The sequence below is a fragment of the Quercus lobata genome, chromosome 8, assembly GCF_001633185.2.
Source record: "Quercus lobata isolate SW786 chromosome 8, ValleyOak3.0 Primary Assembly, whole genome shotgun sequence".
Classification (NCBI taxonomy): Eukaryota; Viridiplantae; Streptophyta; class Magnoliopsida; order Fagales; family Fagaceae; genus Quercus; species Quercus lobata.
This window is the reverse complement of record NC_044911.1, coordinates 55,486,736-55,558,824: the sequence shown is the minus strand read 5'-3', so window position 1 is coordinate 55,558,824 and position 72,089 is coordinate 55,486,736. Positions and strand designations below refer to the sequence as shown.

Here is a 72,089-nt window from a genome sequence, read left to right as displayed (position 1 = left end):
GCATAAATTTACACAGCTTGACAGTTGCTACAATTCATCACACGTCAAGTAATGAGTAGTAGAAGTAATGTGAAGCCACGTATGCTCATTAGTCATCACTTTTTTCACTATTATTCGTAACTTGTAACAGTGGTGAACAACACTTCACAGCCTGGCTACTTATCCGAATTAGCGCGTCGACTTATCACTATCAGCGCGTCTACTTATCACACTCCCAGTTCTTTCCTTAGCGTTGTGGGTAAGTCCCAACGTCTATACTATATATATGTCCAACTCTCCTCTTTTTTGTTCTCACTCCCTTCAACAAAAACAAACACAAACACAAGCACAAACAAAACCCGTTGCTTACTTATATCTACTGCTACTACTTCAATATACAAGCTAATTACACTCAAAGTACTGAGAAACAAAGAGTTTTAAGACATATATGGGCGATGCTTGCATGGTGAACTTGTCATATGAGGAGGTGATGTTGGCTTCGAAGAATCCTAAGAAACGAGATGGGAGAAAGAAGTTCAAGGAAACAAGACACCCAGTATACCGTGGAGTGAGGAGGAAGAACTCAAGAAAATGGGTATGTGAAGTGCGCGAACCAAATAAGAAGTCGAGGATTTGGCTTGGGACTTTTCCCACCGTAGAAATGGCAGCGCGTGCACATGATGTGGCGGCAATTGCGCTCTGCGGCCGTAACGCGTGTCTCAATTTTGCTGACTCGGTATGGAGGCTTCCGGTTCCGGCGTCGGCAGCAGCAAAGGATATTCAGCGTGCAGCATTGGAGGCGGCTGAGGCGTTTCGGCCAGCAGAGTTGGACGATGTTTCTGAGGATGACTTGACGCAGAGGCTAGAAAATGCAGCTGCAGCAGTGACAGTGGCTGCGGGGGCAGAGATAGAGCCGGAAAGTGTGTTTTTTATGGATGAGGAGGCGGTTTTCGACATTCCTGAGTTGTTGAGAAATATGGCAGAGGGGATGTTGTTGCCTCCACCACCTCATTGGTATGGTGGAGGTAACATGGAAACTGACAGTGAGGTTTCATTGTGGAGTTATTCAATTTGATGTAATTAGTAATATTATAGCTTAATGCTGCAGTGTGATGTGAGGGAAAGTTGGAGATGGCGATGTCATACAGTACAAAAGAATTTTTTGTAGCATTTGTTTACACCAACAGAAATAATAATCCGTTTTGGGTTTTAGCTATATCAAACTTTAGTAGAACTGGGTGACTAGTCCATTGCTAATACTCTAATAAAGTAATTGGATTTTGTGTTTGATGAGTGAAAATAAGGAGGTGATTATAAAATAAAATTAAAGGACAACTCCTATTTGAGATAAAGTGTGAACACATTACCATAAAATAAAATGTTCTGAAGAAGAAGAAGAAGAAGTGGGGAGGTAGTGGACGAAGCTCAAGTGCTGCCATCTGAAACTCTCATCTTGGTTATTCAAATCAAGCGTCTCTGCTCTGGAACTTTCAAACAGCTAAAGTTTGATGACTGGAGTGCTCTGGAAATAAAAAAGCATTGGATTAGAATGTGATAGTAGAAAAAGCAATGTCAGCATGTGGAGAAGTGGTGGGACTTGGGAATGGAGCTTCTTGGAGGCTTCCTTATAAAGAGCCAACATATTTCCTAATTTATAATAAAATCCTCAAATTGGAATTTTCTTTTTTCCTAAGTAACTGATATAATCATCACTTTATTATGATTTTATTTTGTAAAACACTATTAAATTCAACAATTTATAGTATCTAAAATAATCAACAATTTATATCATTTGGCTTAATATATAGCCATCTTTTTTTTTTTTTTTTTTGGTCAAGAATCCCACATGTAATCTATATATATATATATATATATATATATTGGATGATGCACAAAATCGTCAATGAGTTGATTGTCCACACGTGCACCAATTAGGGTACCTGAAGAAAAATAGAACAGAGAACCTACAGAGAGCACTTGTGGGGTGCCGGCCAAAAACCCTCCAAAGGTTAAGTCAGTAATAGAAAAATTTCCAAAAACTCAAAAGTGTGAGAGTTAGGAAACTTTACGTACCTTGAAGAGATGGATGCTTGGTGATTAAATAGTAGTGTAGGGCTAACCAAGATCCCTTGAATGCAAGCTCTTTCCTTGTAGAGAAGATATGGAGTTAAGGCCCCAAGATTTTTGGGTTTTTACTTCCCATACTGGAAAGATGTGAATGTTTAGTAGGGTTTTTGGACGTGGTGTGCAAGTTTTTTCCATATAGGGATGCATGAGTGGGGAACTTGCTAATAGCATGGGGGGCAAGTATTCTTACCCATCAATATGCTTGTCATCCAGTCGGTGTCCTTGCCAATCTGTCAGTATGTTCATCATCTTTCCAATTTAATTTTAGGCCCGACAAGTTATAGGAGTGATGGTATGGAAGGTGTCCTTGTGGTCCTTAGGTCAAAATGGGCTTTAGGCCTGACAGACGTCTCTACATCGATGGAGGGCTAATGCCCAACGGATCTTATTGGGCCTGACGGTTAAAAGAGTTAAAAAAAATTCTATGGTCAAAATATCCCTTATTATTATTATTATTATTATTATGAGAGAGAGAGAGAGAGAGAGAGAGTCCGAATTTGGTAAGGATTGGGTGTAAAACCCATATTGTACAATATCCAATAAGTGATTGCCACATCAACATTTTATTTAAAATTCAATATATCCTACCACACCTAATGACATCTCAATAAACTCCCAATTTGGTTGGATTTATATATGGATATTAGAATTGATTGGATGTGATTTTGCTTATTCTTAAATATGTGATAAAATGATGTGGCATGTTGGGACTTAAGGGGTAAAACATGAGTTTTACATTACATCCTTATGGAATTTAATCTCATATATATTGTACGGCACCGAGACCTTAGGCCCATACAGACCCCGGGCCCTGCCCCAATTGTACAGTGCGGTGATCCCAGGCCCATACAGGCCCTGGGCCTTGTCCCGTAATGGCTTTGGCCACAGGCCCAGCCGAAAGGTCCAGTCGTCCTACGCCATTCCCGGGGATTCATAAATAACAAACAAGTGTAGGGTATTAAGTTCCAAGGTGGGCTCGGTCAAACGTTCCCAGTCATGTACATGAGTCATTCCCAGGAAAATGTGGTATGCACGGGAGACGGAGCTGCCGAGCATTATCGGTCCAGATGGAATCAAGTTCCAAGATCATAAATGCAGCACCGCCCTCTCACCTAAACGTCCACTTAAATCAAATGATATTGGACCTTCAATAGCACAAACGGTGGCTGTAATCATGATCTTCCCACTAACCTTGGCTATAAATAGAAGAAAGATGGGAGAAGAAGGGGTTCAGAAACTTGGAGAGAAAAGAGTGAAAGAGTGAACATCAAACTGGGCGTTGCTTTGAGTCTCTGCCGAGAACGACCCATAGTAGGAAATCTTCAAGCCCACTACAAATAGATTGTGAGCCCATAGTAATCCAAGGCCCATAGGCCTCGTACTTGGTTCTTACATATATATAAAAGGGTAAATCACAAATCTATATAACAAAATAAGCCAATACCAAAATATTTTATTTTAATAGAATAACTTAAACGAACACCAAACCAGTGTTCATAACATCAACTAAACATACGCGGATTTCTTTATTCAGTGAGGGGGGCAAAACCACATAATGCCATTATTAGTCACCTTCATCTCAAACTTTTAATTTCATTAATATTAATTCCATTAAACAATCATAACTAGCTGTTTGATTCAACATCATCCTTTCTAACTAATAATAAATTCTAAAGAATCTTTAGAGTAAAAACAAGCTTAGTAGTATTGATTTTAATTTAGCAACTTCTCCCAAAAAAAAAAAAAAGCAGCTTAATTTAGCATATAGAATAGTTGCTTATTAGGAAATTAACGAGTTTTTATTTTCCATGCTTATTGTTTTTGATTAAGTGTGGTGTTTGTTGAAACTAAAAAAAAAAAAAAAAATGTGTGCCATAAAAAGTGTTATAGGTACATACACCTTCATAATGTGGACTAAATAATATGATGAGACCAAAAAGTATTTAATATATATATATATATAGTATATATATATATATAAAATAAAATAAAAATAAAATAAAAAAAAGGGAGTCCACGTGAGGCTAAAAAGCCACCTAACCTGCCATTACCTATAAGAAAGGATTGAAAAGAGAAAAATAAGGAGTCAAAGGAAAGCTAGTCTGCCATTATTCAAAAAAAAAAAAAAAAAAGGGATAAGGGCTGAAAAGGAGGCCACGGCAGGAACAAAAATTGAATTAAAAAAAAAAAGAGATCACGTGAACTGCCTAGTACCTATGAAAAGAAAATTCTAGAAACAAAACAAACCAAAAGGCTGAAAAGTAAGTGATGGCATGAGCACGTAAAAAAGATAATGGTCCATGAAATTGCCCATTAACCGGTCAGTTGAGGAACAAAAAAGGAGGGAACAGTTTCTCAAATTTCTCTATAAATAAAGAGCCTTCAGCAGGCAAAAAAAAAAAAAAGAGGAGAAAAAAAAGAAAAAAGCAAAAAGAGAGCAAGTGCACACACACACGGAAAAAACATAGGGAGAAGACAAAAAAGAGAGGCACAGACAGAGAGAGCAACATCCAGCAGAGGAGAAATACGCAGCATAGGTCTGTATGTGGGATTTTACATCAGTCCCTTTCTTCTCTAAATCTCTCTCTCTCCCTCATTTTCAAACTTGAATTTTTGCTTGGTAATGCAAACAGGATTGGGTTTAATGGGGAGTTTCTAACTCTATACATGAAGCTTTAAATATGAGTCATTGACTCATAACTCCTATTTGTACATTACCAAATAAAAATTCTCTCACTATCAAAATCTTTCTCTCAACCTTCTTCAAATAATTTTTGTTTGGGAAAACAAATAGGGTTGGGTTTCATGAGGAGTTCCTAACTCCATATATGAAGTTTTACACAAGAGTTCCTTACTTTTAAATCCTATTTGAAAATTACCAAATAAAATTTCTCTCAATTTGTGTTGTAATGTCTTTTCTCTTAAAATTGAAGTCCTTGACTCTACCCCATTATTGGAGTCCTTAACTCTACCCCGAAATTGGAGTCCTTGACTCTACCTCTTATTTGGAGTCCTTGACTCTACCCTTAAAATTGGAATTCTTGACTTTATCCCATTATTGGAGTCCTTGACTCTACCATTTTAATGAAGTTCTTGACTCCATCATCAAAGAGGCATTAACTCTACCAAATTAATTGTGACTAATTCTTTAGGATTATTAATTCTTTAAACAAGATCAAAGTTAGTAATTCTTAAAGGAAATTTTCTAATTCTCAATGTTCATAAAAAATAATAATTGCTTCAAAGGAATTTTCTTTCCTTAATTAAATTTGGAAACTTCAATCAAAATATTATCCTTGATTCAATTTCCATAAAAACATGGTCATTGACTTATCCTTGAGATTAAAACCAATTATCTCACCCAATACTTAATTAAAAGCCAAAGTATTGACTTAAAGATCCATCATTTAAAATGGGAACAAAACCATATTTGAAACTTTGAAGCTAAAACCTCAAATTAAGAACTACGAAGTGGCTTGATCCCCGCCAAGGGTACGTAGGCAACCTAAATAAACTATTAGGTGCAGCCACAAATAAATAAAGACATATGTCCTCTTGAACACACAAATAAATAAAGATGACATGATTGGAATCAAAAGGTCTTTCCTTGAAACAAGGGATTGTAATTAAGAGATACATTATCTTGAATGGGTACAACTCACATCAATAAAACTCATATGCCAAAAGGCCTATGGGTGAAATTATGTTTGATGAATTTCACTAATTTGACAATATTTGTCAAACATAAGATGACAACATTCGTTAAAACATAAGATGACAACGTTCGTTAAACATAAATTAACAATTATTGTTAAACATTGGTTAACAATTTTCGTCAACAGTGTTATAGGGAAAATGTTTAGAGAGAGGGGGGGGGGGGGGGGGGGGGGTTACTGCTAGGGAAAATCATATTTTGGTGCTAATGCCATGAAGGCATGAGCAAGTATGACTAGTGTTGAATTGAAGGAGCCCAAGAAAAATGCTGTAGTTTTAGTGTTTGGATATGGCAAAAGCCATATTGTACAAAAGAATTATATTCTGTTTTCCATATTGTCCAAATTCTAGATATATTTGCAAAATAAGTTTGTACTTTAATATTTAGTCTACCCTTTTGGGGCATTTACATAAATCTAAGAAAGAAAGTTACTCAAATGTTTTATTTTCAAATTTTTTATTATTCTTTCTTTCAAATTTCTAAGGAAAAAAAAAAAAAAAACCCATACATTTTTGTCTTGCATACTAGTTCAGCTGAAAAGGGAAGAGTCATCAAACAAAATTAGGCCACAAAGCTCCCAATTCATAGAGAGAGAGAGGGAGAAAAATTATAGATTCTTGTTGTAATAAATAGAGAGAGAAGAGGTGTATCAATAGTCAGAAATCTGGCAAAAGAAAAGCCTAAAGGATAAAGTAAAAAAGAAAAGTCGAAGCATGGAGTTTGTACTGTTGTTTCATTCAACATCATTCTTCCTTACTAATAAAGATTTTATAAACAAAAAATTAAAAATAATGACACATTTAATATGGTAACAAGGCTAGTATGAAAAATTCAAGAATACCAAAAAAATGATACCAGTTAATTGTGTTTGTTGGCTTGAGCTTCAATATGCTGGCTAGCTAGCTTCTTTAAGAGAATCTCCAGCATGAGGGAGGCTAGCTAGCTTCGCAACAGTCTCCTACTGGATGTGTTCAGGAACCTATCAAGTATCATGTTGCCCGGAGGGGGAAAAAAAAAACCATCAACAGGCTGCAACATACAATGCTATGTATAAGAATAAAAATATTGAAATAATATTTGAGAATATATCGAATAAGAACAAATAAAGATATTGAAATAGTGATGAGAGACAGACCATATATTGTAACACTCCACAATTTGAAGGAAACGAAAGGCACATGTAAAACCCGGTGCTGTTAAGAGCCATGACCAAGAACCGAGAGCTAACGAGAGAGGAGGAAGTTGAACTCTCCAGGAGCAAGAAGAAGGTTAAGGAAGGACATCACGCTGAGTTTAATGATGGCTTAAGCGAGAGTGGACATTCTCAGGGAGGCCAGAACTCTTAGGGGGCACCTAAGAAAACCTTCAAAGATAAATTGGTGGGGGAGATTCCAGGAGCCTATGCCAAGGCATTTGACTTCTCAGACCTCATGGATATGGAGGCGGATTCAGATAAGGAGGTGGAGGAGCTCTGTGAGGGGCTAGCGGCGATGAAGCTCACGAGGGAAACCAAACTTTGTTTCAAAAGACTATGGTCTAATGCGTTGATTATCAAGTTATATGGCAAAGTGGTTAGATTCAACTTTCTCTAGAGTAAACTCAACCTACTTTGGAAACCGTTTAGGACAATGGACTGTGTTGCTCTTGTAAAGATTTCTACTTAGTCAGATTCTCGTTGAAAGAAGATAATAGGCCAAGAATGTATCGACCCCTTGTGATGAATTAACAAATTAATTAGCCAAGTTAATTAATTAATTCAATTAGCATGCAATATGCGTGGTAGCACAAACAAATCACCAATTAACTAAATACAGCAGAAATTAAATTGACACAGTGATTTGTTTACGAATGGAGAAAACCTACACGGTAAAAACCTTACCGAGTGATTTTAAGGTCACCACTTGTAAAAATTCACTATTATCACAATAAGTGATTACAAGTAAAGAAATCTCAGTACCTTATACCAACCTACAGTTAAACCCTTACCCCAATACCTAATTGGACTTATTTTGTAGTGACAATCTCTCATTTTCAATGCACGGCTCTTAGTAAGTGACTAACCAATTCGATGTGCAGATCCCAGTATGCAGCTTACTCACCAACTTAAGAAATATGTTAGCTGCAAATTTTTTCAGTTCATCACACGATGAAGATCATGAAGTTCCTTGGTTACAAAACCCTAGGGTGTACAAATACAACAGCTTCTTCAAGAGAAAAATGAACTAAGACAAATTCTATATTTGGTCACAATTTGCATGAACACAACTTTGCTTCACACTCACGCAACCTTTGACGGCCTTAAAATAATCTTTATATATGTTTAGGGTTGTGAGAAAAGAAAGCCCAAACATATACACATGGATTTGATGAAAATCAAAGCTGAAAATCTGTTTTTCATAAATCTCGATAGGTACTAGCTGTCGAGCTTTAAAATCCAGCACTTCTTCACTTGTTTCTTGGACAGATTTGCATGGCTTTAACACTTGAACTTGAAACCTTGTTCCTTGAAGCATTAAACACATCCTAGATCTATCCAATTACAAGTAAAGTGCGTTTTGTCAAAGGATTAGCCAATTTTAATTTGACATATGTTTCTAACATTAAATCACATATGTTCTAACAGAAGACATGGATGCAATTCTTAAGAATGGGTCGTGGTTCATCGAGGGTCACTTTTTATCCATTAGGCCATGGGAGCCATTTTTCAAGCCGACTTGTGCCAGTGTCTCGTCTATAGTTGTTTGTCTTAGATTGCATGAGCTACCTATGGAGTTGTATGAGACTGAAGTGCTTCAACAAATAGGTGAATCCATAGGGAGAGTGCTTCGGATTAACACCCACACTGCCATAGAAGCCAGAGGGAGGTATGCTAGGCTTTGCATACAATTAGATAATAATAAGCTGCTAATCAACACTGTTCTCATAGGAAGGTTTGAATAACCTGTGGTTTACGAAGGTCTCCATAACCTTTGTTTTTCCTACAGAAGGATTAAGCATAGGAAAGAAGCATGCCCATCACCATTAAAAGACCAGAGACGTCGGTGGAGGGAGGTCCGGTGAAAAATGGAGCGGATAATGTTACATACCAAGGAGCTAACCCGCATGGAGTGCATGACTCGTCCTGTACTTAACCAGGTAGTGGCACGATGGAGAACAGAGGTGCAGGTATAGAGGATGACAGGTACAGACCTTGGATGTTAGAGACACGTAGAAAATCTAGGCAGAAGAGGACAAATAATTTTGTTACCTCTAGGGACCATTCAAACCACGGTTTGGGCCAAACTTCACATGGACCCAAGCAAAGTATAATGGTGAAATAAAGGGTTAGATCGAGACTAAAAGAAGTGCTGAGGCCATTGGGCCATTGAGTGTGGGCCTAGAGTCAAACATTATTGTGAAAAAGGTGGATGAGCGTCCGAGTAACCGAACCAACCCTTCAGTCATGGACAAAAAAGACATTGCGAGAAATAGGGAAACTAAGTGGGTGTCTAAGTCAGATACAATGGGAATGGGAAAGCACTTTCTAAACACTACTCATATTTGGACTTCTCGGTGTAACAATGGCGACGGTGAGCTCTCTAATGAACTCTTCCAGTTCACAGCTAATGGTAGAACTGAGATGGGCCATCAATTTTGACAGTAGAGTCATGGAGATCCCAGATGTGGTTATAGCAAAGATCAGAGCGAAGCCAACTCACGTGATGGGATGGTTCAACAAGAAGCTAGTGATAGCGTGGAGAAACATTTTTCCATTGACCGCGGACAGTGCAAGGCTTTCTGCCACTCACGGATCCAACGTAGGGAAAGATGCCTAATCCGTGGTGGCAGTTCCTGGCCGACGACTTGTCTCTAGAGGAGGAACGAAGGAATGTATGGAGGGTGCTTCCCCAAGTGTCGCAGGTTCCAGTATTGTGCGAAGAAAACCCGGCGAATACACTCTCAAAGCGAAGGATGTTAGAAGCCCAACCCATATCCACCTCTATAATGGGGAATTGGCACTGCACAAAGATTATCCAAGTGTTCAAACCAACTCTAGAATTTAGCATCCATGCCATGGCAAGGGAGATGAATTTGGGAGTGTTGGAGCATCTGTTGACTCTATGCCCAAGGAAGGGAAAGACAAAGGAGATGATGACACTGATGGGATGTAATTTGAGGAGGGAATTAGAGATTTTGCCTCCATTGGATGAATGTCCTACTCATTTTCACCAATTAACCATGAACATTATAGTGTGGAATTGTAGGGGCACTCTAAAGCCCAACTTTTAGAGACATGTTAGGGAGCTGGCTAGGAATCATAATCCTGCTGTTTTGGTAGTCATGGAAAAATGGATTGGGGAGACAAAGCAAAGGAGATTACTGACCATCTCCCATTTGATGGTGTTATTCATACGGATACGATTGGCTATGTGGGTGGCATTTGGCTATTGTGGAATTCAGATAGGGTGGAGGTTGTGCAGCTCGCAAGCACGGAGCAAGAAATATATGTCGAAGTCAAGGTATTACCATCTAACCTATCTTGAATTTTTACTGCTATGTATGCTAGTCCTAGATTTGTTGAGAGGCAGGTGTTATGGGAAAATCTTTATAAAGTTGTTGACCTACGTAATAAGCCTTGGATAATTGTAGGTGATTTCAATAAGCCCCTCAGTCAACCATTCTCCCACATCATTATTAATTGCAGTAATAAGATTTTTTTTCTTTCGAGCAAGTGCTGAAACATGATAAAAGGAAGTGTTCCTATCCCCTAAAATCATCCAACTAATTTTGAATTTAAGGGCCCAAAGATCTTTTTCTTGCTCTAACACAACATCCAGCTCCTTAAATAGTTGATTCTCGGTTGCAAATCACATCAGAGAAAGATTTATTAAAATTTATACTACATCTCAGGAGGCAGCAACCCAAGACATCAGTTATAATTTGCATTGGAGACCCAAGCTCTCAGATGAAGAGAAGAACAGTATTAGCCACATGTTGATGGATGAGGAAATTAGAGCTACTCTCTAGTCTTTAAAAGCCTTTAAAGCTCCCGGTCTTGATGGGCCACACGTCGGATTCTTCCAAAGATTTTGGCTTGTTGTGGGAAGGTCGGTTAGTGAGGAGGTGTAGTTTATCTTTAGGGAGAAAAAAATTCTGGAGTATCTGAATAGAACCAGCATTGTGCTCATTCCGAAGACCCAAGGGCCTGAATCCATTGGTAGTTACCGCCCCATAAGTTTGTACAATTCAGTGTATAAGACAGTATCCAAGATTTTGGTTGGAAGAATTAGACTCTTATTAGATCAACTCATCTCCCCATGCCAAGTGGCTTTTGTACCAGGTCAGAGGGGAGTTGATATTGCGATTGTCGTGCAGGAGATAATCCACACTCTGGGGACAGCTAAGGGAAAAGGTGGCTATATGGCTCTTAAAATTGACTTAGAAAAGGCATACGAGTAACTCAAATGGAGCTTTATAAGGGGTATGTTGATTAGATACAATTTTCTCGACAACCTCATTGAGATCATGATGAGTTATATATCATCTATTTTGACCTCGCTTCTATTTAATGGAGGGAGTCTCGAACCTTTCAGGCCTTCTAGAGGTATAAGGTAGGGAGATCTGCTGTCCCTGTACAAATTCATCCTCTATATGAAATTCCTAGGTCAGCTCATTCAAGAAAAGTGTGAGGCTAAAGTGTGGTGTTCGGCCAAGGCTTCTAGGAGTGACCCTTCCTTCTCCCATCTTTTTTTTGCTGACGACCTTGTGCTTTTTGCTAAGGCCAATGCAGAAAATTGTATTGCTATCAGGGAGGTCCTTGACACATTCTACAGGTGCTCTAGGCAAACACTGAGTGACACTAAGTCCAGGGTATATTTCTCACTGAATATTGATCAAGATGATAGAGAGGCTTTTAGTGACATCCTCGGCTTCCATCAGATGGAGTGTTTGGGGAAATACTTTGGCTTTCCTATTAAGCATCAAGGAAACAATAATCAGGACTTCAGATTTGTGTTGGATAGAGTGAAGAGTAAGCTTGTGGGTTGGAAGGCCAACCTTCTATCCATGGCCGGGAGAGCAGTACTGATTCAAGCTTCATCTTCAACAATACCGACGTATATTATGCAAAGCAACTTGCTGCTTGGTAAGGTGTTGGAAGGGATTGATAGGGTCAACAGGAATTTCTTGCAAGGATCAACTGAAAATAAGGGAAAAATGCACTGGGTGGGTTGGAAAAAGGTAACAAGACCTAAAGATGAAGGGGGATTGGGGCTTTAAACAGCAAAAGGAAGAAATACAACACTTCTAGCAAAGTTGAATTGGAGATTCCATGCTGAGGATAAGGCCCCATGGGCTAAGGTTCTTAGAATGAAGTATTGTAACCCTCAGAGGCTAAATTCAAGGAATGTAGACCTCAACCAATGCTTATTAGCTAGAGGGTTGCAAGTTGAGGTCCGCTACCCTCGATACCATCGTGAAGTAGAATCCATCTTGCACATGCTGCGTGATTTTCCCTTGAGTAAAGCTGTGTGGCACCAACTAGGAAAGCGGGCAGACAACTCTAATTTTCTCACCTTGAGTCTTCAGGAATGGTTAAATACCAATGCCACATCTAATATCCACCATAGATCAGGTCTTTTGCCTTGGAATCATGTTTTTCTATTTGGTATTTGGTTGCTTTGGAAAGATAGGAACTTATGCATTTTCAAAAATAAAAATCCAAATCCCAACTTGGCCAAAGAAATTGTTGAACGTGCCTCGGAGTATTTTTTTTTTCTGTGCGAACAACTCTCTGGCCACCAAAAGGATGATTTTAAAGAGCATTAGATGGGAGAAACTGAGAATTGGCTGACTTACATTGAATACTGATGGCTCAACAGCAAGCAGCTTTGGATTAGCGGGTGGAGGTGGACTAATCAGAGATGAAAATGGTGATTGGGTGACAGGTTTTGCAAGGCGGATTGGGAATATGACTAGTTTCATGGTGAAATTACGGGCTCTCCAAGATGGACTACAACTGTGCTTACAAATTCATGCTCAATCTGTTATTATTGAATTGGATGCTAAAGCCATTGTGGATGCCTTTAACTCACAAACTTACTCTAATACTATTGTATCTTCTATTATGGATGATTGTGGGCACATGGCTACCCGGATTCCCCAGACGAGTTTTAGACATATCTACAGGGAGGCGAACAAGTGCGCAGAGTTCTTGGCTAAACTAGGCACTTTGATTGAGAGTGATTTTATTGTTTTTTCCAATCTGCCTGTGGACTTATCTAGTATTTTGAAGGCTGATGCCAATGGTTTGTATGTTAACAGGCTCTGTCCTGAACCTTTATTTGTTGTTTAGTGTTTAATATATTTCCCTCTCTACCAAAAAAAAAATATTGAAATAATATTTGAGAATCAAATAAGAACAATTGAAACTGATATGATCTTGTTGTGCCTGGCAATAAAACAGTCTCAAAGTTAACATTAAGCCTTTTCATTTTCAGGATGTAGGCCTTAGAGCATTCTTAGCAAAGATGTCAAATGCTAAAATGCTATAATTTAAATGCTAAAACACTAAAATATAGTATAAATTATAGCATTTTAGCATTTGACATCCTTGCTAAGAATGCTCTAAGGCCTATATCTTATTGTAGCTATATCTTATTAAGGTGCTATAGCTAAATGAAATAACACCTTAGCTACAGTAAGCTGTTATCTTTGACAGCTTACTGTAGCTATATCTTATTAAATATATATATATATATATATATATATTTTAAAGCTTTCTCTCTCTTCTTCTCTTTAAAAAATATATTTTATTTCTCCCTTTTTTTATTCTTTCCTTCTTCTCTGTTCAGACCTACCATTCCTCTTTTCCTTCCTATATTTTTTTTTTCTCGCTCTCTGAAATCGATCTCCCTGTGGCTTCCAATTTTTTTTCAATGGGTTTTGATGGTGGGTCACGGTGGCAGTGATTTGTGGGTTTGATTTGGAGGCACGATGGTGAGATCGGTGATTGTGTGGGTTGGATTTTTGGGTTACAATTTTGTTTTGATGGCTGGTTGTTTTTGCTAGATGGTTGTGGTTTTGCCTTGTTATTTTTTTTTTCTTCTTCTTGCAATGGGTTAGATTGGCCACCGGTGAGTGCTTGGTTAAGATTTTGTTTTTGTGGTGGTTGGGTGTTTATGCAGTGGCTGGTTCTTTTCTTCCTGCAGGGGGTGTGGTTGCCATAGTGGTGCTATGACTTGTGGTGGTGGTGGTTGTGGTGGGTTGTGGTTGCTACAATGGTGGTTATGGCAAGTGGAGCGATGGTAGGGGTGATGGAGGAGGTGGTTGCTATATAGTTTTATTATTATTTTAATTTGTGTAGTTGTTTTATTATTATTTTAATGCGTAGTTTATATTATTTAAATGAAATGGTAAAAAATATAGAAGTTTTGATGTTTGATGTATCTTAAAGTGGAGTGGTATAATAGATAAAGTAGGTTTTTAAAGTTTTTAAATACTAAAATTTTTAGAATCCTTAATAGGAATGCTCTTATATTCTCCGGGAACTTAGTGGTTGAGTGAGTTTTCAAGGTTAAAATTTTTTTGAGTGGTGATCATTTTTATGTGTGTGATGATGTATTATATTATTATACAAAGTTTCCTGTGCAACACTCAAGTTTGTGACAATCCCTAGAAAATTGAGAACAAAGCACACTATATGATAAAAGCGATAGAACAAAGTTTGGCAACAAACTTGGTTGTAGACTAAGGTTACAACTCTACATAATATATTTTTATTAGATGTGAATTTTGACAGATCCATCATTGGATTACATTTTCTTATTATATCCTTCATACTTGCAAAATTTCAATAAAATTAAACAACATTATCAATCAAATATTTCAATTTTGAGTTTTTGTAGTCTAAAATTATACATAAAAAATAAGCTATGGATCGAATAGTAAATAAGATTTGACTGGCATGAAATTTGACATGTATTTTAAAAACATAAAGAACATGCAATTCAACAATTAAATTTTCAAAATATGTAACCATGTTAATTTGTTTAGTGAGAGTTGTAATGCTACAACAATGTTTGTAGCTAAACTTTGTCCAAATCAATAATATATTAAAGTCAAAACACAATCAAAATTCAAATTAGCTTCTAATTGTAGTCCTCTTTGCTCCAAGAACCCATTTTAATTTTCTTAAATTTTTTGTCAAATGACCCATTTATTATACTCAATGTGAAAACTGAGATGATAATTTATTATAATTATTAAATGTTTTCGCACGTAAGTACAAATTACAACCTAATCGAGAGAAAGAAGAGAAAAGAAATATAGAATCAAATAATGTTGTAGATTAGACATCTATATATATAATAATAGGTGAAACTGAGAGAAATTCAAATTAAAATTCTAAATTAGAGTTTCAATTTTGCGTCATGTGTCTTAATTAAATTATTTATTCTTAAAGAGTTTTATTTCTTAATTTTAGAATCTAATGTGGGACCACATCATAAATATTCATCTAAGTGAGTTATTAAATACAAAAATCAAAGAATCTAGAATAAATGAATTGTAAAAAAAAAAAAAAAGTGTTTCACTATAATTAAAAAAAAAAACATAGACAATTTACATTTTATACTTAATAATATCCTTACAAAATTTTTTTAAGAGTTAACAAAATATAAAAATAATTATCAATAGTATTTAAATTATATATATAAAAATTATATTATACATTTTATTATATATCTTTAAATGTATTTATATATTTTTATATATATATATATATGTATAAATTACAAACTACTTATGCATTGTTAAATATTAGCATTGATACACCATGTTGAATATGCTAGTATGGATGCGGAAGCGAAAACATAAAGTATAGAACACAGTAACACACGAGAGTTACGCAGTTCAGCCTAATGGCCTACATCCACGGAGAAAATCCTAAAGGACTACATCAATAATTTATTAGAGTATAGTACAAATCCTATGTTACAATGAATCATAACATGTGTATATATAGTAGACTAAACCTTAGACTAATAGACTTCTAGTACAAGTAGGAGACTTGGCTTGCACACAAAGTAGAATTAGGCTTGGGCCTATGCTAATGGACTAATATATCTCTAACACCCCCTCTCAAACTCAAGATGGAAGCTTGATGAAATTTTGAGATTTGATAAGGTTGAGAAGATCCCTTGAATGAAGTTTGGCTCTGTGACGGTAGTTTGAGGAAGGCAATGGTCTTGCAGTGTTGATGCGACTTCTAACGTTGGTTTGACTATACCGAAGAATTTTGATGGCAGTAGTAGAAAGCCAAAGAAGATGAACGCAGAGAAAAAAAAAACACCGAGGAAGACAAAGATTACTCTTAAATGTACCGCAAGGACAGAAAACTATGGCCACAGGAAGGTGGCTTTGATACCATGTTAAATATTAGCATTGATAGACCATGTTGAATATGCTAGTATGGATGCGGAAGCGAAAGTATAAAGTATAGAACACAGTAACACACGAGAGTTACACAGTTCAGCCTAATGGCCTACATCCACGGAGGAAACCTTAAAGGGTTACATCAATAATATATTAGAGTATAGTACAAATCCTGTATTACAATGAATCATAACATGTGTATATATAGTAGATTAATAGACTTCTAGTACAAGTAGGAGACTTGACTTGCACATAAAGTAGAATTAAGTTTGGACCTATGCTAATGGGCTAATATATCTCTAACATGCATAATAAAGTAAAACAGTCAAGTGTTGGTACAAAAAGTTGCGACAATGTCTTGACTACGTCCGGCTGAATTTGATACCTATATACAACCGAATATTCATTCACTAGAGAGTAGAAACACTCTCACACAGACATCACACAAACTACGTTTTTGCCACGGAAAAACTATGCCTAATCACTGTCACTCAAAATCCTGAACAAGACAAATTCTCCACGTGTCACCATACAATACCCCCAATTCACTTGGCCCAAAATGAAAACCAACCGTTACAAATATCTTATTAAAAAGAAGCGATAATATCATAGAAATTTACACAACTTGACAGTTGCTACAATTCATCATTGGTCAAGTTATGAGTAGTAGAAGAAATGTGAAGCCACGTATACCCATTACTTTTTCACTATTATTCATAACTTGTAACAGTGGTGAACATCACTACACAGCCTGGCTACTTATCCGAATTAGCGCGTCTACTTATCACAATCAGCGCGTCTACTTATCACACTCCTAGTTCTTTCCTTAGCGTTGTGGGTAAGTCCCAACGTCTATACTATATATATGTCCAACTCTCCTCTTTTTAGCTCTCACTCCCTTCAGCAAACACAAACACAAACACAAACACAAACAAAACCCTTTGCCTACTTATATCTACTGCTACTACTTCAATATACAAGCTAATTAAACTCAAAGTACTGAGAAACAAAGAGTTTTAAGACATATATGGACGATGCTTGCATGGTGAACTTGTCATATGAGGAGGTGATGTTGGCTTCGAAGAATCCTAAGAAACGAGATGGGAGAAAGAAGTTCAAGGAAACAAGGCACCCAGTGTACCGTGGAGTGAGGAGGAAGAACTCAAGAAAATGGGTATGTGAAGTGCGCGAACCAAATAAGAAGTCGAGGATTTGGCTTGGGACTTTTCCCACCGTAGAAATGGCAGCGCGTGCACATGATGTGGCGGCAATTGCGCTCCGTGGCCGTAACGCGTGTCTCAATTTTGCCGACTCGGTATGGAGGCTTCCGGTTCCGGCGTCGGCAGCAGCAAAGGATATTCAGCGTGCAGCATTGGAGGCGGCTGAGGCATTTCGGCCAGCAGAGTTGGACGATGTTTCTGGGGATGACTTGACGCAGAGTTCAGAAAATGCAGCTGCAGCAGTGACAGTGGCAGAAACAGCAGTGACAGTGGCTGCGGAGGCAGAGATAGAGCCGGAAAGTGTAGTTTTTATGGATGAGGAGGCGGTTTTCGACATGCCAGGATTGTTGAGAGATATGGCAGAGGGGATGTTGTTGCCTCCACCGCCTCATTGGTATGGTGGAGATGACATGGAAACTGACAGTGAGGTTTCATTGTGGAGTTATTCAATTTGATTGTTATTACTAGTAAAATTATAGCTTAGTGCTGCAGTGTGATGGGAGGGAAAAGTTGGAGTGGCGATGTCATACTGTACAAAAGAATTTGTTGTAGCATGAAAAATAAAGGAAATCTCCTATTTGAGATAAAGTGTGAACACATTACCATAAAAAAAAAATTCTGAAGAAGAAGAAGTGGAGTGGTAGTGGACGAAGCTCAGGTGCTGCCATCTGGAACTCTTATCTTGGTTCTTCAAACTTCTGGAACTTTCAAACAGCTAAAGTTTGATGACTGAGACTTGGAAATTATATAAAAAAAAGAAAAGAAAAGAAAAAAGCACTGCATTGGAATGTGATATTAGAAAAGGCAATGCCAACACGTGGATGTGGGTAAGTGGTGGGACTTGAGAATGGAGCTTCCTGAAGCTTTCTTTTATTTATAAATTGTCAAAATATTTGTTTATTTGTTAAAAAAACCCCTAAATTTGAATATCTTTTTTCTAATTAACCAATCTAATCACTCTATTATCATTTTATTTTGTAAAACACTATCTTATATCATATGGCTTAATAGCCATAAGTTATATATATATATATATATATATATACACATATACACACATATATATAGGATCCGACTAATATGTGCCCTTAGGACACACCTTAACAAAACTTTTTCGATTTCCGATAAAACTTTTCCAAAATTGATTTATTATTATGTGCTCTTAGGACACATATTAATAAAATCTATATATATATATATATATATATATATAACAATAATCCCAAAACTATATGCCAAATGAAGCCGCTACTAAAATATTTATTTTTAATAATCAAATTGAAATGGACACCAATTCAGTACTCATGATGTAAACATACGTGAATTTCTTTATTTAATGATTTTTTTAGGGGGGGGGGTGCCGAGGGCACTGTTATAACTCCACACTTTTCATGGTGAGAAAAACTGTAATAAACACTGTAATGTAATAGATATTCCTATGGTATAATTATTCGGTTGTTTGGTTATGTTTTTATTATAATGAATAGTTATTCCTTATGAATAACTATTCTTCAAAATGAGGAATAACTATTCCTTATCAAAAGTACTGAATATCTATTCATTCACCTTATGTAATAATTTTTTTTTTAAAATTTCCTAAAAAGCCATTAGTTGCCACATTTTCAAAAGGAAAGAAAATAAAATTTCCTTGTTGTTAATTATTAGCTCTATTTTGAATACCTTAAAATTAGTGTATTTTAGGAAATTTGACTTAAAAATAATTTAATTATACATTCTTTTTATACTCTACTAAATTGTGGATGCATATTTAGGATTCTATTCCTAAATAGTTATCAAACTAATGAATAGTAATACTTATTACATTCCAATTTAATGTATTCCTTATAATACTTATTCCTATTCCATGTAATAATTATTACAGTGTACCAAACATGCCCTAAAAACCACTTTACCATAAAGTGGGATGGAGATGGGCATTCAAGTTACCTTCATCTCAAACTTTTAATTTCATTAATATTAATTCCATTAAAAAATCACAACCAGCTGTTTGATTCAACATCATCCTCACTAACTAATAATAAATTCTAAAGATTCTAAAGATTCTATAGAGGAAAAACAAGCTTAATAGTATTGAGCTTAATTTAGCAGCATAAAACTAAAAAAAATAAAAAAATAAAGAAGAAGAAGAAGAAGAAGAAGAAGCAGCTTAATTTAGCATATAGCTCAAATGTTTTATTTTCATTTATTTTTATTCTTTCTTTCAAATTTCTAAGAAGGAAAAAAACCACATATAGGGACACAGATTACAGCCCATGCTCAAAACGTGTGGGATTTTGGCCCAATACAATAAATTTGTAGAAAGTGGGTCGAAGAACTAGGCTCTAATGAATTTGACAACGGCTAGTATGGGTTTGGAAGATGATCAAGCAAGAACAAAGTAGGTAAAACTGAACGACTTCACCATCCGAGGAGGTCCAACTTATATAAATTGGTTACAATTGAATACAAGAACAATTTAGATTGCTACAGGGTTCTCTCTCTCTATTTTTTCCGATCCTCTTCTCATGGAGGGTCTTTCACATTATATATCTCCTTTTGGACCATCTTCATCCTACATTTGTTGATTATCTGAACCCTTACTTAAGTACCTGTCCCATTAGATACTCTCTTTGGTTTTCTGTGAGTTGTGGTAGTTAAGGCAGCGCTGTTTAGAGGTCTTCTCCACATAAATGTGACCAGAAAAGTAGTTGCAGTACATTTAATACGGTCGTGACAGCTTTTCCTTAGATATTTTTGGGTTTCCTTCCTTTTCGTATGTTCATGAGGCATGTCCCTATCATTAAAGTTTCTTGGAAGGTCACTCTAATTACTAGAGTACGTCCTTAAGCTGCATTCGTCCTTGAGTTGCATTCATCATATCTGAAGAGGAGTTCCTCCTCGAACCACCCCCTAATCATTCCTTACTCATGAGACTTTAAATTGGAACTTCTAATAACTATTTGTTCCTTCTCGGACCATCCAACATTTTCAGACAAAACTCAAGGCTCAATACATGATTCTGGGCCCTTAACCCTACACCACACATTTTTGTCTTGCATACTAGTTCAGTTGAAAAAGGAAGTCATCAAGCAAAATTAGGCCACAAAACTCCCAATTCGTAGAGAGAGAGAGAGAGAGAGAGAGGGAGAAAAATTATAAATTATAAATTCTTCATTTTTTTTTTTTTTTTGAGAAAATAGATTCTTCATTCTTGTTGTAATAAATAGAGAGAGAAGAGGTGTATCAATAATAATAAAATCTGGCAAAAACAAAAGCCTAATGGATAAAGTAAAAAGAAAAAGTCGAAGCATGGAGTTTGTATTGTTGTTTCATTCAACATCATTCTTCCTGACTAATAAAGATTTTATAAACAAAACATTGAAAATAATGACACATTTAATATGGTAACAAGGCTAGTACGGAAAAAAAAATTAACCATCAACAGGCTGCAAAATACAATGCTGTGTATAAGAAAAAAAAATATTGAAATAATATTTGAGAATCAAATAAGAACAATTGAAGTTGATGTGGTGTTTGCTGTGCCTGGCAATAAAACGGTCTCAAAGTCACCATTAAGCCTTTTTCATTTTCAGGTTATAGCCCTTCTATTCTAGGGTTCTAGAACTTCATTGCATAATCTTAATCATAAAAACTAGTCTCAATGCTATATAACCAATGGGAAAATCAATACATTTTCTTTTCAGTATTAAAGTTTCAATTGTACATATTAAAAAGGTTTAAAATCCAAAATCTATTGTAAGAGGAATACCTTGATCAGAGGTTATACAAATTTAGTTTGGTAGATGCTCATAAATAAGTCAAGCATTTTAATGGGCAAGCATTTATACTGGGTTGTGTTTTTTTGCCAAAATTCATGGCCGTTTCAGCAGCTTTTGCTAGTTCTCAACGTGTGCTTGGTTTGCACGGAACATTATTCTTGGGCTCACAGTCTTGCAAGCCCATTTACAATTTTTTTTAAAGCCCAGAGGGGTATGGAAGAAATCTCTTTCACCATTCAAACATAACTCCCTAAATTCCCCCAAATGGCTTGCATTGCATGACTGTTTCAAGCACATGGACATAGAAAAAGATAAGGACAATAGTCTCGGGCTCATTTGGGCCAGTTGTCTGTAGTATTGGGCCACTTTTTTTTGCTTGGGACATTTGTATTAGGCTATATTGGCTTATTTGTTTATTTATTGAAATATAACTTTTGTTTTTATGTTTTTAAAAAAAAAATATTAAATAACTTAATATCATATGTTAGCAACTAACATTAAAAAATTATAATATATTAAAAAAAAGAAAATTTTCATTTAAAACCCTATACCTATAATTTAAGGGTGTAATAAATTAAAACACATGATTTTAAAAGTAATAAATTAAATATTGAAATGTTAGAAAATAATAAATTAAATCATGATATTTCAAAAAGTAGCAAAATAAAACATCAGTCCATTGTATATACATTATATTTAAAATGAAATTTCCCTTTGAATTTGTTACTCTTGGAATATATGATTTAATTTGTTACACTCTTAAATTAATGGATTGGTCACTAAAAATAGGTACAGAGCCAAAACGAGATTTATTGGCAATGCCCCTCCCCCCCACCCCCCAAACTTTTAAAAAAAAAAAAATTATTATATATATATGTGTATTAATTTTAGTAATTTTATTTTAAAAAATTACATCTTATATCCCTTTTGTAAGGACACGATTCGCGACGGACCGTAACCGTATCGGGTTCGCGTCACGTAAAAAGGCCCAAACAACATCATTTGTAGAGCGTGGGTTTGAAAGGCTAGGCCTTGGTCGCCAGGCGGTGGGTTTTTCGTGATGTTCATACAAGGTTAAGTCTTCTTTCACCCCTGGAGCCTTTTTCCTGGAGGTGGGCTGGGAGGCTCTGATTTTTAGCCATTTTTCCCAACCCCTTCTTTAGGTTACTTATTTTTCCTTTTATACTCGCCTGCGTCCACTGTCCTTCGTCCACGTATAGGGTCAACCTTTCCAAGGCTGATACTTGTCCCATCAGTCCATACCCAAAGTCGTTGGGAGTGGTTGTAAAAGCCAAAGAATGCGGCTCTGTCAGGTTCAGAGCATTGAATGGCAGTAAGGGCAGTTTTCCCCGGATATTTTAGATTTCCTTTCAAACTTAGTCCTATGCCGTTTTTGCCCCTCCCTTTGGTGGGGCTTTGGGTTTGCCGAGGACAGAACTGTCCTCGGCTGAATCTCAAGGCTATCCCGCCGAACTTGGGCCACAGCCTTTCCTTGGCTTGGGCCTCTGGCCCCCTTCACGGGTAAACGGGCCCGGCTCATAAATTATTTGGGCTCCACAATAACCCCTCAAAACCCTGCGGTCCAACCTCTTGGTTGGAAAGGGGGGTTTTGGTAACACCGAGCCTCTATTATGGCCCAGTCAATTCGGCCTATCAACAATGCTGGCGGCTCTTCATCTGCCCAGGAAATGCACCGGTCTATGAGACAGTCTTTTGATTTTACGCTTGATGCGTTCTTATCGTTTGGGTATCCAAAACGCGCTTTTAATGACCTCTATTTACGAGACTACTTTAATTCGACGATTTGTTTTGATGAGGTGGAGAAATGGAACCGGCATGTTTGTGTTTGCAGATTCCTTTGGAGATCTGAACCTATTAAATGCCTCCCGCTCGACCCTCTATATAAGAAGGAAGGTAGGAGGTTATTGTTTTTGTAAAGAGTCCCTTTTCATCCTTCTGAGATTTGAAATACTTGGCCTCCCCTAGAGTTTATTTTACCCACCAGTTTATACACTAAATCGTGATACACTTTACCATAACAACGAGTGATGAAGGAGCCATACCCCTCCCGTAAACGCCACGTTCCAATAAAGCTCGTAATGGCTCGGTCAGGACAGGGATGGCGAAGACTCAAAATCAACCTCACCTTTCTTTCAGCCAAAATCCGAAGCAGGGACTCGTCACGTCAAACCTTCGGCGTGACTGAGTCGAGGACACCCATCATCGGTACCATCCGCTCTCTCATGAGCATACCTAATATGGCACCAGTGTGTTAGGAGTCAGGACTGAAGCAGGGTCCAAGCGCCCCTGCTTTTTCCCCTCTTCGTTCACTGGCGCCTCCCTCCGCCTTTCTTTCTTAGTCTTCCCAGCACCAGATCCATCCTGGTGCTTTTCCTTCTCCCTCTTTTGCTCATTTTTCTTTCTTTTCATCTCTTCTCTCTTCTTCTCCTCCTTCTTTTCATTCATCTCCTCCATCTTCTTCTTCCTTCTCCTTCATCTTTTTTCAAAGAAGGTTCTTCTCTCAATATGAGTAATACTGAGGCAGAGATTGGAGAGACTTTGAAGACGAGATTAAAAGACACCTGGCTGTTTACTTATCTGTACTGCGGATGTTATCGTTGCTTCGGCAGTTTACCTTTTGTATAGGCTTGTTTGAGCCCCTCTTTGTACGTTGTAATAATTTTTCATATTAATAAAAATTGTTGTTATTTTACTTCGCATGTTCTGTCTCTATGTTTTTACAAATTTGCAAGCGCTGCTCGGCACAATAATATAGCATTTGAATCAATGACAACGGCCAAAAATGGTTGCTAATAAAAAGATGTCACCATAACTTTGATAGAATTGTTTGACATAGCAATGCGTACCTGTGAATAACGATACTTGCCCGAAACAATGCCGAGATTAGAACTGGATGCTCTATGCGGTGTAGGAAGTAATCATTCGAAGACATATTACCCGCAAAAATGAACAGCCCCCTTAGGCTACCGAATAGTGGAGCGTCCCGCCATCATCCTAACACTCTCATTGGCCTTAACATTTTACAATGTTTGAGCCGAGGACTTTCCCCATAGGCTTGAGTCCGAGGACCATAGTTCAGTTTCTCTCTTTCCTCAGGTATTTCACAAGGTGCCGAGCAGGAGGTTGCCCTCGGCAACAGTTATTCCTCGGCATGGGCTGTAGTCCCTAGGCCCCCATGCAGAACGGGGCTGGGCCGCTAATTTACTAGGCCCACAAATTAAAAGGTATTTTCGTAATCTTTGGTCACGCGATACTTTTTGGCGTCCCAGTGTTCGAGGTGTGCCTTCGCGAGACTCCTTTAATTTCATGGTTGCAGATGGCGTTGGAAATCGAGCCGGAGATATTTTGTCTGTAGCATTCCTTGGGACGCTGCGGGAATTAAATGCCACCACCTTATCTTTTTAAATAAATAGGAGAGACAGTTGTTTTACTTACGCACAAATCCTTCAGTTTCCTCCCTTAGTATATCATGTTTGAGGCGAGGGTTAGAGAAAAGGAACTCTCTCCGCCACAGATGCGCCGTGTCCTCCTGAAACTCAAAATAGTGAGGTACAGGCAAAGGTGGCATAAATTTAAGGGAATATTCCGTTTCGACAGAGGGGAAAGGGTGTTTCTCCCTCTTTTAGTCAAAATCCGAAGCAGGTTCTGTTCATGCTAGAATTTTGGTGTGTCAGAAGAAAGATTCTCCGCCATCATCACCTCTGCCTTGTTACAGGCAAATTTTTGGTGAAGGCTCCTCAACTCCCGGCTCCCTGCACCTTTCCTTCAGCGATGTGAGGCTCAAGTTGGGTTCTTTTGCTGCCTGAGTTATGGGCATGCAAAAGCATTGAGGAAGAACAAGGTTTTGAAGCAGTAGCCAACCTCTCCTCTGTGCTACCTCCTCGGCTTTATCTCATTCTCTTGTATCTTCCTTTTCAATTATGTAGCGAGTTTTGACATAAGCTGATTCCAGCTTTTCATTGTACGCTGTACTATTTCTTTGTTTTGGTAAAAAGGGAAATTTATTTACTTGTTTTGAATACTATTCTTTTCGCAACACTACTTTGTGAAAGGGTGTGCTCCATGTGTGTGTTTCTTCAATGATACTTAGAGCGGGAAACCTTGAAACATAACCCAACTAATTCTGATTTACCAACACTACTAGGCATTACGACGATAATTCATAGTAAGTTAAACTTAGGAAACTAACCGAGGTAACAATTGAATATTCTATGATAAGTGCGAGAATACCGTCCGAGGAGTTTGACTGAGCAGTAGAGAACTCAGATTGTTTTTCAGGCGACATATTGCTCTATATTGCATCGATCCCTTTGGTGCTGCAGACCCGAAAGCAGACTTGAGAATCCTCGTAATTTAGGAACTAACCCAATTGTTAGTGGATAGTTTTCCTCGGATAAATCCTAAAGTCCATGTAATGTAGTTTTTCCTTATATGTAGTTGGTTTCCCCATAGGCTTGAGTCCGAGGACCATGCAATGTCTTGGTTCTGCCCAAAACCTAGTTTTCCTCATCCAAGTAGTTGGTTTCCCCATAGGCTTGAGTCCAAGGACTATGCAATGCCTCAGTTCTGTCCAAAACCTAATTTTCCTCATCCAAGTAGCTGGTTTCCCCATAGGCTTGAGTCCGAGGACTATGCAATGCCTTGGTTCTGTCCAAAACCTAGTTTTCCTCATCCAGGTAGTTGGTTTCCCCATAGGCTTGAGTCCGTGGACCATGCAATGCCTTGATTCTGTCCAAAACCTAGTTTTCCTCGTCCAGGTAGTTGGTTTCCCCAGAGGCTTGAGTCCGAGAACTATGCAATGCCTTGGTTCTGTCCAAAACTATAGGCTTGAGTCCGAGGACTATGCAATGCCTTGGTTCTGTCCAAAACCTAGTTTTCCTCATCCAGGTAGTTGGTTTCCCCATAGGCTTGAGTCCGTGGACCATGCAATGCCTTGGTTCTGTCCAAAACCTAGTTTTCCTCGTCCAAGGTAGTTGGTTTCCCCATAGGCTTGAGTCCGAGGACTATGCAATGCCTTGGTTCTGTCCAAAACCTAGTTTTCCTCATCCAGGTAGTTGGTTTCCCCATAGGCTTGAGTTCGTGGACCATGCCAATGCCTTGGTTCTGTCCAAAACCTAGTTTTTCTTGTCCAGGTAGTTGGTTTCCCCCAGAGCTTGAGTCCGAGACTCATGCAATGCCTTGGTTCTGTCCAAAACCTAGTTTTCCACATCCAAGTAGTTGGTTTCCCATAGGCTTGAGTCCGTGACCATGCAATGCCCTTGGTTCTGTCCAAACCTAGTTTTCCTCATCCAGGTAGTTGGTTTCCCCATAGGCTTGAGGACCATGCAATGCCTTGGTTCTGTCCAAAACCTAGTTTTCCTCCCAGTAGTTGGTTTCCCCAGAGGCTTGAGTCCGAGGACTATGCAATGCCTTGGTTCTGTCCAAAACCTAGTTTTCCACATCCAAGTAGTTGGTTTCCCCATAGGCTTGAGTCCGTGGACCATGCAATGCCTTGGTTCTGTCCAAAACCTAGTTTTCCTCGTCCAGGTAGTTGGTTTCCCCAGAGGCTTGAGTCCGAGGACTATGCAATGCCTTGGTTCTGTCCAAAACCTAGTTTTCCACATCTAAGTAGTTGGTTTCCCCATAGGCTTGAGTCCGTGGACCATGCAATGCCTTGATTCTGACCAAAACCTAGTTTTCCTCATCCAGGTAGTTGGTTTCCCCATTGGCTTGAGTCCGTGGACCATGCAATGCCTTGGTTCTGTCCAAAACCTAGTTTTTCTCGTCCAGGTAGTTGGTTTCCCTAGAGGCTTGAGTCCGAGGACTATGCAATGCCTTGGTTCTGTCCAAAACCTAGTTTTCCTCATCCAGGTAGTTGGTTTCCCCAGAGGCTTGAGTCCGAGGACTATGCAATGCCTTGGTTCTGTCCAAAACCTAGTTTTCCACATCTAAGTAGTTGGTTTCCCCATAGGCTTGAGTCCGTGGACCATGCAATGCCTTGATTCTGACCAAAACCTAGTTTTCCTCATCCAGGTAGTTGGTTTCCCCATTGGCTTGAGTCCGTGGACCATGCAATGCCTTGGTTCTGTCCAAAACCTAGTTTTCCTCATCCAGGTAGTTGGTTTCCCCATTGGCTTGAGTCCGTGGACCATGCAATGCCTTGGTTCTGTCCAAAACCTAGTTTTTCTCGTCCAGGTAGTTGGTTTCCCTAGAGGCTTGAGTCCGAGGACTATGCAATGCCTTGGTTCTGTCCAAAACCTAGTTTTCCTCGTCCAGGTAGTTGGTTTCCCCATAGGCTTGAGTCCGAGGACTATGCAATGCCTTGGTTCTGTCCAAAACCTAGTTTTCCTCATCCAGGTAGTTGGTTTCCCCATAGGCTTGAGTTCGTGGACCATGCATGCACTTGGTTCTGTCCAAAACCTAAGTTTTCCATCCAAGTAGTTGGTTTCGCGCCATAGGCTTGAGTCCGTGACCATGCATGCCTTGGTTCTGTCCCAACCTAGTTTTCCTTCATCCATAGTTGTTTCCCAGTAGGCTTGAGTTCGTGGACCATGCAATGCCTTGGTTCCTGTTCCAAAAACGTAGTTTTTCCTCGTCGGTAGTTGGATTCCCCAGAGGCTTGAGTCCGAGGACTATGCAATGCCTTGGTTCTGTCCAAAAACCTAGTTTTCCTCATCCAGGTAGTTGGTTTCCCCATAGGCTTGAGTTCGTGGACCATGCAATGCCTTGGTTCTGTCCAAAACCTAGTTTTCCTCGTCCAGGTAGTTGGTTTCCCCAGAGGCTTGAGTCCGAGGACTATGCAATGCCTTGGTTCTGTCCAAAACCTAGTTTTCCACATCCAAGTAGTTGGTTTCCCCATAGGCTTGAGTCCGTGGACCATGCAATGCCTTGGTTCTGTCCAAAACCTAGTTTTCCTCGTCCAGGTAGTTGGTTTCCCCAGAGGCTTGAGTCCGAGGACTATGCAATGCCTTGGTTCTGTCCAAAACCTAGTTTTCCACATCTAAGTAGTTGGTTTCCCCATAGGCTTGAGTCCGTGGACCATGCAATGCCTTGATTCTGACTAAAACCTAGTTTTCCTCATCCAGGTAGTTGGTTTCCCCATTGGCTTGAGTCCGTGGACCATGCAATGCCTTGGTTCTGTCCAAAACCTAGGTCCATGTTTCCCCATAGGCTTAGTCCGTGGACCCAATTGGTTCTGTCCAAAACCTAGTTTCCTCATCCAGGTAGTTGGTTTCCCCATAGGCTTGAGTCCGTGGACCATGCAATGCCTTGGTTCTGTCCAAAACCTAGTTTTCCTCGTCCAGGTAGTTGGTTTCCCCAGAGGCTTGAGTCCGAGGACTATGCAATGCCTTGGTTCTGTCCAAAACCTAGTTTTCCACATCTAAGTAGTTGGTTTCCCCATAGGCTTGAGTCCGTGGACCATGCAATGCCTTGATTCTGTCCAAAACCTAGTTTTCCTCATCCAGGTAGTTGGTTTCCCCATTGGCTTGAGTCCGTGGACCATGCAATGCCTTGGTTCTGTCCAAAACCTAGTTTTCCTCGTCCAGGTAGTTGGTTTCCCCAGAGGCTTGAGTCCGAGGACTATGCAGTGCCTTGGTTCTGTCCAAAACCTAGTTTTCCTCATCCAGGTAGTTGGTTTCCCCATAGGTTTGAGTCCGTGGACCATGCAATGCCTTGGTTCTGTCCAAAACCTAGTTTCTTTTGGCGCTGGAACTTGGTTTTAGGGGAGTTAGCTCCTCGGCCAAGCCCCTAGAACCATTCACGCGATTAACGCTGACAAGCATAGCCCCTAATCAAGAAGCATAGCCCCTAACGGAACTTTACACTAAAACTCTATAACCAACCGTTAGAAATGACAAAGGAAGTATCTTGACCTACCGCCTATGCCAACACACAAGCCCTTCCCACAGACGGCGCCAATTGTAAGGACACGATTCGCGACGGACCGTAACCGTATCGGGTTCGCGCCATGTAAAAAGGCCCAAACAACATCATTTGTAGAGCGTGGGTTTGAAAGGCTAGGCCTTGGTCGCCAGGCGGTGGGTTTTTCGTGATGTTCATACAAGGTTAAGTCTTCCTTCACCCCTGAAGCCTTTTTCCTGGAGGTGGGCTGGGAGGCTCTGGTTTTTAGCCATTTTTCCCAGCCCCTTCTTTAGGTTACTTATTTTTCCTTTTATACTCGCCTGCGTCCACTGTCCTTCGTCCACGTATAGGGTCAACCTTTCCAAGGTTGATACTTGTCCCATCAGTCCATACCCAAAGTCGTTGGGGGTGGTTGTAAAAGCCAAAGAATGCGGCTCTGTCAGGTTCAAAGCATTGAATGGCAGTAAGGGCAGCTTTCCCCGGATATTTTAGATTTCCTTTCAAACTTAGTCCTATGCCGTTTTTGCCCCTCCCTTTGGTGGGGCTTTGGGTTTGCCGAGGACAGAACTGTCCTCAGCTGAATCTCAAGGCTATCCCGCCGAACTTGGGCCACAGCCTTTCCTTGGCTTGGGCCTCTGGCCCCCTTCACGGATAAACGGGCCCGGCCCATAAATTATTTGGGCCCCACACCTTTAATAATATCATTGATTCTTTTAAGAGTAATGTTATTTTCACAAACTTTTTTATAACATTTTTACAAACTTTTTTGGCAGCAAATTCTTATTGGTTCACATACGGGCACACCACTTATCTCATTTTTTTATTTACCAGTAACCACTTATTACATAAATAATTTATAAAAAACTTATAACTCTAGCATTTTTCTCGTTTTAGTGACCATAAAAAAATTTATAGATCTAAAATCTAAAACAAAATATACAAGCCCCCCCCCCCCCAAAAAAAAGCTCAACGACAAAAATTACAAGTAAAACTAAAAACAAAATTAAGCTCAATTAACTAATTTTATCCAAAATAAATAACCTTGCCCTTTAAAAAAAATTCTACACAAAAATAATTTTGTTCTTGCTTGCCAAAAAAAAGAAAAGAAAAGAAAATCCTAACGGCTAAGTTGCAAAATTAGAGGTTGAAATCTCAACAGTAAAACTGCCCCTCTTAACTCAAAGTTCTGGCTCCGTCCCTGTTTACTCGTAATAAGTTCTTATATTCTTTTTGGTGAAATCAGGAAGCATTAATCACAAGCAAGATATAAAGTTACCCTAGAATTAATTTTTATTTAAAAAAAATATTTTAGAATTCTCAACCTCTCTCTTTTACCTTTGGAAACCTCTTTTAAGTTTTAAGTCTTAAACCAGTCCATAAAAAAAATAAATAAATAAATAAATAAAAAATCTTAACCCAACAATTAAAAAAAAGAAGAAGAAAAGAGTATTGTAAAAGTGGGAATCCACCCGAAAAATATGAGAATTGTTTTGCACTTTACACCCCAAAATATGAATTCATGCAATAACCACCCTAATTATAAGTAAACAATGCAAATAGCACCCCACCGTCAATCTTAATCATAAGCTTCGTTTGCTGATTACAGCTCTCAGCTTTACACCACTGGAAATCTGTGTAATCGACCGAATCGACGGCCAACAAAGCCGACTTCAGATCTCCAACAAAATCTCTACCCACAGGTAATTTCTCTCTCTCTCTCTCTCACTAAGTTTTCATTATCTTACATTCTCTGATCTGAAAATGCTTGTGCATTTTTATATTTTTTATATTCCCTAGTATCTGTTTGGTTGCCGAGAAAGCGTAGGAAAATAAAAACAGGAACTTTGGTTGCCGAGAAAGCGTAGGAAAATAAAAACAGGAACTTAGGTTTCTATGAGTCTAATCCAAGCATATATAGTTCTATTGAGTTGAGTTTGAGTTTTTAATAGTTTTCGAGATATCAAAAATGTGGCATACTTATTGCCTTTCAATTCTTCATTTTCTTTCACTTTCTTGAAGTTTCCATGCTACCAAACAGAGGTGAGTGGTGGGTGTCTATCGAATTCTTTAACTTCAAAGCCAATTGTTGATTGTAGGTGTTTTTTTTTTTACCCCTTGTATTTTTACTTTTTGTTGCAATTCCACATATATATGTTGAATTTTGGATCAAATTCTATGCCATGCAGAGTACCAAACTGAGGGTAAAAGGTTTAGTGAATTTGCATATGACTCTGTTGTTTATGGGCAATTGGGTTTGGAGGTTTTGAATGTGATTGGTTGGTTCTGGCAAAAAGTTGGATTGTGGTTGTTTTTCGGCTTAAGCGCAAATGGGTGGGAGTATTGTGATATTGATTGTTCATAATCACAACAGTTGGCTTTTGTAAAGTTATTTTTTTAAGTTAGATCATCTCTCATAACTTGATAATTGTAAACAGAGTTTCCTAAGATCTGGATTAGTTATGTAGTTTAGATGACGTGTATGTTTCATATGACTTCATTATGCAGCTCTAAAAGATTTCGTTTGGCCTTTCTGCGATTGTAGTTGTTTGAGTGTATTGGTGGTCATGAGTGATGTGATGTTCTTTTGCTGCAATTTAAATTGGGGGGTGGGGGGGAATTTGATTTGAACCTTATACGTTTCCATTGGAAACACTAGGAAACGCCATTTGGCCTAAAGGTCATTGGTGAGCGATGCGAGAATTTTGTTTTGACTGAATTTTAGTTTGAAAGCTCCACCCTACCTTTATTTCTTTTTGGTATGTTACACATACCTGATTAATCTTGAACCCACAACTCACCCTCCACCCCATTACTGTGGTAAGAGAAAATCCCATGTGATCTGGAGCTCATTGGAAAGCTATGCCTTCCTTAAAAAATGCCTTTAGGCTTTACTCTCTTTTCAAGATGTCTTTTTGCTATGAATGTGTCCATGGATAAAATCTGATGGTGGATTTTGGAATCAAGTGAATATATATTTATTCATACTTACCTATTTGAGTAAGATTCTTATGAAGATTTGTATTGCCTTTGGGTTAGAAGGATTTGTGGTGCTCATAAACAGAGACTTGATCACTTAAGAACTGCCTTGCATATGCCTCTCCAAGAGACTTAATTTCATAGTTTACTCAAAGCCTTTACCAACAATGCTCATAAATGGTTGGTGAATTTAGAACAATCATTGGTTAAATTCAAAGCACATGTTTGTGTGTGTTTGCCATTCCTTGCTTAGTATGTACAAATTATCTTTTAGAGCAGGATTAGCCTGTCAAAAATAGTTATTATGAAGTACTGGTCTGGTTGTATTGTTCCTCAAGGTAGAGACTTTAATATGAAAAGTATTGGTCAGGTTATTCTTTTGTGTGTGAGGCTTGAGTCTTGCCCAGCAGCTAATAGTCATGCATCAAAAGTCCAAGCCATAGGATTCTTTTAGGTTAGTTTGAGGAATATGCTCAGTCTTGATAATTTTGTTATATTCTTTTCATTCCAACTGCAGTAGGGGGATAGATATATCATACTCTGTCAAAAGATTTAAAATTGCAACAGGTATCAAGCATTGAACTCTTAAGAAGTTTTTCTGTCTTCATTTTTTGGGTGGTTCTAATTAGATGTTTAGACATGGATATCACCAATCAAACAATAAAAACAACAACCAAGCCTTAATCCCAAAGCTTTGGGGGTCAAATATGGATTCTCAACAGAGTAATCAAGAGTGTCCACATGTGGTGTGGTTTCAGCTGTCCTCTCAAAAAGCCAAAACCCCATTTCCTCTCTCTCCCTCTCTGAGTCTCTCTTCCTCAAGTGCTGCCTCCTCCGGCAGATCTCCAACCATTTAATCTTACTCCTCCATACCCTCCCCTCTCCTCATCTTATCATCAAGAAAAGAGTGGCCACATGTATACATCCTAGCAAACCTTTGCCTACTTTTCGCTGCATCTAGGATCCAATGCAATGTACTGCTTGTAGGGGATGCCCCAATTTGTATTTGTAGTGGATCTATTCATAATTAAATGACTAAATTTTATGCTGGCTGTCAACTTATTGAAACCCTCCTCCTTTTTCTAGGCTTGGGACCAGATGCGTACAAAATATTTGACGCTTAACATACACACTGAGGGAGTTAGATGTCATCTTATTAAAAAGAAATTGTCCAACATAGATATCATCTATCTAAATATTCCATATAACAATGATAACAACTTTGATTATGTCTAATTGTGGCTTTTTTAATCATGTTTTGTTGAGCCATTGCATATTTTATGAAGCGTTAAAAATTTTCTGGTTAAGTGCTATTGCCTTCTCCAATTTTGGTTGCCTTTTGTCATTGGAATTACTTATAGACAACTTATACTACTGGCTTTCTATTTCCTAGGTACCACTGAATAGTTCTTAGATATGAAATCACTGATAGGAGGTTGGCTAGCAAGTGTTCCATTTTTTTGTTGCGCGATAAATGGATTCTAGTATTCTGGAATTTAGAACCCATGATAGGAATATTATCTCTGCTACATTGACTAACAAGAATTTATGGTTTCTACAGATGTCTAATAATAATAATGATGCGGAGAATCCTAAAGTTAGTGACATCCAGAAAGGTCCAGAAGCTCCTATTCCCTCAGGTGAAATTCAAACAAACTGGTTCAGTAGCTTACTCCAGCAAGTCTCAGTCTATGGTATAGCTGCTGGGTACTGCATATCTGCATCCTTGCTATCTATCATAAATAAATGGGCTGTCATGAAATTTCCTTATCCTGGAGCATTGACTGCTCTACAATACTTCACAAGTGCAGCTGGGGTCTTCATTTGTGGCTGGCTTAAGTTAATTGAGTATGACAGGCTTGACCTTTTGACCATGTGGCGCTTCCTTCCTGCAGCTATTATATTCTACCTTTCTCTCTTCACCAACAGTGAGCTCCTTCTACATGCCAATGTTGACACCTTTATTGTCTTCCGTTCAGCTGTTCCCATCTTTGTTGCAGTGGGAGAGACCCTCTTCTTGCACCAGCCATGGCCATCAATTAGAACATGGATGTCACTTGCCACTATCTTTGGAGGAAGTGTACTTTATGTGCTAACAGATTACCAGTTCACATTCATGGCTTATAGCTGGGCTCTAGCATACCTGGTAAGCATGACCATAGATTTTGTTTACATAAAGCATGTAGTCATGACTATCGGTTTGAATACATGGGGTCTTGTACTGTACAACAATCTTGAGGCTCTCCTACTGTTTCCTTTGGAGCTGCTTATAATGGGTGAATTGAAGAAGATAAAGCATGAAATCACAGATGAGACAGATTGGTACTCTTTTCAGGTGGTTTTGCCAGTGGGGTTATCATGTTTGTTTGGTTTATCCATCTCTTTCTTTGGGTTTTCTTGCCGGAGGGCAATATCTGCCACAGGATTTACTGTTCTTGGTATAGTGAACAAGCTATTGACTGTTGTGATTAATTTGGTTATCTGGGACAAGCATTCGACATTTGTGGGTACATTGGGACTTTTGATTTGTATGCTTGGTGGCGTTTTGTATCAGCAGTCTACAAGCAAAAAGCCTAAAGATGTAAAAGAAGTAAAAACTCAAGAGACCGATGAGGAACAACAGAAGTTACTTGAAATGCAATGCAACAGAGAAAGCAACGGCAACCAGAAGGAAGCTGCTGAACCAGAAGTGGGAAAATGAAAGGGCTTTTATAAAGCAAAATCTATCATATTGCTATAAAATTCATTTCTTGGGTTCAGCTTTTCTGATTGGCAAATTCTTTGGTCCACAACTTGTTATTTGAACAGCCTAGACACTTCATTTATGAAAAGAATTTTCACAGTGCAATGGTTGGCTGTTCACGGATTAGCTGTACCTACCGTGAATACCAGTCAAAAATGAAGGTTAAGCGGAGGTTCAGACACGACTGATAGGATTGAATTGGCTCTTTGTTTGATCCCATCTCATTTTCTCCAAAACTAATTCTTTCTGTGGACCTCTACAGTAGCAATAATTTGACATAGAAAATATATATTTAGATGTAATATTTGCATTCTTTTGTTGTAATCTTGTTAAAACTTTCAATGATCCAAATGGTCACAGTAGAAGTGCCTTTGATGTTGATACTGATGCTTTCCACAATGCATCCATCAGATTAGTGATTAGTAAATTTCTCATGGATCCTAAAGACCAATTAATCAACAATTGATTATTCATTATTGTGGGTTTCCCAAGTATGCCAGTTGGACTTGACTTATATGTGGACTTAAGTTGTTACTAATCTGCCCAATTCTCTCCTCATTTATGTTTTGCCTGATGCCATGAGAGGGAAAAAGGATACCATCTTTTCTGAAGATTTTTTTTTTTTTTAATCCTTCTAAGTTATTTGGTGAAATCTTCCAGTACAGCCCAGAGACATTCCCTAAACCCAACCAATGCAAACAAACAACACCTACTAGTTAAGGTAAAAACATTATAAATTTGACCTTATGGTAACACATGTACTGTGGGTTATAGTTTAGCCTTTTTTTTCTTTTCTTTTTAAAAAAAAAATTATCAACCCAAATAAAAAAGAAACGTTTTGATTTTTTTTTTGGTTTTATAGTTAAAAAACAATCATCTAGAACAGTCCTCTAATAAGGAACTTGGTTCCCTCAACATAAAAAAGAAAAAAGAAACCTATTAGTTTCTTGTGTCTCTTGACCTAAAGAGCATGGAGAAAGAAATTAATCCATTGATGTCTTAGTTTGATAGTATTGAACTTGTGTCTCTTGACCTAAAGAGCATGGAGAAAGAAATTAATCCATTGATGTCTTAGTTTGATAGTATTGAACAAATCTCATAGGTTAACAAGAGATAAATATATGATGGGACTTACATTTAAAAAGACCTATATATGGTCAATATTAATTAACTTTCTTAAAATATTCCACCGGGTGGATGATTTCTTTTTAGAGAACAAAACTCATTCAGAGAACAAGAAACATCAACAGAAAGAATTCTAAGATATCCTCAATGCTCATAGGCAATAAAAATAATTTTACTTGCTATAATTCTACTTGCTATAATTCATTCGCTATAATTCATTCATAATTCAACATATAACTTCTATCGGGTCCGTTTAGATTGAGCTTATTTTTGCTGAAACTGAAAACTGAAACTGAAAATACTGTAGCGAAATAATTTTTAAATGTGTGAATAGTATCATGAAACCCACTTTTAATGAAAAAATTGCAGAAAAGTGAAGTTTGTGAATCTCGTGGATTCACTGATGTGCTGAAAAAGGCTTAAAAGTCAAAATATTCGATTACTGTTTATTTACCGTACATAAACAGTAACCTTTGTCTCCCATTACGCGTGCAAAAAAAAAAAAAAAAAAAAACAAACGCAAAAGAGGAAAACAGAGGCGCCGAATCTGTCAAATCCAAACGCTCACATCATCTAAAAGAATTTCAGTGTTTACACTTACATTCACATCTGTTCTTATGTTTTTCTTTCTCTGAATTTCACAGTGACTATTTTACACAGTTGAAAAAAAAAAAAAAAAAACATTTTACACAGTTTTCTTGCTTTATCACGGAGAAGGACACAGCAAACACAACTTGAAAAGCTTCAAAAACTCGTAGCACTTTGTGAACGTGAACAGACTCTTGCGTCTTCTACTAGGTTTCTTTTCCCTTCTCATGCCTTCTAAGTCTTCTCTGTACATAAAATCCACATCATCCCCAGTGTCAGTCATGTCATCTGACCCAAAAAAGCTATCCCCCATGATTTGATAATTCTTCTTAGAAGAGATACATTTCTTTGTACTCGTACTATCAGCTTCACAAGCAGTGTCTCTACATGAAACACCCGAATCCATGAATGAAACAAAACTCGGAGAACATTTTTTGGGTTTTGGTTTCCTTGCAGAGAATTTTTTTTTTCTTTTTTCTTTTTTCTGTGTAAGGTAGGGTTTTATACTGCATGCATGCGATTCGGAATGAATACGATTCCTAATACTACACGGATTACAGGCCCAAAACAAAAATAAATAAATAACAAAATTTTTTTTTTTAAAGAAGAGAAATAAATAAAAACGGGCTTTTAGGAAAAATATAGTTTATTTATATACCCCCAATTAGACTACACCTTTGCGTTGGAGAACATACTATATGAATGGGGCGGAGCCACGTTGCCCCTGGGGGGGGGGGGGGGGGGGGGGGGGGGGCCGTGGCCCCTGCAAAAAAAAAAAAAAAGTCCACCAGCCTATGGGCCCCATCCCCCCCCCCCCCCAAAAAAAATGATGTACATCCGGTTCCCCTCTCATTTCTATTTAATTCACTCCCAGGCCCCAGCATGCTCTAGTTTCAATTGTAGGACTCTTTTATATTCTAATAAAACAAAACATGGCCCCTTTATATTTAAATACCCAAAGACACTACCCAACAAAATAACATTTTATCACTTATTCTCAATCTCAAAATCAGGACCCTTTCTTTTGCTATTCTTTTTAGAGAGGTGCAACGTCTACAAAATTTTTACAGTATTTTTACAAATCATAAGTGATTAGTTGTTATTGGTTCAAATTTGAACCTAACACTAAGATTACTTTTTTGCTCGAACAATAACAATCAGTAATAACCCGTCACTTAGGATTTGTTATAAAAATGTTGTGAAAATATTGTAGACATATCATTTCTCTTCTTTTTATTCTCTTCTTGTCTTTTATGTACACGCCACCACCCACTCCACTGGTACCAGTAGCCCCCAAATAAAACAAAACCTCAGCTTAGCCCTCCTTTCAAACTCAGTCCTCACGATCCAAAAAAAAAATAAAAACCTGGCCATTATTTTCTTTCTTCTTGCTTTCTTAAAATAAATCATTCAGAGGGTGAGTTTTCAGTTTTCTTTTCTTTCTTCAGCACTACACCTTCATCTCTTTTTTTTGTTTTTTTTTTTTTTTTTTTTTCAACTATATACGCTTACTTAAATATTTACATGCACTTTAATTTTTCATAGATTTTTAGAGAAATATATGATTGAAGGCATGGGGAGGTATGAATAACATCCATATAATTAATAATAGCAATGATGATAGGTTGACTGTTTAAATTACAGTGAAAATTTTGTTTTTTTCTTAAGTACGAATAACATCCATATAATTAGGTAAAAATTTCTAATTAAGAGTTTATTTTTTAAGTTCTTTTTAGGTTAATTTTTGAGTCATATTCTTAAAGCTTAAAGAATTATGAGCAAACGAAAAACAATTAATGCATTCTTTAAGAAAAAAGATGTTAGCAATTCAGAATTTAGGACACCTATGGTTGTAGAAACAAATATGGCTGTAGAAATAAATGTTGATACTTCAATGCCTAATGAACACCCTTCCAAATGTTCAAGAACTCAATCTGAAGAGATAGATTGTGATCCAGGATCACGTAAACAAATATGTAAATTTTCTATAAACAAACAAGATGAATCCGACGAGTTTATCTGAAAGAAGGTCCATATCAACCTAAAAATATAGACTGTCCATACAACAATGATAATCATCGTCGTCGAAAATCGGCCCTCCCATGTAAAAAATCTTGGCTACGCCCCTGTTAATATGATAAAATTGATAGGAAAAAGTTTGACCACAAAAAATTGGTTGTAGACTAAGCTTACAACTCCACTTAATATTTTTTTTTAATTGAATGTAAATTTTGACAAATCCACCATTAAATTATATTTTCTTTTGATATCCTCATGCTTGCAAAATTTTAATAAAATTAAATACTAATAGCTATATCATCAATTAAATGTTTCAATTTCTAATTTTTGTAATCTAAAATTATACATAAAAAATAATTTTATGGATCGAATAGTAAATAGTATCAAATTGGCATGAAATTTGACATGTGTTTTAAAAACATAAAGAATATGCAATTTAATGGTTAAATTTTCAAAATATATAACTATGTTAATTTGTTTAGTGAGGGTGGTAGTCGTAGTCTACAACTAAGTTTGTTGCCAAACTTTGCCCAAATCAATAATATATTAAAGTCAAAACACAATCAAAATCCAAATTAACTTCTAATTGTAGTCTTATTTGCTCCAAGAGTCCATTTTAATTATCTTAGTTTTAATGTCAAATGACTTATTTATAATACTCTAAAGCTAAGATGACCACTCATCATTACTATTATTAAATATTTCAGTACGCAAGTACAAGTTATAACCTTTTTTCTTTTTTCTTTTTTTTTTTGAGATAATATAGACAGAAGACAGGGAATGAGAAAGGAGGGAGTGGGAAGACAAGATTTATAAAATCAAATTAGACACTAAAAATAATAGTAGGTTGCAAAAAAAAAAAAAGGGCAAGTAGTTTTTTTTTTTTTATAGAAAACACACAAACTTTATTAATAATTAAAAGCAATAGATACGTTATAAAGAAGTGCCTGTACAAGAAAACAAAAACTCTCTTCAATCCAAATAGAAAAATCAAAGATGCCTAAAGCATGTTTAGCTAATTGGTGAGCAGGAATATTGCCGTTCCTACGAACATGAGAAAATAAAACATTCTAAAACTCAAAAGAAGTAACCTGCATCCCATAAATCAAAGCAGCAATTGTTGAAGCAGCATGAGAATTTCCACTCATAGAATGAACAATATTAAGTGAATCTCCTTCTAGAACAAAGTCCTGAATACCCATATCCTTAGCAAATTCCAAAACAAATTCAAAGGCCTTTGCCTCAACTTCAATAGCTCCTAGAGGACATCGAAATTTCTTGCTAAGACCTACAATAAAATTTCCAACATGGCCTTGAATCACAACCCCCACTCCAGCTTCTTTTTGTTCCTTAAAAACAGCTTCATCTACGTTAATCTTATAAAAAGGAAAAGCCGGAGGCTCCCATTTTGAAACATGAGCTTGAGAAAGCTTCATTGGGACTTCCATAGCCATCCAATACTCCTCCAGGTAGTGAGGACACCATAGAATCAGTTGCTTCCCATTCTTCCTTAATCCACCATGTTGAACTTCATTCCTATTTGTCCAAAGTGCCCATATAATTGTGATTGCAACAACCTGATCTTCACACAACCAGTCTGCCTTCATCAAGATAAACCATAGGAAATCCATAAAACACCTAAACTACACAGAGGCAAAGTCATTGAAATTTTGAAATAACATCCATGTTTCACGTGCCTTAGGACATTCCCAACAAAGATACAGCAATGATTCCAAATTATCACCACATTCCTCACAACCACCCTCCAATATAACATGCCTATGTACTAGATTCGCCTTTGTTGGGAGAATATCACAGGATGCCCTCCAAATAAAGTGTTGAATCTTATGAGGAACTTGGATCTTCCAGAGCTTTTTCCAAAACAACCTCATGCTATCACCATCCAAGCTTGAATCAGATTCGATAGGCTTACTCAAATACATAGCAACTTTGTAGGCACTCCTAACCGAAAATAAACCATTTGAAGTCTCTACCCATAATTGTTTATCTTCAGGAAGCCGAGTACTCAGTGGAATACCTCCTATAATTTTTGCCTCAAAGGGAAGGAAAATACGTTTAAGTAAACTAAAATTCCATCACTTATCTTCAACATCAATCAGATCACTAACCATAGAGATTTGTGGATAAATAACTCTAGGGGAGATAACCTTAGATGAAGGAGAGTTAGGAATCCACTTATCCTCCCATATTCGGATTTTTTGACCATTGCCAACATTTCATCTAATCCCTTTTTTAACAATTTCTTGGACTACATAAATACTTCTCCACATGTATGAAGGTCTATTTCCCAAAGAGGCAAGAACAAAATCACAATCTTTAAAATAACGTGCATTAAAAACTCTATAAACAAGAGTATTATTAGTCATTTGAAGTCTCTAGCCTTGTTAAGACAAAAGAGCCAGATTAAAAGGCTTGAGCAGTTTGAAACCCATCCCACCACATGATTTAGGCACACACAACTTCTCCCAACTCAACCACACCATCTTTCTTTCATCTTGTTTTTGTCCCCACCAAAAATTTCTAATCATACTAGTCAAATCATCACAAAGGGAATTAGGGATTTTGAAGCAGCTCATGGTGTATGTTGGGATAACTTGAGCAATTGCCTTGATCAAAATTTCTTTCCCGGCTTTAGAAAGCAACTTCTCCTTCCATCCAGCTAACTTTTTTGCCAATTTTTCCTTCACAGCATTAAAAGTATTTCTTTTATTCCTCCCAACTAAAGATAGAAGACCTAGGTATTTTTCGTGTTGTCTAATAATCTGAGCTCCAAACCTTGTCTTAATTTCTTCTTGAAGTTGCTGATCTGTATTGCTTGAGAAAAACAGAGATGTTTTAGCCCTATTCAATTGTTGGTCAAAAGCATCTTCATAAACTTTTAAGACATGCTGCAAAGAATCACACTTCTCCAAGCTAGCCTTACAAAAAATAAGACTATCATCTACAATAAATAAGTGTGAAAGAATAGGAGCACTACGACAAAAAGCCACCCCTTCCATCTTACCTTCTTGTACAAATTTTTTAATCGAAGCAAAAAGACCCTCTACACAAATAAAAAAAAAAAAAAAAAAAAAAAAAGGAGACAAACGGTCCCCTTGCCATAAACCTCTTGAGGGAATAATATTACCTCTAGGTTTACCATTAATACGTACAAAATAGGAAACATAAGAGATATGTTGCATCATCACACCCCTCCACCTAGAATTGAAACCCAATTTTTCCATAATTTTATCCAAGCAAATTCACTTCACTCGATCATATGCCTTACTCATATCCAACTTTAAAGCCATCTCTCCGATTCCCCCCCCCCCCCCCTCCCTCCTCTCTTAGAATTGATGTGATGCATAGTTTCAAAATCTACCAAAACATTATCAGTAATTAACCTTCCATGCACAAAAGCGCTTTAGGTATCACTAATAATTTTTGGTAAAACTTTTTTAAGTCTATTAGCAAGAACTTTAGAGGCCAATTTATAATTTATAAATCACATTACAAAGACTAATAGGACGATAATTAGTAATACGCTTTGGATCTTTATTTTTTGGTACTAAAACAATATGGGTTTCATTAAATTTTGGTGGAACAGTACCAAGATTAAGGAAATCCAAAACATTTTTAGTAACCACACTTCCAATAGAAGGCCAAAAGTGCTGGAAGAATAAGAGGGGCATACCATTTGGACCAGGAGATTTAAGAGGATACATTTGTTTAAGAGCTTTATGAACCACTATTCCTTGAAAATCACCTGTAAGTCATTCATTCATATTTGTAGAGACCTTTTGGAACAATGGCTTCCAATAATTCAGCAAAATCTGATGGGCAAGAAGACTCAAACAAGTCAGAATAATATTTAAGCACCACACCCTCCACAACTCTGTCATCCTCCTGCCAAATACCATCTTCATCAAACAACCCCTCAATACAATTCTTTTGATATCAATTAGATGCTTTTGAGTGGAAATAACTTGTATTTCTATCACCTGCTTGAAACCAGTTTAGGCAAGATCTCTGATGCCACATCGAGTTTTCTTTGTCCAGCCAACAAATGAGCTCCACCCGAGTATCCCTCATGGAGATAATATTTTCTGGAGAAGCTGGTTGCATTTCTAGCCACTGTAGATGCTTTTGAAGACGAGCAATGTTCTTCCCAACATATCCAAAACAGTTTTTGTTCCAAACCTCCAGCTTTGCACGGCAATTTTCCAAGCAACTCTCAATTGGAAACTCAGTCCCCATATGCAAACCTTCCTCACAAGCCGAGTTCACAACATCCTCACAACTTGAGTCTTTCAACCACATAACTTCAAACCTGAAAATCTTAGTTTGCACTAGTTTTAATTTCTTCCTCATCAGATTCAATACTAGCAGATTATGGTCAGAAGCAGAAGAAGTTCTATGAAAAAGCTTTGCTTGAGGAAATTTTATCACCCAATCTATTGTTGCTACAGCCCTATCAAGCTTTTCTCTAACTTGTGTTCCATCAGATTGTTGATATGGCCAAGTAAATTTAGGACTAGAGAAGCCTAAATCACGAAGACCACACCAATTTAACGCATCTACAAACTGCTGCATTTGTTGAGCAGGCCTGGTGGCACCACCTTCCTTCTCAGATGAACACATAAGTTCATTAAAATCACCAATAGCAAGCCAGGGCAGCTGAGAAAGACCACTGAGATATTTTAATAAACTCCAAGATTCATATCTAAGAGAGGTCTCCGGTTGTCCATAGAAACCTGTAAGATGCCACCACCCTAAACCATCTCCACTATTCACCTCAGCATCAATATTAGATGGAGAATATTTTATAACATTAAATTGTATATCATCTTTCCAAAATAAAGCTAACCCTCCACTACTACCTTTGCTAGGAACAATCAATCCTTGTTTGAATCTACAGTTATCACGAATTTTCACCATTCAATCTCTATCAGATTTTGTATCCATTAGAAAACCAATTTTGGGCTCTTCTATCTTAATCACCTTTTTTAAGGTATTAATTGTGCAAGGGTTTCCAAACCTCCGACAATTCCAACTTAACAGACCCATTGGTCCTGGTGGGGCTGCTCAACAGCCTCCGTCGATCCAAAATGAGTTGCTAAGAGTTCATTTAACTTCAAAGTTTCCTCCTCAATTTTTACTTTCTTCTCCTGAGATATAGAGAGCATAGTGCCACTAGTCTTTCTCTTGAAACCCAAAGCCTCCTCTTTATCTCCAACAATGTCCTTGATACCCTTTGGAGGTCTAACCCAAACACTTTTAATATTTTCCTTAATCTGACACTTGTCCTTCTTATCCAAACTTATAACTTAGATTTTAAACTAGCTTTGCCTTTAGACCCACGGTATTTCCTTCCCTCATCCACACTAACACAACATCAGATTTTCCAAGATTCTCCGTAGCCCCACAATTCATGGGATTAGAAACGTGAATAGCATGCAACTTATCCATTTTGTCAACTACCTCTTTATCTCCAACAATTTCGGAATTTGCATCACAATTGAGCTCAAGAGGTACTTCTAAACTAATCGTATCAGACTTCCAAATATTCAAATTTGAACCTCCACCATCCTCGATTAACTCCCTGTCTATCTCCCTAATTTTTTGCTCAAAATTCGAAACTGCATCACCAACTTTTGAAATTTCAGTAACTTCCATTGACTCCATGCATATCTAACTGCTTATTTCCAATATTAACTAGCTTCTGAGACACCTCCACCCCCCCCAACTCCTGATCAAAACTACCACCACCTTTCTCCATCTCCAATGAAATCCCAGTCACCAGCCTATGAACAGAACCAGTTAGAGTTTGATTAAACTTACGAGGATTATTCAACATTGAAGCTTCTCTTGATGGTATGAAGGAGTCTTCGCCAAAACCAGCAACTTCAGCAACTGATTTTCTAGAATTATTGAACCGAGCAAACGCGAATCCATGGACCAAACTGTTGATCTTCCAACTTCAGAGAGCATTTACTTCTCAGCCAAAGAGGACAATCCTTATCATCATGAGTAACCCTCCCACACCAGTAACAGATATTCGGTAATCGTTTATACTTAAAGAAATCCAATTCTCACAACTCCCATCCAATGAAGGTCTAAAAGTCTTAGCCACTGCATCAATGTTAACATTCCTCTTCGTAAGAAATTTTGCCACTAGAACAAACTCATGAATTTGTTTATCCTTTGAAATAGATAAACTTTTTCCTTCTTTATAAGTAAGAGAGAGTTTATTCCACTTAAAGAGCAAGATCATCCATAACAAGAAGAAACTGTTTCCCAAATCCCACAAAATAAACCCACAAGCCTTGACAGTAAACTAGTTACAACAAGGAACAAAGCAACTCCCCACAGAAAAGTGAAGAAAACCAACTACGTACTACAGCTTAAAAGTTGAGGGCATCAACCTTCATAGCCGAGAATCACCCTGTTATTTTAAGGGCAAGTAGCTTGTGTCATCGTATTGGTACATTAAGTTGATAATAACTGGACTATATTATGCTAAATTTGAAAATACAACCAAATATTCATTCACTAGTGAGCGCAGAAACACTCTCACACACACTACGTTTCAGCCACGGCAAAACTATGGCCATTCACTTTCACACTCAAGAGCCAAGACGAGTTCTCCACGTGTCACAATACAATACCCCTAATTCACTTGGCTGAAAAAAGGAAGGAAAACGAGCTGCCACAGCAAAAATTGCTTGGTCCACAAAAATTTATACAATTTTATAACGGTTTTAATTCATCACGTGTTAAGTTTTGAGTGATAAAACAAAAATAAATAAATAAATAACATTTTTTTTTAAGAAGAGAAATAAATAAAAAGGGGCTCTTACGAAAAAAATATAGTTTATTTATATACCCCCAATTAGACAACACCTATGTGTTGGAGAGCATACTATAGGATAAAATTGATAGGAAAAAGTTTGACCACAAAAACTTGCTTGTAGCTAAGGCTACAATTCTAGTTAATACTTTTTTTTTTAATTGAATGTAAATTTTGACAAATTCACTATTGGATTATATTTTCTTATTATATCCTCATGTTTGCAAAATTTTAATAAAATTAAATATCAATAACTATGTCATCAATCAAATGTTTTAATTTTTAATTTTTGTAGTTTAAAATTATATATAAAAAATTATACATAAAATTATTTATGGATCGAATCGTAAATAATATCAAATTGGCATGAAATTTGACATGTGTTTTAAAAACATAAAAAATATGCAATTTAACGGTTAAATTTTCCAAATATATAACTATGCTAATTTGTTTAGTGAGAGTTGTAGTTATAGTCTACAACTAAGTTTGTTGCCAAACTTTGCCCATATCAATAATATATTAAAGTCAAAACACAATCAAAATCCAAATTAATTTCTAATTGTAGTCTTATTTGCTCCAAGAATCCATTTTAATTTTCTTAATTTTAATGTCAAATGACTTATATATTTATAATACTCAAAGCTAAGATGACCACTCATCACTACTATTATTAAATATTTCAGTATGCAAGCACAAGTTATAACCTTTTTTTTTTTTTTTTTTTGAAATAATATAGACAGAAGACAGGAAATGGGAAAGGAGAGAGTGGGAAGACAAGATTTATAAAATCAAATTACACACTAAAAATAATAGTAGGATGCAAAATAAAATAAAAAAGGGCAAGTAGTTTTTTTTAATAGAAAACACACAAACTTTATTAATAATTAAAAGCAGTAGATACATCATGGAGAAGAACCTATACAAGAATACAGGGACTCTCTTCAATCCAAACAGAAAAATCAAAGATGCCAAAAGCATGTTTAGCTAACTGGTGAGCAGGTATATTGTCGTTCCTAAGAACATGAGAAAATAAAACATTCCGAAACTCAAAAGAAGTAACCTGCATCCCATAAATCAGAGCAGCAATTGTTGAAGCAACATGAGAATTTCCACTAAGAGCATGAAAAATATTATGTGAATCTCCTTCTAGAACAAAGTCTTGAATACCCATATCCTTAGCAAATTCCAAACTAGATTCAAAGGCCTTTGCCTCAACTTCAATAGCTCTTAGAGGACACCAAAATTTCTTGCTAAGACCTGCAATAAAATTTCCAACATGGCCTCAAATTACAACCCCCACTCCAGCTTCTTTTTGTTCCTTAAAAACAGCTCCATCTATGTTAACCTTATAAAAAGGAAAAGCCAGAGGCTCCCATTTTGAAACATTAACTTGAGAAAGCTTCATTGGGACTTCCACAGCCGCCCAATACTCCTCCAGGTAGTGAGGACACCATAGAATCAATTGCTTCCCACTCTTCCTTAATCCACCATGCTGAACTTCATTCCTATTTGTCCAAAGTGCCCACAAAATTGTGATTGCAATAGCCTGATCTTCACACAACCAATCTACCTTCATCAAGATAAACCATAGGAAATCCATAAAACACCTAAACTACACAGAGGCAAAGTCATTGAAATTTTGAAATTACATCCATGATTCACGTGCCTTAAGACATTCCCAACAAAGATGCAGCAAGGATTCCAAATTATCATCACATTCCTCACAACCACCCTCCAATATAACATGCCTATGTACTAGATTCACCTTTGTTGGGAGAATATCACAAGCTACCCTCCAAATAAAGTGTCGAATCTTATGAGGAACTTTGATCTTCCAAAGCTTTTTCCAAAACTGCCTCATGCTATCACCATCCGAGCTTGAAGCAGATTCGATATGCTTACTCAAATCCATAGCAACTTTGTAGGCACTCCTAACCGAAAATAAACCATTTGAAGTCTCTGCCCATATTTGTTTATCTTCAGGAAGCTGGGTACTTAGTGGAATACATCCTATAATTTCTGCCTCAAAGGGAAGGAAAATACGTTTAAGTAAACTAAAATTTCATCCCTTATCTTCAACATCAATCAAATCACTAACCATATATAACCTTAGATGAAAGAGAGTTAGGAATCCACTTATCCTCTGATATTCAGTTTTTTTGACGATTGCCAACATTCCATCCAATCCCTTTTTTAACAATTTCTTGGGTTGCATAAATACTTCTCCACATGTATAAAGGTCTATTTCCCAAAGAGGCATGAACAAAATCACAATCTTTAAAATAACGTGCCTTAAAAACTCTATAAACAAGAGTATTATTAGCCATTTGAAGTCTCCAGCCTTGTTTAGCCAAAAGAGCCAGATTAAAAGGCTTGAGCAGTTTGAAACCCATCCCACCACATGATTTAGGCACACACAACTTCTCCAAACTCAACCAAACCATCTTTCTTTCATCCTATTTTTGACCCCACCAAAAATTTCTAATCATACTAGTCAGATCATCACAAAGGGAATGAGGGATTTTGAAGTAGCTCATGGTGTATGTTGGGATAGTTTGAGCAACTGCCTTGATCAAAATTTCTTTCCCGACTTTAAAAAGCAACTTCTCCTCCATCCAGCTAAATTTTTTGCCAATTTTTCCTTCACAGCATTAAAAGTATTTCTTTTATTCCTCCCAACTAAAGATGGAAGACCTAGGTATTTTTCGTGTTGTCTAATAATCTAAGCTCCAAACCTTGTCTTAATTTCTTCTTGAAGTTGCTGATCTGTATTGCTTGAGAAAAACAGAGAGGTTTTAGCCTTATTCAATTGTTGGCCAGAAGTATCTTCATAAACTTTTAAGACATGCTACAAAGAATCACACTCCTCCAAGCTAGCCTTACAAAAAATAAGACTATCATCTGCAAAAAATAAGTGTGAAAGAATAGGAGCACCACGACAAACAGCCACCCCTTCTATCTTACCTTCCTGTACAAATTTTTTAATCAAAGCAGAAAGACCCTCGACACAAATTAAAAAAAGATAAAGAGACAAAGGGTCCCCTTGCTGTAAACCTCATGAGGGAATAATATTACCTCTTGGTTTACCATTAATACATACAGAATAGGAAACAGAAGAGATACATTGCATCATCAAACCCCTCCACCCAAAATTAAAACCCAATTTTTCCATAATTTTATCCAAGCAAATCCACTCCTCTCGATCATATGCCTTACTCATATCCAGCTTTAAAACCATCTCTCCAATTCCTCCTCCTCCCTTTTAGAATTGATGTGATGCATAGTTTTAAAAGTTACCAAAACATTATCAGTAATTAACATTCCATGCACAAAAGCGCTTTGGGTATCACTAATAATTTTTGGTAAAACTTTTTTAATTCTATTAGCAAGAACTTTAGAGGCCAATTTATAATTTATAAATCGGATTACAAAGATTAATAAGACGATAATCAGTAATACGCTTTGGATCTTTATTTTTTGGAACTAAAACAATATGGGTTTCATTAAAATTTGGTGGAATAGTACTAAGATTAAGGAAATCCAAAACAGTTTTAGTAACCACACTCCCAATAGAAGGCCAAAAGTGTTGGAAGAATAAGGGGGCATACCGTTTGGACCAGTAGATTTAAAAGGATACATTTGTTTGAGAGCTTTATGAACCTCTATTCCTTGAAAATCACTTGTAAGTCTTTCATTCATATCTGTAGAGACCTTTGGAACAATGGCTTCCAATAATTTAGTAAAATCTGATGGGCAAGAAGACTTGAACACGTCAAACTAATATTTAAGCACCACACCCTCCACAACTCTATCATCCTCCTGCCAAATACCATCTTCATCAAACAGCCCCTCAATACAATTCTTTTGATATCGATTAGATGCTTTTGAGTGGAAATAACTTGTATTTCTGTCACCTGCTTGAAACCAGTTTAGGCAAGATCTCTAATGCCACATCGAGTCTTCTTTGTCCAGCCAACAAATGAGCTCCACCCAAGTATCCCTCATGGAGATAATATTTTCAGGAGAAGCTGGTTGCATTTCTAGCCACTGTAGATGCTTTTGAAGACGAGCAATGCTCTTCCCATCATGTCCAAAACAGTTTTTGTTCCAAACCTCCAGCTTTGCACGGCAATTTTCCAAGCAACTCTCAATTGGAAACTCAGTCCCCATATGTAAACCTTCCTCCCAAGCCGAGTTCACAACATCCTCACAACTTGAGTCTTTCAACCACATAGCTTCAAACCTGAAAATCTTAGTTTGCACTGGTTTTAATTTCTTCCTCATCAGATTCAACACTAGCGGATTATGGCCAGAAGCAGAAGAAGTTCTATGAAAAAGCTTTGCTTGAGGAAATTTTATCACCCAATCCACTATTGCTACAGCCCTATCAATCCTTTCTCTAATTTGTGTTCCATCAGATTGTTGATATAGCCAAGTAAATTTAGGACTAGAGAAGCCTAAATCACAAAGACCACACCAATTTAACGCATCTACAAGCTGCTGCATTTGTTGAGCAGGCCTGGTGGCACCACCTTCCTTCTTAGATGAACACATAAGCTCATTAAAATCACCAATAGCAAGCCATGGGCAGCTGAGAAAGACCACTAAGATATTTTAATAAACTCCAAGATTCATATCTAAGAGAGGTCTCCGGTTGTCTATAGAAACCTGTAAGATGGCACCATCCCAAACCATCTCCATTATTCACCTCAGCATCAATATTAGATGGAGAATATTTTATAACGTTCACTTGTATATCATCTTTCCAAAATAAAGCTAACCCTCCACCACTACCTCTGTTGGGAACAATCAATCCTTGTTTGAATCCACAATTATCATGAATCTTCACCATCCATTCTCTATCAGATTTTGTTTTTATTAGAAAAACAATTTTGGGCTCTTCTATCCTAATCACCTCTTATAAGGCAATAACTGTGCAAGGGTTCCCAAGCTCCCAACAGTTCCAACTTAACAGACTTATTGATCCCGGTTGGGCTACTCAACAGCCTCCGCTGATCCAAAATGAATTGCTAAGAGTTCAATTAGCTTCAAAGTTTTCTCCTCAATTTTTACTTTCTTCTCCTGAGATACAGAGAGCATAGTGCCACTAGTCTTTCTCTTGAAACCCAAAGCCTCCTCTTTATTTCCAACACTGTCCTTGATACCCTTTGGAGGAAGTCTAACCCAAACACTATTAATATTTTCCTTAATCTGACCCTCATCCTTCTTATCCAAACTTAAAACTTTAGATTTTACACTAGCTTTGCCTTTAGACCCACGGTATGTATTTCCTTTCCTTATCAGGTTTTCCAAGATTCTCCATAGCCCCACAATTCATGGGATTAGAAACGTTAATAGCATGCAACTTATCCATTTTGTCAACTACCTCTTTATCTCCAACAATTTCGGAATTTGCATCACAATTGACCTCAAGATAATTATCACCAGCATCCCGACATTAAAACGCTGAGTCGTACGCCATAAAGGTCTAAAAGTCTTAGCCACTGCATCAATGTTAACATTCCTCTTCGGAAGAAATTTTGCCACTAGAACAAACTCATGAATTTGTTTATCCTTTGAAAGAGATAAACATTTTCCTTCTTTATGAGTAAGAGAAAGGTTATTCCACTTAAGAGCATGATCATCCATAACAAGAAGAAACTGTTTCCCAAATCCCACAAAATAAACCAACAAGCCTTGACAGTAAACTCGTTACAGCAAGAAACAAAACAATTTCCCACAGATAGTTAAGAAAACCAACTACTACAGCCTAAAGTTTAGAGCATCAACCTAGCGGAGAAACTCTCTTAGAATTTTCAACAAACACTTATCGTGTAGCCCACAAAATACCCACAAGCCTTAACAGTAAACTAGTTACAACAAGGAACAAAGCAACTCCCCACAGAAAGTGAAGAAAACCAACAACGTACTACAGCCTAAAAGTTGCGGGCATCAACCTTCATAGCCAAGTAGCTTGTGTCGTCGTATTGGTACAAAAGGTTGATAATAACTGGACTATATTATGCTAAATTTGAAAATACAACCAAATATTCATTCACTAGTGACCGCAGAAACACTTTCACACACACACGTTTCAGACACGGCAAAACTATGGCCATTCACTTTCCCACTCAAGAGTCAAGACAAGTTCTCCACGTGTCACCCTACAATACCCCTAATTCACTTGGCTGAAAAAAGGAGGGAAAACGAGTTGCCAGGGCAAAAATTGCTTGGTCCACCAAAATTTACCCAATTTGGTAACGGTTTTAATTCATCAAGCGTCAAGTTATGAGTGGTAAAAGTAGTGTGAACAAATATACATTTACAACTTTTTTTTTTCTTTTTCTTTATTGTTTATTTGACATTATCTGGCAAATTGTGACAAAAATTGAAATAAAATTGGTGGTCTTGCTCAAAAATATCCAAATTGTTGTAATAGTGGGGAACATCGCCACTTATCACACTCTAAAGCGTGGCTACTTATCACACTCCCAGTTTTTTCTATATATACGTCCAACTCTCACTCTTCTTAGTTCATACTCCTACACCACTACAAACTTAAAAAACTAAAAGTACGGAGAAATACAGTTTTAAGACATACATGGATGTTTCAAGACATTTCTCAGACCCACAATATCTAATGGGCTCTGAAGGGTTAGAGAGTGACAATGCTGGCACGGAGAACTCGATGGACGGCGATATCATGTTGGCTTCGAGAAATCCTAAGAAGAGAGATGGGAGAAAAAAATTTAAGGAGACAAGGCACCCAGTATATCGTGGAGTAAGGAGTAAGAACCCACATAAATGGGTTAGTGAAGTGCGTGAGCCCAATAAAAAATCAAGAATCTGGCTTGGGACCTTTCCCACTGCAGAAATGGCAGCGCGTGCACATGATGTGGCCACCATTGCACTCCGCGGTCGTTACGCATGTCTCAATTTCGCCGACTCGTTGTGGAGGCTTCCGGTTCCAGCATCGACAGCAGCTAAGGATATTCAGCGGACGGCATTGGAGGCGGCTGAGGCATTTCGGCCGGCAGAGTTGATCGGTGTTTCTGGGGATGACTTGACGCAGAGTTCAGAAAATGAAGCTACAGTGGCAGTGGCTGCGGAGACAGAGATAGAGCCGGAAGATACGTCTTTTGTGGATGAGGAGGAGGTTTTCGGCATGCCTGAGCTGATGAGAAATATGGCAGAGGGGATGATGTTGCCTCCACCACCTCATTGTTATGGTGGAGATAACATGGAAACTGACGGTGAGGTTTCATTGTGGAGTTATTCAGATTGATTGTTATTAGTAATATTATAGCATAATGCTGCAGTGTGATGTGAGGGAAAGTTGGATATGGCGATGTCATACTGTACAAAAGAATTTGTTGTAACATTTGTTTGCACCAACAGAAATTGTAACCCGTTTTGGGTTTTAGCTATATCAAACTTTAGTTGAACTGGATGTAGCCCATTGCTAATATTCTAATAAAGTAATTGGATTTTGTGTTTGACGTGTGAAAATAATAAAAAGATAAAGAGAAAAAAATAATAATAAAGGAGGAAATCTCCCATTTGAGATAAAGTGTGAATACATTAACATAAAATAAAATGTTCTGCAGAAGAAGAAGAAGAAGAAGACGTGGAGATGTAGTGGACAAAGCTCAAGTGCTGCCATCTGAAACTCTCATCCTTTCTTCACGTATGTGTGGGTTTTTGAAACAAGAAAGAGATGAAAAGAATCAGGGCAGTGGCGGGTTGTTCATGGAAGCATTCGGCCATGGCTAGGGGAGAAAAGGAAGTAAAAGAAGTCAGAGAAAGAAGCTGATGGGAATTGAGAGAAGACAAAGGAAAATTATTCGGCCACTACTTTCTTCTCACATAGAGGTGGGCCATAATAATAAGAACTCACCTCGTGAAAAAAAAAGTATACTTCCGAAGTACTCAATAATAATTCAAAGATAAAATGATAGGAAATTGAAAAGGAGTGTGCCTATTGGTGGAATAGATTTCTCTGGGATAAGGTTTGTGGATTTTAGTGTGCGCTTGAATTGGAATGAAAAATTAAAATTATTTTCCTATTTAGTTTATTTTTGGTCTTATTCATAGACCCCACTGTATTTTTTAGTACTATTTATGGGCTCCACTGTACTATTTCAACCAACTTTTACTTTTATCTACTGTACTTTCAATAATAAGTTTTTACTTTCAACGGTATCCAAACACACTCTTAATCTTAAAGTAATGATATATTTATAATATATTCATAATCACAAATTTTAGATAGCAAATTGTTATTGGCTCTCATTTGAATTATGCCACTTTTTACTTATTATTAATAGTTTTATTATGTAAAATTTATTGTGAAAATATTATGTACGTAACATTATTTAATTTATTTTTAAATTTAATTTATATTTTTTTATAAAAATTTTTTTAAAATAATTTACTAATATATGTCGGACGTACTTTTAAGAAACCCTCAATCATAAATGGGCTGTGAATTGGTACGTATTTTATCATCTTTTGCACCATCATTTTGGATTTTGTGACAAGTTGACACCTTTTTATAAACGGTTAGTTTTTTATTATATCGGATAGTACAATTTCAAAAAGTTGTACCAAATTCAAAGAAAAAAGCATTGCAATCCAATGTGATATTAGAAAAGGTAATGCCGGCATGTGGGTTAGTGGTGGGAGTTGGGAATAGAGCTCCTTGGAAGCTTCCTTATTTATAAATAGCTAACATATTCTTGTTTATTTATAATAAAACCCCAAATTTGAATATCTTATTTTCTAACTAACCAATCCAATCACTTTATTATCATTTTATTTTGTAAAACACTATATCAAATTCAACAAATAGTTTTAAAAAAATTATCAACAATTTATATCATTTGGCTTAATAGTCATAAGTAATATATATAACGGTAATTCTAAAATTGTATGTTAAAATAAGTTGGTATCAAAATATTTCATTTTAATAAAAAAATCGAAACTAACATCAAATCGGCATTCATAACATCAACTAAACATACGTGAGTTTCTTTATTTAAGATCCATTTAGATATAATTTATTTTACTAAAAACTGAAAACATTGTAGCAAAATAATTTTTAAATATGTGAAAAATTACTGTTTACTCTGTTTTTTACTGTTCATAAGCCTAAAATCACTGTTCATGGACAATGAATAGTGCGCGTATCCAGGAGAGAAAAAAAAAAAAAAAAAAAACCTGAAAACGCGCAAAGAAGTAAAATGTGGCCGTGGACGTGAATCCAAACCCACACTTAGTGAAGGGGACAAAAAGCCATTGCTTATAACATGATGGTGCTCCACACTTTCGGGGTGAGAAAAACTGAAAACCACTTCACTATAAAGTGGGATGGAGATGGGCAATCAGGGTCACCTTCACCTCAAACTTATAATTCCATTAATATTAAATCCATTAAACAATCATAACCAGCTGTTTGATTCAACATCATCCTTCCTAACTAATAATAAATTCTAAAGATTCTATAGAGGAAAAACAAGCTACATCAGCTGCTTGCTTCATTTCATGGAGGTTGTAATCTCTGTTGCTTCATTCAACATCATTTTTCCTGACTAATAAAGATTTTATAAAAAAGCCATTAAAAATAATGACACATTTAATATGGTAAAAAGGCTGGTATTAGGTGCACAAAAATAAAGTTAATTGCGATTGTTGGACAGCCTATCATGTTGCCTGAAAAATAAAAATTTAACCATCAGCAGGCTGCAACATACAGTGCCGCATATAAGAATAAAAATATTGAAATATTTCAGAATCAAATAGGAACAATTGATGCTGATATGATCTTTCTGTGCCTAGCAATAAAAAGGTCTCAAAGTCACCATTAAGCCTTTTCATTTTTAGGATATAGCCTTTCTATTCAAGGATTCTAGAACATTGATGCATAATCTTAATCATAAAAACAACTCTCAATGCAATCAACGGAAAAACAATACATTGTCTTTCAGGTTTAACGTTTCAATTGTACCTAATTAAAAGGTTTAAAATCCAGAATCTACTGTAATAGGTATACCTTGATCAGAGATTCAGAGGTAATACAAATTCAGTTTGCTAGATGCTCATAAATAAGTTTACTCAACAACAATATGCGAAATTAATGAGTCACTCATACACAATATATAGAAGCCAATGAATTTGGCCTTCATTTTTTTGGGGCTGAAGAATGTAGAATTTTGTCTTTCTTTATTTAGCTACAAAATTGATTGTAGTCTATGGTTACAACCTACTCAATATTTTTTTATTAGAGGTGAATTTTGACAAATCCACCGTTGGATTACATCTTCTTCTATTTCCTCCATGCTTGCAAAATTTCTAGAAAATTAAAGATCAATAGCTATGTCGTTAATAAATTTTTTAAATTGCAAGTTTTTGTAATTTAAAATTATACATAAAATATAAACTTATAGATCATATAGTAAATAATATCTAATTGACACGAAATTTAATATGTGTATTAAGAGCGTAAAGAATATGTAATTCAACGGTTAAATTTTCAAAATATTTAGTAATATTTATTTTATTGAGTAAGACTATGACTTTAATCTACAACTAATTTTATAGCTAAACTTTGTCCTAAAAAGTATTTTATATATATTTATAAATATATATTTTTCAATTCTGAAAAAATGAAAACCAATATATAAAAGAGCACTCAAGATTTTGGCATAGTATGGGAACTCTAAGAATTATCTTATTTTACCAACTCAAAAACTACTTTATCAATTATACCATATTATTTTATAATACAACTAACATCTCAAACTCGATTCTAAAAATTAAAAAAAAAAATCTCAAACTCTATTTCGTTTACCAGTTTATTTAAATATTCTTTTTTTCTCTCTTCCTCTCTCTTCCTCTAGGCACCGGCCAAAAAAAAAAAAAAAAAACACACACATAAAAACCCAGAAAAAACACACACAACAACCATTATAGCCCACATCAGCCACCACAATCACAATAGCCACCATCACCATGCCACCCACCAAAACCCATTAAAAAAAAAACCACCAAACAACCATAACAATGCACTGCCACCCCCACATATCCTAGCACCATCGACCGGACCATCAAACCAAAACCAAAACCACATTAAACACAAAACCATCAAACCATCAGTTCAAACCAAACCAAAACCCCACATATCCTAGCAAACCCATTTTAAAAAACCACCAATGGAGCCACCAACGAAGCCACACACACAACACCCAAACCAGAAGAACCACCATCAAATAACCAAGAGAAACCCACCAATCTCCACACCACAACCCACCTAACCCACAACTCTAAACCCACCACCTAACCCACGACCCACACAGCTAATCCATCGATCCAAACCCATCACCTGACCCACCAAATTCGACTCACGACCCAGCTCTATCACCACTAGATTCAACTCATGGCCTAGATAGCAACCCACAGCATCTGCGTCTTACTGGCGTGGAAGCCCAACCACACCAACATAAAGAGAAAGAGTGGGAGACGAGAGCAAGTCAAAGAAAGGGTGAGAGAGAGACAAGATACTGAAATGAGGAAAGAGAGAGTGAAAAAAAGAAAATAAGTTTGACACAAAGGAGAGAAAAAGAATAAACGAGATTAAAAAACTAAATACAATAGTCTACAGTAACTTCTAATTGTAAGAGCATCACCAACAGCCTCTTCAAATTTTTGCCTGTGTTTGGAGAGTGAACAGTTCATTTTATCTTTTGCCTACTTACTTTTTCAAATATGATTTCCAATCGACTCTCTATCCTTTTCTCTATCCCATTTAAATATTATTTCTTAATTCTTTCTTTAATATTTCTTTTTCAATCTTCTCTCATTCATCTAATTTTAATGAGAAGTGCTACATTCTTAACATTTTACAATATTTTCACAATAAATCATATGTGATAAGTTATTACTAATTTAAATTTGAACATATTACTTAAATATTTTTTTTTCATCAGTATTAGTTAATAACAACCCACCACTTAAGATTTATTGTAAAAATATTGTAATAACATTTCTCAATTTTAATTTCTTATTCTTTATTTTATTTTTTCCTTATCTTTTTTTTTTCATCCACACGTTTCTTTTCTTTTTCTTTTTTCCTTTTTTTTCTCCTCCACACCTTTCTCTTATCTCTATCTTCACTTTACTTTTTTCCTTTCTTCTGCTGGAGCTCTATCTTCACTTCTCTTTCTTTTTTCTTTTCTTTTCTAGCATTTCGTCTCTTCACTTTTCTTTTTTCTTTTTTTCTCTAGCAGTTCGTCTACTCCAGATCATTCAAGAAACTCTCTCTCTCTCAAATGGGTCAGATGGGTCCCTTTTTTCTCCTCCCACCACTGTATGTCCTCCCTACTGAGGCTCAAATGGGTCAACTTTGCTCTTTTTTTTTTTTTTTTTTGGTTCTAATTTGATTAGTTTTAAAATTGTGATTTGAGTTTGTATTCTGATTGAGAGCTCCGTCGATTTTGTGCTTCTACATGTTTTTTTTTTTGGTTTGATTAGTTTTATTTTATTGTTCAGATTTCATTAGGCTTATGAGAAAGATTGTTTTTGTGTTTCAAATCTTTTGATTGGGTTTTTGTTTTGATTGTGGTATGTTTTAGTTTGTAACCGTTGAGATAGAGAAGCACGAGAGAGTGAAGATTGAAGAATGAAAGAGAAAAGGGATGAGAGAGAAAGAATTATTTTTTTTTTCAACCGGGTATTATTTTAAGCATGAATATTGTTTAGATATGTTACAGTATTTGCTACAGTACCCTCCATGTTAAGAGAGCTACTGTAGCAAATCTAAAAAAAAAAATTGGAGATGAAGAAGCTGTTGGAGGGGTTTTTTTTTTTTTGTGAACAGTGATTTTTTTCTCCAAAAAGTAGAGATAGCTAGTCTACTGGTGATGCTCTAAGAAACCACTGTAACAAACTTGTAAAATTTTTTAGGTTTACAAGTCCGAGTAATGCATCATTTTAATGGTTAGATGCTAAAATTTAGCATATCCGGAGTTTTACAACTCCGGATACTAATGCTCTAAGAATGGCTAAATTTTTAAAGAAAACATGTCACTATGGTATATCAAACTGCATTGCATGCATATGCTTGATTGTTGAGAACTTCAATATGTAGAAGAAAGCATGTCTCAAATGTGTGTGTATCTTTCTTTCTTTCTTTTTCTTTTTTTTTTATTTTTTTTTTATTTTTGTGTGTGTGTGTGTGTGTGTGGGGTAAAAACTGTCTCATACATGAATATACAAGTGCCACTTTAAGAGCAACATTTGCGACATACCGCTAAAGTAGATAAAGTGGCAAGAGTAATAATTTCCCGTCAATAATCTTTGAAAATACTTTATTTCTGCAAAGCACAAAAGCCGGTCCCCTGAAGACAGAAGAATCATAGCCGTAATCAAGGGATCTTGTAAATTTCAATAAAACAAAGAGTAATACTACAAATATAAAATATTTTACAATATTTTTACAAGTAAAAGTGGTGCCAGTTGAGCTAAAACTCAATGGTGCCAAATACAAATAAATTTAACATAAACTTGCACATGTTTACAATTATGGGCACCATATTTGATCAGAAAGAAGGAAAAGGAAAATTAGAATTTCACCATAACTCATTTTCATTGGTATGAAATTTTATTTATTTATTGTAGTTAATGAGTTTTGAACCCACCTTACCCTCCTCTCCCCTTGTATGAGATGAGAAACAACAAGTGTTGCTATCGTCTTCTTAGTGAGCATGAGCCATGGAGTGGAATGAGATTGTGGAGTGTATGAAAGAGAAAAGATATTGGAAGGAATAGGCACGTTTGTTGTGCATCAAACTCGGATGAATAAACGACTGCTTAATTAAATAGATACATTTTTTTAAACAATTAAATAAATACATATTAAGAACCCTTTCCACCCCAATTCAGTTTAGGAAAATATTAATAGATATTAAGACCTTTCCTAAGCGGAAAAAGTTATTCTCAAAAAAGTTTTTGTTTTGTTTTTCAAATGTTAGACTTCAATTGTGAAACGGTTTGATTGAGACACGAATATAATGGGTTGACTCAAACCTAGAGTCATGGGTTAAAAACATTAGGCCCAAAGTATCCAAGTCCTTACCTTTCCAATAAAATTCCCAAATAATGATTGAACTCCGAAATAAATTTTAGGTTAAAAAACTATTTTGGTCTCTAAATTTTATCAATTTTTTTTTATCCCTAAACTTTAAAAACATTATTTTTGCTCCTAAACTATTGAAAAAATTTATTTTTAGTTCTTAAACTATTGAAAATGTTTTTCTTTCAATCCTTAAATTTATCAAAAATTTGTTTTTATCCTAAAGTATTGAAAAAAAGTTCTTTTTTATCCCTATTTTTGTCTCTAAACTATTAAAAAAAAAATTGGTAAAGTTTAGGGACCAAAATAGTATTGTGGGGGCCTGTCATTCAACAGGCCCATTAAGGTCAGGATCGCTGGGCCTGTGACCCATCCGAGAATGCATATCCGTCCGAGGAGGCCAAGTCAGGTCATAAGGCAATTACCGAAGGGGGGTGGTAGTCAATATCACGAGAGAAGAGTTCTGTATTCGTCCGAGGATGCCACACTCCTCGGCAGTATGCGTCCGAGGACGATCAGGACACGGTCTTGTTACAACCGAACCTCAGAATTATGTCACCACTGAAGATAGGATAACAGACCAAGGGTAAAAAAGAAAAGGCAAACAAATATCTATAACTACAGCTGCCTCCGCATTAATTACCTCTCAACCAACTCTCTGGGCGCATTAATGTGGAGGTGATACCTGAACAGTAAGGAGGCAGCCTTACAGCTGCCCATAGGAAGTTCCAGGAGGTGCTAGATGGGATAGGAAGAAATCCTCCGAACCCAACCTACACATGTGTGGTGAGGATGGAACACAAATGGTGGTATATAAACTGAAAGAAGAACATGCAAGAGGGGGTGGAACAAAAAATAAAGAAACAAAACATAGACTGAAGAAGAAGAACGTAAAAAGAAAAAGAACTGTATCGGTTACCGAAACAAAACAAATGTTGTGCCAGCTCTGAGCCTTCAATATACGTGAGGGTGAATCTTTTCATTACACAAAAGTTAACCTAGTTCTTAACACCCACGCTCTACAAATTATATTGTTTGGGCCTATTTATGTGCGAGCCCAGTATCGTTTTGGGTCGTTACAAATCGAGTCCTTACAAGTATTTTATCCTAAATTTTATGTTTAATGTTTCATTTTGCAGAAAAGTTTTTCATTTTCATATATATATATATATATATATATAGTCGCTAACCCGTGCGATGCACAGGATAGTTAAACAAAATTTATACACATTCACCTTTATTGGTACAATCATTTGAAAACAATTCTAACTAATACCCAAATGTAAGAGACACATTGACTTACTATTTAAAGTAGCCTTTTGAAGAATTTACACATATTGTGCAACTGAGCCTTAATTTCTCATCAACGGTTAGAAATATAAACTGCAAATATATAAATAAAGACCATGACTTGAGAAGGACGCATTAAACTTCAAATTAGAGTAGTAATGTTACTTTCTCAATCTTTGCTCAGTTGTAATAATAATATAGAGGAAATTCAAAACATGGAAAGAAAATAAAAATTACAACAATTAATTCCATTATCTTTCATGCTATACTTTGTAATTGTACGGAATTAAGTCAACTCAATTTAAGTAGTTGTAATAAAATTGGCTTCTACTATTCTCTATTCTATAGAGATATGAACATATTGGATTTCTCAAACCCGGTATTGCAATAAAATGATTTATTATTGAAAATAAGAAACAATTAAGCTCATCCCTTAAAGATTTACCTCTTGTACTTGGTAATTTCCATTCAAACTTTAAAATAGATTATTTGCCTTACCTAGATGTTTTCCTTGTGGTGAGGACAAATAAAATGAGACAGGTGCTGCATGACCTTCAAAGCAAAAAAGCTTTCTTCTAGTCAAAAACAAAACTCGTCAAGAGGAGTAAGAGAGAAAGAAATTACTCAATGAAAAACCATGGTGAATGGAGAAAAGATTTTTGAACTTCCAAAGATCCACACAAATTTTAGCCATAGGTGCAAAATGCCAAGTTAAGAAATATAAATATTGATCTACAGGTGCAATTTTTAAATAGAAAATAGCAATTTCATGAACAAAAACCCTAGCAACCAAATAGAAAAACTATAACCTTGATTTGATTTCTCATTTATCAATGATGGTGACTGGATAATAAGTTGATTTAGTCCATAAGAGTGGCCCTGAGTAATTGCCGATGGCAAGTGCCAAAGATAGTAAGTAAATCAAATCAAAGAAGGAGAGAGTATAAATTATTTCACAAAATCAAAGATCTCTTTACATCCCATAAAATTTAAAATAAAGAAGAAAATCCCTCTATAGCTTAAGAAACACAATATTATAAAATTAAAGAGAGAAAATTTTCAGATGACAATCTCTTATAAGTTGATGATGCCAAGTTTTAACATATCCTCTCCTTTTTTTTTTTTCCCCCAAAGAAATAAAAGGACTTTAAAGACATGTCCAATTTGTTAAAATGCAAGTGCTTCAAGCCATAGAACAATTTAATGAAAATTGCAACTCCATGAATTGAATTTGCAAATGGTATTAACTATTGGCTATTAATGCAATTATTAAGCCGTACCACATTGAACATGTTTCTCTATCAAAATATATAAACAAACTAACCTTACAAAAGCTAAACTTTATAAGCTAAAATTTATACCATGAGTTGTAGATCTTGAATGCTATACCGTACGTTTAGGACTTCCTACATCTGGAGAGAGAGAGTTTACAGAAACCAAAGAAAATCTCTCTATAGCTTAAGAAACACAATATACTAAAATCAAAGAGAGAAAATTTTCGGAGGACAAAATATTATAGATAATTTAAAAGAATTTTGGTTTAATTCCTGAACACCGCAACTCCATAAAATTCATACTAATAATAATATTTTATGATAGCGCAATTAGAATTTTGGTTTAATTCTTGAACACTGAATTGGAAATTGATTATATGAGTATTCAATGGTGAACAAAGTACTATGTATTAATTAATATATAAACAAAACTAACCTTACGAAAGCTGAACTTTATAAACTAAAATCTATACCGTGCTAAATCCAACAACTCATTACAGTTACACTACGCAGAACTTGAACTTTTTAGCATCAAAGGAATAAAGATTACTTATCAAATATAAAATAAAAATAATGATTGACAATCTTACATAGCAAATCTTACAAGAATAAATATCCACAAGAAAGTCAACAAAATCACCGCCATGGACTTCAACAGAATGAAGCATGAAATCAAGCATACCATAACGTTTGAAAGAACATATTCCACAAATTAATTATGCAGAGCATACCAACATAAAAACAATGACACTTAGGACCCTATCAAAATGTATTTCTCTTGTTCTTCCCCTACAACTGTCAGGAAGACTACCAACAGTATATCTTGAAAACCCTCAAAAAATATATAAAAACCGGATACTGGAGATCCACCTTAATAAACTATAAAATTTGGCAAACCACCCACAACAGAAAAGGTTTCGCAGACCCAAAAGAGGTGGACACACTCCAGATGCTTTCATGATAGGTCCACCCCCCAGTATTTCCCTAGACTCGGAATCAGAACGTTTGGAGAGAGAGAGTTTGCAGAAACCGTGACTTTATATTTCTTAACTTGAGAGAGAGGTAAGGTTGTTAGGGTTTTGAGGAGTTATAATGTTTTTATTTTTATTTTTTATTTCTTAAATATTGTACTGACGTGGAAAATTGTGGTGCCAGGAAAGGTTTCGGTTTTATATATATATATATAGATAACAATTTATAAGCAACTTAGCTTGGCTTTACGAAAAAAAAAACTTGTTTATGGTCGTTTATTTAGCAAATTAACCAATATCAAACCTGTGTTTAGGGCCACCTATAAAACAAATTGAGTTTAAACATTATAATGTGTTCATGAATAAGCTTGTGAGTTAAGGCTTAATTTAAGTAACATAATATTATATATTTATAAGTATACATGTATAAAAATATACCTACATAGACTTGAGATTTAGATTGTGTAAAATTGTAAATAAGTTTTTAAAATATCAAATTATTATTTATAATTTATTGGTAATATAAATTAATAGTACATTTTGTAGTAAAAAAATATGTGCAATTTTAACAATACAAGGTTGGTGAATCTAATTTTCACAAGCTCATAAATGAAAATATTCTATCCAATTAAATCAAACAATATAGTTTCAATAAAGAATTTTGAGTATCTAATTCCTTCATGGACTGAAAGTCTATTTGGATTGAGGGGAGAGGGAGGGGGAGTGAAAGGGAGTAGAGTAGAGTAGAGTTAGCTAAAAATACGTTAATTTTGGGCAAATTCTACTCTACTCCCCCTCCCTCCCCCTCAATCCAAACGGACCTGAGAGTATGAGACACATTGCCTCCATATGCAGCAAAGAATGCTGTTAACAGCAGAATGAGGAACCTTAAAATCAGTCAATCAATGCCTCACAGGCTCCTTAATCTGATGAATTGACTCTTCCTCTCTTTTAGCACACCTAACAAAATCAGGAGCATTCCTCTCAAACCAGGCATAATAAACCAAGGCTACAAAGTGTAGTAGTAAGTTTGTTTTTAATTTGGAATAATCCTGAAACGATTCATCATGGTCACTCTCACTGAAAACAATTCTAAATAAGGCTATAAGGGTCAATTAGTTTCTATGAAGGTAAGTTAGAACACTAAGAGATTGGGACTTATGTATTGAGTATTGACAACAAGGGTCAAGGATCACACTTCCTAAGTATCCGTTTGGAACAGTTTATTTAACTGAAACTAAAAACTTTTTGCTGAAAGTGTAGTAAAAAGGTTAAAAAATAAACTAAATAGTGCAATGAGACTCATAAATAATATCAAAAAATGTAGTGAGACTTATGAATAGCAAGGAAGTTAATTCCGTACCGTAACGGCCAGTACGGCTGGAATTTTTCCTGCCAATGCTTGGACCGGTACAGAAACTGGGTTGATTCGTACCGTCTTAAATACCAGTGTGTTTCGTCTTGTTTCGGCCATTTTGGCGGATTCTGATGCTTTTCGGGCTGTATCTTTGTTTCGGACCGGTACAGACTGAAATGGGTTTTCATAAAAAAAAAAATTGCTACTTACAGCGCCTCTTCACCATTGTTGAACCTTCATCCACCAGTGAAATATTGTTAGATCTTGAGGCTTGAGCTCGCTGCCATCGCATAGTAGCTTATTGAGTTTTCTTCTCTTCCTCGTTGTCACTCTCTTTCTTTTGGTATTTCTGGGTTTCTAAACAAAATGTTAGCAGAGAAACCCAGAGGACAGAGTTCAAGATGACTTCCACTTTTTTTACACCTACCCACTTTCTGCTTCTTACAGGGTTTTTTTTTTTTTTTTTAATTATTATTTAACAAAAGTTATTAAGGGGCGTACAAACCAACGTGGTTTATCTACCCCTTGTTTACAGTTTACTATTCTTTTCTTTTTGACCACTCAGAAGTGTTATTATGTTTTTTTTTTTTTTTTTTTTTTTTTGAGTAGTGAAATGGGCTAGGCATTAGCTTAAAATAATTTGAACAAAAGTAGTAAAATATTGAAATGTAATTAAATATATTAATTTATATAGAATTTGTCACTTTAAAACTTTATATAAATATATATATATATATATATATATATTTGCGGTAATCCCAAAACGGTACACCGTTATTGATCGGTATCCGAAATATATCGTACCGCTGGCCAAACCGGTACAGTCTCCGATACGGTATTGACTTCCTTGATAAATAGTAGCATAAATAAGTTGAAAGTGGACCTATTCTCTCAATACCAATTGAAAATCTTGGATTTAAATCCCAAACAAGTAAGAAGCTGATTAATGATCCAAGTTATGGTTAATTCCAACAGATAGCACAAACAATTATGTCAACCACAATAATCGATCCTTAAATCTAAAAGCAATATTAATGAAAGAAGTTAAAAGGCGCACAGGTTTGGTTATAAAGTGGAAAAGCAATGAATAATCTGTTCAAAGGAAAAATCCAACTCCATAGAAAATTCACTATAGAAGAAAAGTTACAGTAGCCTACTACAAATTCCAGCTTGCCATCCCACTGCAATGGTCACAAAAAATTCTGGAAATCCTTTACATGAACTTTCTCCCCAAAGGCCCAAACGAATCTAGTCCTCAACAGCAGAACTCCAGTGCTTCAAGGAACTTTTCTAGAAGGTAACAAACTTTGTGGCTTCAAGGAATCTCATATTAAGCTCAAGGAGTGATTTTCTTTATGGGCTCAAAAAGGTTCACTCTTGTAATCTTGATATGGTAGTCTCTCTCCTCTCAATCTGTGCAACAGGGGTATATGGAAAATCATCAAGTTTTCAATAATTAAATTTTGGTTTAATGTTTGCCACAATTCAGCTTGAGTGAGTATTTAGCAAGTGCTGAGAGAACCCTCCTAGACAACATAATTGTTCCAACTTCAAATGGTCATATATTACTTATTTTAGCTCTAAATTGAGTCTAATTTATATTTGTTTTGAAGTCTCGGATGTCTGCTTTGCAACAAAACAAGTTTTACCTAAAACTCGTTATGGTGTATAATTTGTTTTGGTGCAATAAAAAACAAGTCTAGGATTTCTACTTTGGAATGAAATTCCTTACTCAACCCTACAACAATTCTTCTGATACAATCCAAATTTGATATGTTTAACAATAAGATTTGCCAACACATCTACAAAACCTAACACAATGGTTCAACAGTGTAAACGCGCGTGAGATGGTTTGCAAAACTACCAACAATAAATCTTTACACACACACACACACACACAAAAAAAACTGATTGCTACTACAATTAGCCCCTTTTTTAACAATTCCAAATAAAAAGTGTTAATGCATAAAATCACCACCAATTGGGCCACTAGTCCAAAGAAGTGATGATAGGCTCTAGCATGTCTTCCATGCTTGCAAGAAAGATAGGGTTGATGAGAGGGTATTGCTTTCACACTGACCTAAGGGTCCTTTTGATTTGAGGAGTGAAAAAGTGAGAAGATAAAAAATGGAGAGGAGATAAAAAAGTGGGAGGATAAAAAAAATTTAATTTTCTCTCATATGTGTTTGGTTGGGAAGGTAGAAAAGTGGGGAGAAGAAAAACTCTTTTGTTTGGTTGAGAAGAAAAATGAGAGAATAGAAAATAGAGTTTGTATAAATTTACTATTATGTCCAAATTAGGTAAAACAAAAAAATACATTATATTTTTATTAAAAAATTATGTGTGAATGATTACTTCATTAAGAATATAAAATAAAAAGAGGATAAGAAGTTCAAAAATCCAAAACTTTTTTCTCCAAAAAAAAAAAACCAAAACAATTGAGAAAAAGGAAGGACAAGCACAAAAGAAAATAAAAATAAAAATAAAAATAAAAATAAAAATAAAAAAAGAAGAAAGGATAAGAAGAAGAAAAAACTGTAAAAAAAAATAAAATAGGATCAGCACATAACTTCCCATAAACAAATAACTATATAAAGACCATGTATGGATATAAGATGTCAACTTGGGGGGGCGGGGAGGAGAGGGAGGGAGGGGAGTAAATGTGTAATTCAAGAAGTAAGCTCCTATTTTCTCCTCTTTCTTCTTACTTTTCCTTTCAAATCGGGTGGATTTTTTTTCCCTTTGTTTTCTATCCTTTGTGTTTTCACTCCTAAAACAAATAAGGGAAAACTTAATTTTCTCCCCTATTTCCCCCCCTCATATTTTCACTCCAACCAAGAAGTGGAAAAGTGGGAGGATAAAAAATGGGGAGGGGATAGAAAAGTAGAAGGATAGAAGAGATTTAGTTTTCTTCCATTTGTGTTTGGTTGGGAGGATAGAAAACTTATTTGTATGGTTGAGAAAAAAAATGAAGTTGATATAAATTTACAATTATGTCACAATTAAATAAAAACAATAAAAGTAACACATTTTTATTTAAAAAATTGTGTATAGACAATTTAATTTAAAAAAAAAAAATAGCACAAGCCAGAAAAAGATGAGCAAAAAAAAAAAAAAAACAATTGGACAAAACCCATGTGCAAGTGCACATGGGCAATTAAGCTTTCCACCCATCCACCCCCTCCAAGTCAAACACCCACTAAAAATACTCTCTCTCCACTTTTCTCTTCTCAATATCCCATCATCCCTAAAATCCTTCCAAAGGAACATATTCTAAGGGTCTTCAATGTCTAAGATAGGAAAACCTCTTGGAGCTAAAAGAATAACTTTTTGAAGGGTGTTTGTTTGGAGAGATTTTAGGGAGGATGAAAAATTTATGAAAGAAAATGAGGAGTAAAAACTTTTTGAAGGGTATTTGATTGGGAGGGAGAAAGGAAAAAAAAAAAAAAATGGTGGGTAAGGTGTTTTCTCCCCCATCCCACTAGAAAATTTTCTCCCCAAAATGAGGAGACAGCTTTTTTTTTTTTTTTTTTAGTCTTTACCTTCTTGTTTTCTACTTTTCATAACCGTACAATGTTCCTTCTGTTAATTTCCGAACCGACTTCACTTTGACTTCTCATTTGTCGTTTTTTTTTTTTTTTTTTTTCGTTTCCCTCATTTCCTTATATATGGTTTTTTTATTTTTTTATTTTACTTCATCTGTTTTAAGTGATTTTGTTTTATACACTTTTTGTCATTTTTTTCTGGTTACGTGTCAACTGTTTCTTTTTCTTTTTTTGGTAATTTTCTTCTATAGTTTTTTGTCCTTTTTCTTTAGTTTTTAGTCATTTTCCTTTTTCTTTTTTTAATTCCTTCTTTAGTTTTTTTTTTTTTTTTTCGATACTTTTCATTCATTTGGTGCTTTTATTTTTTGTCTTATTTGTTACTTCTTTTTTTATCTATTAAGAGTATAAAAATAAATTTATACAAACTATTTTTTCTACCCTTCTATTTTTATGCTATCAAACCAAATACCATAAATGAAAATAAAACAACCCCATTAGTTATGTTTTTCATTTATTGCTAGATTGATGGTGGTGGAAGGTCATCTTCGAATGTGGAAGACCTTCAAAGTCGTGGTCCTAAATGGAAGACTCTCTTGATTTTTCCTATATCAACAAAAATATGAGTCTAAAATAAATCATCAACTCATTGGTGGTGGGACTATCGTCAAGTTAGCGCTAATTTTTTTTTTTTTTTTTAAAGAAAAAGAAGTCTCCAAATTTGAGTCATTTGACAAAACTCATTTCGGGGAAAAAGAAAAGTCATTGTGCCTTCCATTTCTTTCCCACGTCAAATATTTATGTATTACTATTTGACTAGACCATAATTTTAATTGTCCGTCCACTTCTTCCAACTTTTACAACTATCCACAAGGAAAAAAGAAACACAACAATTGCAATTGCAGAACTCAGCCCACACCCTTAAACTTTATAAGGATGTTGAGATTGAAATAGTGAGAAATATTTAAGGACCAAAATTATAGTTTGGCCAAAAATAAGTTAATCCGACTTTCCTGACGAGGTTTCTTCATACCCAAAAAAACTGAGAACAGTAATAGGAAAATTTTCACAAGCTCTCTTTTGATTTTGTGTGGTAGACGCAAGAAACATGAATGAAACCGTATATGAGACGATTTTGGAATTCTCGGCATCTCTTGACAAAAAATTCTTCTTTGACATTGTAATTGCAATTAAATTTCCATTGAAATTAAAATGTGAATATATAAAGATCCTTGATATAACACAAAAACATGTATCTTAGCGTGAAAACTCCTTCCGTAGAAAAGTGACAAACCTATCAGGCCCACTGACATAAGTGTTTTATAAAATTGTACAATATTTGCCACTTTTTATACATTTACGATGAAAATTTACACTGTTAGTACAATGTAAATATATAAAGGTCTTTGAGATAGCATTTACCTGGACTAATCACAATTTACAACACAAAAACTCGTATCTTGGTATGAAAACTCCTCCCATGGAAAAGTGACGAACCTATGTGACTATCTAGTCTCTTTCCTTGCCCACCAATATATATATATATATATATATATATTTTTTTTTTTATACAAGATAAAATTTCTACTCTAACCTAATTTAAGTATATATGTATGTGAAGGTCCCTCTTGAAAATTTGAATTCCGGCCCTTTCCCCCCACACCCCACAAGTATTTATACTTATGGAGTGAAACTAAGGGTGCGCAATGGTCACCAATTTTCAAAATAAACTAGACTTTACCACTGAATAGATCACATTCATTCAATGGCACTTATTTGAAGTTGTGAATGTCTTTGTTTATTTATACCACTCCTCCCAACATTTCATAACCAAATCCAACAAACAACGAATTAAGAAACACCCCAATGGCCAAACTGATCCTCGTACTTGCCCTTGCACTTGTCATCTTCTTCACCCCTAGTTGTCTATGTTATCCTGAAGATCAAAAACAGGCTCTTCTCTAGTTTAAAGCTTCTCTCCTTGAGGCTACTGGTTTTTCTTCATCAAAAAGCCAATCTCTTGGGTTAGAATCATGGAATTATAGCTCAGATTGTTGCACATGAGAATATGTCGATTGTAGTTCTCGCTTGGAATCAAGCCTTGTGATTGGTATAGGTATTGTGAAATTTTAAAATACTCACAAGTGTACAAATTGTACCGAAGAATAGTGTTAGGACATATGTGATTCAATGTTAGGAACATATGTCAACATTTTATGTAATTGGCTAATCATTTGACAAAATGCAGTTTACTTATAATTGGATAGATCTAGGATGTGTTTAATACTTCAAGAAACAATATTTCAAGTTCAAGTGTTAAACTTATGCAAGTCTGTCCAAGAATCAAGTAAAAAAGTGTTGGATTTTAAAACTCGACAGCTAGCTAAATAGATGACTATCTATCGAGGTTTAAAAGCTGCTAAAGGTCGTGGCTCGACAGTTAGCTCAATAGATGGCTATCTATCGAGGTTTATGAAACTCAGTTTTTTAGAGCTGTTTTTCATCCAATCTGTGGGTATATGTTTGACTTTCATCTCACAACCCTAAACATATATAAGAATTATTTTGAGGGCAATCAAAGATTACACAAGTTGCACTAGAGCACAATTCCACAAGTGTGAAGAAAAGTGTGACTGGAAACCTAGTTTGCCCTAATTTATCTTTTTTTTGAAGAAACTGCTGTGTTTGTACACCGTAAGGTTTTGTGACCAAGGAGCTTCTTGATCTTCGTCATGTGATGAACTGAAGAACTTTGAAGCCAACATCTTTTTCAAGTTGGTGATTAAGTTGCGTATTGGGATCCGCGTAATTGGTTAGTCACGTACTGAGAGCCGTTCATTGAAAGGAGAGATTGTCACTACAAAACAAGTCCAATTGGATATTGGGATAATGGTTCAACTGTAGGTTGGTATAAGGTACTGAGATTCCTTTACTTGTAACTGCTTATTTTGATAATAGTGGATTCTCGAGAGTGGTGACCTTAAAATCACCTGGTGGGGTTTTTGCCGTGTAGGTTTTCCCCATTCGTAAGCAAATCACCGTGTCAATTTATTTTCCATTGCATACTTAATTTAATTGGGGATTTGTTTGTGCAACCACGCATTTTGCATGTTAATTTGATTAATTAATAAACTTGGCTAATTAATCAATTAATTCATCACAATGGGTCAATACAAACTTGGCTAATTAATCAATTAATTCATCACAATGGGTCAATACATTCTTGGCCTATCATATAGTTTGACAAGAACGAGGTCGAACTCACAGGGACTTGAATGAACATAGGAAAATTAATCAAATCTTAACCAAATTAATTCTAATCTAGTTTACTAAAAATTGGTTTTTCTGAGATTAAATAAACTAAGCAAAGATATAATATAAAGCAGTAAAGAGATGTAAACAATCTAGAAAAATGAATTAAGGTTCCGCCTTGTAAGTCATATCAGCATTTATTTATGATCATTCATTTTTCCCAACTCACTACATGATAAACTAGAAATCAATCTTGCTATCATGGAAAATATCCTCATTAAAATCCTTATTTTAAAAATCAAAAGCATGTTCTTCTTTGCTTCTTAAGTATAAAATCAAATCATCAATTGTATCAATAGCCAAACAAATCACAAGATATATCTAATTCTAAAAATCAAATCATAAATTGTATCCATTGACAGACAAATCACAAGCGATATCCAATTTTATAATCAAGAATTAACAAACCAAACATTTAATTAATTAAGATAATTTCTAAATCATAAGAAAAACATGATTGAACTCATATCTAAAATCTCATCTTAGTCAATTGATATGAAGTAAGAACAATTTAAATTATTAAAGAAAAACTATTGTGGAAAAAATCAAATCACATCAATATTACTGATAATCCTTAACAAAATTTCATCCTTAACTCTAATTATAAATTTAACTACTCATGGTAATTCAAATAAAACACAAGAATAAAATACTAAATATTAAACTAAACAAATAAAATAAAACTAACTGTCACGAAAGAAAGCCAAAGAGATAGCTGCGCTCTCTATGTTCAGCCTTCAGCCCTAGCACACGCCTCCTATTTTTCTGTTTTGCTCCCTTTATATACTTGCACATATGCAGCCGACCTAAAGCTTCCC

At 36.0% G+C, this 72,089-nt stretch overlaps 4 protein-coding genes and 1 long non-coding RNA gene across 6 annotated transcripts; all 5 read left to right on the top strand.

Moving 5' to 3' along the window:
* Positions 1-306: 306 nt before the first annotated feature.
* Positions 307-1,195, top strand: LOC115958158 (dehydration-responsive element-binding protein 1D-like). Its single transcript, XM_031076547.1, has one exon. The coding sequence runs from the start codon at positions 428-430 to the stop codon at positions 1,052-1,054; it is 627 nt and encodes a 208-aa protein (XP_030932407.1). The 5' UTR covers positions 307-427; the 3' UTR covers positions 1,055-1,195.
* Positions 1,196-17,139: 15,944 nt separating this feature from the next.
* On the top strand, positions 17,140-18,566 carry LOC115957722 (dehydration-responsive element-binding protein 1D-like). The gene has a single exon (XM_031076034.1). The coding sequence runs from the start codon at positions 17,262-17,264 to the stop codon at positions 17,907-17,909; it is 648 nt and encodes a 215-aa protein (XP_030931894.1). The 5' UTR covers positions 17,140-17,261; the 3' UTR covers positions 17,910-18,566.
* A 12,054-nt stretch (positions 18,567-30,620) lies between these two features.
* Positions 30,621-35,274, top strand: LOC115958449 (GDP-mannose transporter GONST3). 2 transcript variants are annotated; one of them, XM_031076860.1, is made up of 2 exons: positions 30,621-30,796; positions 33,634-35,274. In XM_031076860.1, exon 2 carries the CDS (start codon positions 33,634-33,636, stop codon positions 34,771-34,773), a length of 1,140 nt encoding a protein of 379 aa, XP_030932720.1. In that variant the 5' UTR covers positions 30,621-30,796; the 3' UTR covers positions 34,774-35,274. The 2 variants fall into 2 exon arrangements, with proteins under 2 accessions (XP_030932720.1, XP_030932721.1); XM_031076861.1 differs by lacking the exon at positions 30,621-30,796 and adding an exon at positions 30,867-31,136.
* Positions 35,275-51,950: 16,676 nt separating this feature from the next.
* On the top strand, positions 51,951-52,896 carry LOC115957692 (dehydration-responsive element-binding protein 1B-like). The gene has a single exon (XM_031076002.1). It carries the CDS (start codon positions 51,999-52,001, stop codon positions 52,680-52,682), a length of 684 nt encoding a protein of 227 aa, XP_030931862.1. The 5' UTR covers positions 51,951-51,998; the 3' UTR covers positions 52,683-52,896.
* A 4,712-nt stretch (positions 52,897-57,608) lies between these two features.
* Positions 57,609-58,223, top strand: LOC115958591. The gene is made up of 2 exons (XR_004084559.1): positions 57,609-57,761; positions 58,027-58,223. It is a non-coding gene; the product is annotated as an uncharacterized LOC115958591 (long non-coding RNA).
* The last annotated feature ends 13,866 nt before the right edge of the window (positions 58,224-72,089 follow it).

Excerpts from the sequence above, each read along its gene's own strand:
- LOC115958449 (XM_031076860.1), top strand. The coding sequence starts at position 33,634 with ATGTCTAATAATAATAATGATGCGGAGAATCCTAAAGTTAGTGACATC.
- LOC115957722 (XM_031076034.1), top strand. The coding sequence starts at position 17,262 with ATGGACGATGCTTGCATGGTGAACTTGTCATATGAGGAGGTGATGTTG.
- LOC115957692 (XM_031076002.1), top strand. The coding sequence starts at position 51,999 with ATGGATGTTTCAAGACATTTCTCAGACCCACAATATCTAATGGGCTCT.
- LOC115958158 (XM_031076547.1), top strand. The coding sequence starts at position 428 with ATGGGCGATGCTTGCATGGTGAACTTGTCATATGAGGAGGTGATGTTG.